Raw genomic sequence first — 72,089 nt, 5'->3', positions numbered from 1 at the left:
CCTCCCTTTTGTTAATTCAGGAAGAACTCCAGACTCAATAAATTGTTTTAACAGTCTACTTTGGGGGCTGAGGTAGCTGCCAATTCTTTTATAATAAAGCCACTTTCATTTAAGTTAACCGAGATAGTTTTTGTCCCTTGTAACCAACCGATATTTGTCTAGAAGAGAAATGGATGCTGGCAGGTAGGTTTGCAAGCAACAGACCTCAGTGGAGTGTGAATGTTGTTCCCAGCATCACTGCATGATGCTGAATGGTGAAGATTTGCTTATCCTGGAAGATTTGCAAACTGGAAGACCAGTTTGGTGAGGCCTAGACAGCTTGAGGGTGCTTCCCAGGTGGCTCAGTGATAAAGAATCCGCCTGCCAATGCAGGAGTTGTGGGTTCGATCTCTGGGTCGGGAAGATCCCCTGGTAAAGGAAATGACAACTCACTCCAGTATTCTTGTCTGGAAAATTCCAAGGAGAGAGGAACCTGGTGGGCAAAAGAATCAGACACGATTTAGCGACTAAACAACAACAAGACAGCTTGAGTGAGTTTTTGTTTGTTGCAAAAAAGTGATGCCTGAGTAGGATCCACTATAATAAAGGCCTGGAGAAATATGGAGAGAATGTGAGGGACCCCGGCATGATGCCTCATTCTGCCATGTTTTGTGGTAAAGATTAATGAAAGTGAAAAGTAAAAGTGTTAGTAGCCCAGTCATGTCTGACTCTTTGCAAACTCATGAACTGCAGCCTGTCTGGCTCTGTCTATGAAGTTCTCCAGGCAAGAATACTGGAGTGGGCAGCCATTCACTTCTCCAGGGGATCTTCCAGACCCAAGGATGGAACCCAGGTCTCCTGCATTGCAGGAAGATTATTTACCATCTGAGCCAAACATTGGCACAATTCTAGGCTGTTCAACAAAGGTTCAGACTCTTCTGGTATGAGAGTTTGGGTCAGAAACCCTGGTAAATCCTGACCTGTGTAGGTATTGATTAAAAGCGTGGGCAACATAACATGAGTTATAGAGGACAGACAAAATAAAGACCAGCTTTACTTCTTAAACTCAGTTGTCAATGTCTCATCCAATTTGCTTTGGTCTTTATTTGAATTTAAATTTAACTTAATTTTATATTATTTTGTATATATTTAACCCAATCTATTTTCTGAGATTTTGCCTCTAGACTTAACCTACTCCCCTCTTCCCTCTTTCTCATAATATACATTTAAAAAATTAATTAATTTATTTTAATTGGAGGTTAATTACTTTACAATATTGTGGTGGTTTTTGCCATACATTCACATGAATCAGCCATGGATGTACATGTGTTCCCCAGCTTGAACCCCCTCCCACCTCCCTCCCCATCCCATCCCTCAGGGTCATCCCAGTGCACCAGCCCTGAGCACCCTGTCTCATGCATCGAACCTGGACTGGTGATCTATTTCACATATGATAATATACATGTTTCAATGCTATTCTCTCAAATCATCCCACCCTCGCCTTCTCCCACAGAGTTCAAAAGTCTGTCCTTTACATCTGTGTCTCTTTTGCTGTCTCGCATATAGGGTCATTGTTTCCATCTTTCTAAATTCCATATATATGCATTAATATACTGCATTGGTGTTTTTCTTTCTGACTTACTTCACTCTGTATAATAGGCTCAAGTTTCACCCACCTCATTAGAACTGATTCAAATGCATTCTTTTTAATAGCTGAGTAATATTCCATTGTGTATAATATTAATATTTGGAAATTAAAATCTCTGTTTTTTTTCCCTTCTCATTCTAATGGTCCCAGATTGACACAAAGTTTGAGAGAGGAAGTCCCTGATTTGGAGAATGCAAGCTTCGGTCAGGGACTAAGTAGCAGAGGCTACTTTCTGAGAGAGAGCCCACACGAGGTAGTTAAGAGGTCTTTCTGCACTACGCCTTCCCCAAGATCCAGGTCCCGCAAGCTTTGTGCACCATGTCACGAAGCTGTAGGCTTTCCCTGTCACAGTTGCTTTTGGTTTCAACCAAAACACTATGGCTTCAGCCTCTTGGGACATCTTATAGAGGCTGAAGTCTTAAATCTAGCCTCAGATCACAGGCAAGCCTAAATAGTTCAGCCACAGAAAAAGCTTATTTTTGCCCCCTTATCTCCCACCCACTCACTTGTATAGATAAAACATATCAAGGCCTGTGGAGATCCTGAACAGAGGGTTATTTACAGAAGATCAATTAGACACAAGGCATAGCAGTGCATCCATTCCTGTCTTTTCTCAACCTTTGTTGCCAGAATGTCCCCATGGTCTGAAGACTCTTTAAGAGTGGGCACATCTGGAAATGAATGTGATGGTGACTTTTCTTGGACCCACTGTGCCGGCTTCAGGGAAAGCCAAGGCGCACCCATTAAACATGCCAGCTGGGCTCAGCCCTCCAAGCACTGCAGCCTGCCCGTGACCAGGCCCCGTACACTTGTTGTGTTTCCCCTACGCCTACCCTTGATTCTCTCCCGAGCTTGGTATATCAGAAGCAGAGGCTGAACTCTTAATAAAAATGTGCTTACTCTTAAGGTTCTCATTGCAAGTGTGATCCACTTATTATTGGTGGTCTACCTTGCTCAGCAAAGCAAACGATTTTTTTTTAATCAACAAATTTGTATTGGCCCTTTTGTGTTTCAAGGCTCTTCTGTTATTGGACTCTTGTCATCAAAACTAATAACTAAAATATCTGTTGAAAGTAAGTGCAGGGTATGTTTATTTTTTAATTCAAAATCACATCCTACAAAGAAAGCCCCATCGTCTTTCTCACCACCCTCACCTCCCTTTTCAGGGCGAGGCAGGCTTACAGTGAACATCCTAATTGGTTTTGCCACACAGACAGAAGGCAATCTTGTTACTTTGGCAGACACGATTTTTGTAATACTTCCCCTCAAAGGGTAAAATCAAGAACCATAATTCCCATATTCAAGGTAAACCATGTTGGAAGGTATATATTTTTGAGTGCTTGTCCAGGTCTTATAGCATGGGCCCGTTTCAGAAACCACTCTCCTGTATCCTTATCTACCAATTTTAAATGGCCCCAGAACTGACAGAAGAAATCACTTCTCCACGAACTTCTCTGTAAATAAGGTCATTTGTACTGATCATTTCTTGTTCAAGATGTGCATTTCTTTGTCTCACCTTTCAGAGAAACCCACAGGGTTGTTATTAGTAACATTTGGGACCCCACACTCACCCCATGGACTAGTATTAACTTAGAGGCATGGGGTCCAACGTGGTAACCACTTGCCAACAGTGACTGTTAAGTTCTTGAAAGTCTTGTTGAAGACTCTTGAGAGTCCCTTGGACTGCAAGGAAATCAAAGCAGTCAATCCTAAAGGAAATCAGTCCTGAATATTCATTGGAAGGATGATGTTGAAGCTGAAACTCCAATACTTTGGCCACCTGATGGGAAGAACTGACTCATTAGAAAAGATCCTGATGCTGGGAAAGATTGAAGGCGGGAGGAGAAGGGGATGACAGAGGATGAGATGGTTGGATGGCATCACCGACTCGATGGACATAAGTTTGAGCAAGCTCCAGGGGTTGGTGATGGACAGGGAAGCCTGGTGTGCTGCAGTCCATGGGGTTGCAAAGAGTCAGACACGACTGAGTGACTGAACTGAACTGAAGCTCTTGAAAAGTGAGTTGTGTGATTGTGGACTAAATTTTAAATTTTATTTAATTTTAATTAAAACTTTAAACATCTATATGTGGCTGGTTGCTATCATATTGTACCGTGTAGCGCTAAAGATGTCCTTAGACAAATTTAGGAAATTGGGTTTTGGGTCACACTGCTTGTACCATGCTTTCCCAGGTGGCTCTCAAATCTGATTTCCTGAGGATGCTTCAATTCCTAACTGAAGTGCAAAGAGCAGTTTCCATTCTTTCTTTGAAGCTTCACATTGTAATTGTACAGCCTTCATAAGTATAGCAGGGATCCACACATTACATTATCTGTCCTCATAAATTTTCCCATTCTAGTTGAAACCATATAGTATATGGTCTCCTTAATATCTTGTACACATTTTCCAACTATGGAAGTATATATATGTAAATATCTATCTTTATTCTCTTTTCTTTTTTACTTCTTCTTGCTTTCTTGTTTTTTGACATAAATCTTTAGTCCACATCAATAGGATGGCTCTGATTCCCTCCTATATCCGCCTCTCCTACATTAGCTTCCTAAGCAAACCGACTGTGACTGAAGCTACTTTGCAGGGAACATGATTCCAAGATCAACTCCTCTCCCAGTTCCTTCGTCTCTCTCCCCTGGTGCAGGCCCTGAAGCAATCCTCTAACTCTTGTGGGGTAGGAGTGCCTTACTCATTGCTCTCTGGCCCTTTCATTAAATGGCTCAGATGCAACTTCGTGATAGAAAAAAATTCTGAACGATATGCTCTGCTTATGTCAATTAATACCTCTTCCATCCAGTTCCCAACAAGAAGAAGGACTTGTGGTTAAGTTACAGCTCTGTCAAACCAGCAAGTTGAAAAGCTGGTAGTAGATTGATTCTGCAACATTAATTATACCCAGGGGACTCCATGGGGGTACTGTGATACCATCATACTTAACTGGATGGGGTTTGATCCCAAAAAGCTGGGGTATCAGTCTCAAGGACCATTCTGCCAGTCTCAAGGATCGTTCTCGTCCTTGGATTAAATGGGCAAACTTGTAGATATAAAACATCTTTGTTTTTTTTTTTTTAACCAAAGCTTCTCAAATGTCATACCAGACTGGTTTAACGAATGGATTATTATACATATGTTCTGGTTCTGTTTTTTTTTTTTTTTTCTTTCTGACTGTACTGTGCAGCATGTGAGCTCTTAGTTCTCCAACCAGGGATTGAACACAGGCCCCGAAAGTGAAAGTGCTGAGTCCTAACCACTGGACCACCAGTGAATTCCCTATGGTCTGTTTCTGAGAGCTTTCTCTTCTGCTTCTAAGATCCACTGAATCCAAATAGGATAAGGAATAGTCAATAGGTTGCCTTGTCTTGCGCAATATTGCTCAACCATGCCATTTGCCTTAAAGTGGGACGAGACAGATAAGCCAGTGCTATTCTTTGCCCAGCATAGGCTGGCTTCTTCTATTCACCTAATTGAACTGATTATCAACTCTCTCTCTCCCTCCCTATTTTTTGGGCAGGGGGAGGCTTGCAAGATCTTAGATCCCTGACCAGGGACTGAACCTGGGTCCCAGGCAGTAAGAGGACCAAGTCCTAACCACTGGACCACCAGGGAATTCCTAACTATGTCTTCTTTTGACACTATACAAATGATAGTGAAGCTGCTCAGTCATGTCTGAATCTTTGCGACCCCATGGACTGTAGCCTGCCAGGCTCCTCCATCCATGGGATTTTCCAGGGAAGAATACTGGAGTGGGTTACCATTTCCTTCTCCAGGGGATCTTCCCGACCCAGGGATCAAACTTAGGTCTCCTGCATTGCAGGCCAACTCTTTACTGTCTGAGCCACGAGGGAAACCCACACAAATGATGCAAATGATAGTTATTCTTCAAACAAAATCTCATAAGTAAACACCATCCACCTAATGCAGTGCTAAATTTTATGAGTCAATATTTCCTGGTTATGGAAGATACTGGGTGGCTTGTAATGACTTCTCTCTCCTTGGATGCAGCCCCAGAGACACAGAGGAATGCTTGTACTAAGATGAAAATAGCTGCAGGACTCCAGCTGTATACGATTTCCTGTAAGTCACCACCAGGCTGGAATTGCTGCCCATGGCATCTTGGCTGAGCCCATCTTCAATGCCCCATTCTGCCTCTCAGTCCATGGGACTGTCTCTCAGAGGTAGGGCATACCAGTCCCTAGTGATCTGCCCTGTCCTCTATCACGTGGATGGTAAAACAGGCTCCTAGATCAGGGGAACGCCATATTAGGTCAAGATAGAGGCCCGCAGGGGTTTCTGAGTGATTTGCTAAGGAATGCAAGCTCAAATCCAGGCGAGGCTTCCCCCTGTGGGACTCCACTGATTACAGAAAGAGGTTCAATGGAGTCTATTCAGTCACTTCCAGGCTTTTTGCCTTTTGAGTGTCCCAGGATGTTTTTGCAGGAGGAGATCAACTCCTACGCCCTGACAACAATTACACATTCCAAAGTTCTGGACTCCTTGGCCTCGTTTCAGATGAAGGATTCTCTGATGTCCCCCATGGCATATTGATTGATTTACTTGGTTGTTAAAACTTTTTTTTTAGGAGGAGGTGAGCTGAATTTTTTAGTTAATCAATTAATTAATTTTGGCTGTGCTGGGTCTTCACTGTGACTTGGGCTTAAGTTGCCCCAGAGCATGTGGAATCTTCACCCTCAACCAGGGATCAAACCTGGGCCCTCTGCACTGGGGGCACAGAGTGTTAACCACAGGATCACCAGGAAAGTCTCAAAACCTTGGTGTGTGTGTGTGTGTGTGTGTGTGTGTGTGTGCGCGCGCTTCTAACCTTCTGGTAGGCATTCATATGTGTGTGTGTGTGTGTGTGTGTGTGTGTGTGTGCTTCTAACCTTCTGGTAGGCATTCATATGTGTAATAATTTCCTAGGGTTGCTGTAACAAATTACTACACAATTAGTGGCTTAAAACAATGGAAATGTATCTCCTCACAGTTCTAGAGGGTAGAAATACAAAATCAGTGTTGGCTAGGCCCACACACCCTTGGAAGGCCCTGAGGGAGAAGCCATTTCACGCCCCTCTCCTACCTTTTGGTGGCTGCTGGCGACCTTTGGTGGTCCTGGGTTTGGGGCTGCCCTCCAATCTCTGTCTCAGTCTTCACGTGGCCTTCTTTTCTGTATCTCTGTGTTTTCTCCTCTTCTTATAAGGGCACTAGTCCCTGGATTTAGGGCTCACCCTAAACCTTGGATGATCACATTTCAATATCCTTAATTACATCTGCCCTATTTCCAAATAAGGCCACATTCACAGGTACTGGGGTTAGGACTTGGACATATCTTTTTTGGGAAGCTATTCAACCTTCTAAAATATGAGATATGAAAAATAGTGGTTTGAGGGATACAAACCACTTGATTCTTGTCATGAAAGCTATCCCCAAACCTCTCGGCCATAACGTACCATTCCAGGATCTTCCATCTATTTGGTTATTTTGATTTCTGGAGCGAGTACTGGTTCTCATTTCCTGTTGCTCCAAACTTATAGCTCTCTTCACTGCCAGCGGCACAGAGCTCCCTCATTGTGTGCGATGGCCTTACCCCTTCCGTAGACAGGATGTCTGTGACAAAGGGTGGAAGGTAGTGCCTGTCCACCGAGGCTCATTCCCTGTTGAGTGGGTGGTTCTGCTTGTGCTGCACGTTATTACTTTACTTTTTTTATTGAAGTACAATTGATTTACAACATTGGTGAGTTTTAGGTGTGCAGCAAAGTGATTCAGTTTTGTGTGTGTGTGTGTGTGTGTGTGTCCTCAGTTAGTCCTATCAGACTCTTTGTGACCTCAAGGACTGCAGCCTGCCAGGCTCCTCTGTCCATGGAATTTTCCAGGCAAGAATACTGGAGTGGGTTGCTATTTCCAGGGATCTTCCCAACCCAGGGATTGAACCCGTCTCCTGTATTGACAGGCAGATTCTTTACCCCTGCATCAACTGGAAAGTCTCTCTCTCTCTCTCTCTCTCTCTCTCTCTATATATATATATATATATATATATACTCAGATTATTTCCCATTATAGATTATTATAAGATACTGAATAAATGAAAAAAAATAAGATACTGAATATAATTCCCTTCCTGTGCTATACAGTAATTCTTTATTACTTATCAGATATAAACTACTATGCATGCTGTTACTTTTGATTCAAAGGTTAAGTTCCTGGAAGACGTCCCTGTTTAGCAGCTGAAAGTGAGGCTCAGGGTCAAGGGTATTCCTTGTACAATAAACACACAACCATTTCTCATCCTTTTTCATATTTTTTTTTTTTTTTTTTTGCATCCCATAATCAAAACTGTTAGGCTGCATTGCTACATGAGACAATGAACAAAATAATCTAGCAGCCTCTGGTGAATCTCTCTACTCACATCTACTAGTAAGCCAGAAATTATCTTTCAAAAGCAGTATAATTCTCAGCTGCTAGAAGCATTCCCTTAGTTTAGAATCCTAAATGTTTTTCCTTTAGGATCTGCCATTCTCCTCATTTCTCCCCAAATCATCTTGGTGGGAGAGGCAGAAATCACAGAGACCTCAAGTCTCCTCTTTCCAAGGGGTAGAGCTGACCCAACTTGCCCAGGGTCAGTCATTGAGTCTCCTCTGCACCTGATTCAAAGTATGTGGCCTTTTGGATAACCCAAGATGTGGAGTGTCTGAGAATTCCAGGGTGGACCAAACTCAGACTCTAAAACTCAAACACTCCCATTAGCTGCTGTTTTTTGCTGTGATGGGAGGTATCACACACATTTCACTACCTGTCATAGACTTAAGTACTACTGCTCCAGGAAGCTCCCATCCATCAGCTGGATGCCCTGTGGCTGGTTGGTCCCCAGATCTGATTGCACATCCCCAGCTCCTCAAGGACGATGTTAAGAACTGTAGTGTCCCTGCCACTTACGTTTCAGGGCATCTTTGCAGCAACATATAGTGGAGCATCTGGCCACTGAGAGAAGAAAGAAAACAAGGCTGCAGAATGATACCATCTAAGGTACTGTAACCTGATCTTTCAGAAGTTTTCTTGGGTTTCCTCTCAAGGAAAAAGTAACCACAGCAGATACAAGCAGGGGTTGGGGGGTACCCTTGAGTCAATCCACTCTAGATAGATACATTCCAGGCAGATCCAGCCCTCATGAAGCTAGAGGGATTTTTTTTTTTTTTACATAAAGACAATCCATCCTCAGAGTATTCAGTAATGTATGTTCTGGGAAAGGGACAGGCCAATGTATAAAAGGAACCCTTGAGAAGCAGGGCTGGCAATACTTTGTTTTAATTTTTTAAAGTATTTCTTTACTCAAGCACCAGAGCATTCTACTAATATTTGTAAGACTCGTTATATCTGGGCAAATGTTTGATTGTCTACATTCTACAAGGAGTCCTCAGGTTCTATTAACTCTTCCTACAGAGAACTTTATACTCTGAGAGAATTAACCAGGGTGGCCATTTGGAGGAGGGTGGGGGCGCATCCTGGGTAACAGGTTACTCTGATACTGATGGTGATCACGTAATGCGTATGTTAGTCTCCCAGGGTTATCAAAACAAATTACCACAAACTGTGGCTTAAAATAATGGAAACTGAGGCTAAAAGTCTGAAATCAAGGTATTGGCAGGGCCATGCTCCCTCCAAAGCTTTAGAGGAGTATCCTTCCTCACCTCTTTCAGCCCCTGGACACTTCAGGCATTCCTGGGCTTGTGGCAGCATGACCCACTCTCTGCCTCCAATGTCATATGGTGTTTTCCGTGTCTGACTCTTTCCTTCTTGTAACGACACCAGTCATGTTGGACTAAGGGTCCACCCTATTTTAGTACAATATGATCTTATTACATCTGCAAAGATCTTATTTCCCAATAAGAACATATTCACAGGTATCAAAGGTTAGGGCTTGAACTTACATATTTGGGGGGACATGACAAACCTGCACCAATTGGTTTCCGTTTTTCACACCCAGATCAAGGAGTTGGAGGGAGTGGGTCTCAGTCACATCCATGACTTCAGAGAATAGAAATCTTTAACTAAGTTCAGGGTGCACTGCCTTAGAGGGTATCATTCTGTATGTTTTATCATTCTGCTCTCTTTCCTTCTTTCTATCTTTCTTGGAAACTGCAATATGGTTTTTTCTTGGATACTGTGTGATCAAGGCCATGCCACTATAATTTCTATCAATCTGGGCTTTGTTGACTCAGGGCATTCTTCTGGGTTGCCCCCAAGTTATTTTTATGCACCCTGTGGGCTTCTGTTTTCCAAAATCCACTAGTTTCTACTAGTTTCTATGACTATTATGCTTGAAGTTTTGGAGACACCAGCAAAATCATCAATGGCTATATTGCTAAATTTTAAGGTCCTCTTTGTTCTACATAACCATAGGGGAATTCAGCAGGCCTTTGAAAAATATCTATACACATAGTTCTTGTTTCCAAATGCACTGGATTTCTTTAGTACCATTCCTTGAGGATAGCGATTCTTTCATAGGCTTCCCATAGCAGACATTTTTGATTGACTATCTGCAGCAATACTCAGATTTTTTACATAGAAAACCACTTTTCTGCCCATACCACCCATATGCTCCTAGATAAACTGACCCTACCCTGCTCTAGAAGTGGGCCTAAATTGTCAAAAGGTAATTATCAGCTCTCTTGTCAATGATGGGTTAAGGAACTCGGGTTTAAGCCCACCAAGACATAGCCATACACTTTGGTTCTGGAATCGCCATTTAACTCAGTGGAAAGCAAGTGGAAAAATTCTGAGGGGCTCTGGGAAATAAATATCCTACATTTTAAGATAGTTTCCTCTTTTCTCTTAATTTTGTGCAGAGATGGGAGGCCTGGAACTGCTGTAACCACCCTGCTCCCAGCCTGGGACCCAGCTGACACCTGGAGGGCATAGTTGAGCTATGATTGACCCACACGTAATCATCACTCTATCTACCATGGTCTTTTTCAATTATGTTTGGGTTGGATTTCCTGAGTTTAAGAACTGTTTAAATTGGGTTCTCTGTTCCCTTAATTTGAAAGTATTCTTAACTGGCACATCCTGATGGGTCTCTCTGAGCAAATATAAATCCACTGAAGGAGATGGTGATTCCCTCAGGTTCCCAAGGAGCAGAAGGGTCAGGCTCCATGGAGAATCTGTAGAATTTGGTCTCCAACTTAGCATCACCGGATTTCTGGAAATAATAATTTCACTCATCTGCTGTCCTGTGTAAACCAGACCTCAAGTCCTTGCAGGCTCATGTAACTATCCCCTGAGTGACAGTTTCTGCCATAGTCATCAAGTGACCCTCACAGACCAGATGAGGAGAGGAAGGACAGAGATTCTACGATCAGTGAACTGCCTGGACTTCTGCACCTCCTGTCAGTTTACCAGGTATCACTAGAGACGAGGCATGGGGTTTTCCACAGTGGTGAGGTAACAAATTCACCACCGGCATCATTAACTGGATCCTCTATGCTCACTCTCTCCCATCTCCAGGCAGCAATTTAAAATCTTCACTCTCAACAGACATTCTCACCTATTTCCAGAGAAAATTAAAAAAAAAAAATCAGGTGGGAGCCGACAACCAACCTCTAGGAAAAGAAAAGCATAAATACCAGAAACTAATCTAAGCCTTTGAAAGGTTTCATAGGAAGAGGTGTCCTGCCAGGCCTCCAAGTTTGGGGTGCAGGAGCTAGGCCCTCATGGGCTCAAAGAAAGCGAGGGAGGAGACCTAGAAGAAAGAAAATAGGGTAATGCTACCCATCGAACTAGAGAAGCAGGAAATGAGGCCTGTGGCCAAACCCTGGTGATGACTACTAGGAAAATACCAGGGGATGCCTCCCCACCCACTCCGCCTCTCCGTCTACGTGGCCTGCTGGGTCCCAAAGTGAGGCCTCGGGCCCAGTCTTCGGTCTGTATCAAAACGCCAAGAGCCTAGGGGTGCAAACACAGCCCTCTGAGGCGCGGGAGGCCGAGGGCAGGCGGCTGCAGAGGCCCTGTGGTTACACATTTGCCTTGCTGACATAGTTTCTCTGCCCACTCGATGCATACAGCAACATTTTCCAAGGCTTGCCCTTTGCCTGGGGAGAGAGTACTTTCCAGAAAGAGGCACACCAGGGAATTGGAGTGGAGGAAAGGAACTCGAACTCGTGAGAGTCAGTCGGGCGGGGTGGGGCGGATTTCAGGCCAACCTGCTTCCCCGCGGGGCCCCGGGCAGGGCAGCAGAGAGGGGGCGCGCTTCCGAAGGACCCCACCGCCGACATCCCGCCCTCTGCCCTCCCTCCCGCCGCCGCCGAGGAAGGCCAACTCCGCCTGCCTGAGTCACGGCTGAAGCTGGGGAGGAGCCGGGGAAGGCGGCCCCAGCGCAGAACGCAGCCGGCGGCTTCAGCGGGAGCCAGGCAGGGCGGTCAGGGATCATGGGGGAGAGCGCTCTGGAGTCGGGGCCTGTGCCCGGAGCGCCGGCCGGGGGCCCGGTGCACGCCGTCACGGTGGTGACCCTGCTGGAGAAGCTGGCCGCCATGCTGGAGACGCTGCGCGAGCGGCAGGGAGGCCTGGCTCAGAGGCAGGGCGGCCTGGCGGGATCCGTGCGCCGCATCCAGAGCAACCTGGGCGCGCTGAGTCGCAGCCACGACACCACGAGCAACACGCTGGCGCAGCTCCTGGCCAAGGCGGAGCGCGTGGGCTCGCACGCGGATGCCGCCCAGGAGCGCGCCGTGCGCCGCGCCGCCCAGGTGCAGCGGCTGGAGGCCAACCACGGGCTGCTGGTGGCGCGCGGGAAGCTCCACGTTCTGCTCTTCAAGGTTAGTGACCTCAGGCGTCCCCGGATCCGGGGCCTTTTCCCGCCTGCGGGCCACCCTCTGGGGCTCCCCCTCCCATCCGCGTGCCGCACCCACATTCCTGACCCCACCCTCTTCCCTCCTCGGGGAACCCACTTCCAGGGCCGCACCCACTTCCCACAGCCCAGCCCCAGCCTTCCCTCACACCCCTGAAGGCAGCCTGGCCAATGGACGGCCGCCCAGCTCTCGCTCAGGCCACGTCCACAGAAGTTGCTCCAAGTCCCAGCCCATCCCCAAATGAAAGTAACGGTGATGGAAGTGCACCCCGAGACAGTTCGCCGCCCCCTGCTGTTCTTGCCCCTGAGGCCACCATCCTGTCTAACGCCCCTGGACGGGTCCCGCAGACTTCTGCGCAGTTCGCCTGTCCTAGTTGTCCCCACCTCCCTCCAACGGCTCCCTACTTTCCCACGCCTGCCTCGCCTTTTCCCTCTGGGCAGCGAGGCTGAGGGTGGGGCGGGCCCCCCTGGTGTAACTCAGATGCGGGGCTCAGGCTGGTGCGGCTCTCGGGAGGGGGCTGCCAGGGCCAGTTCTGTGTCCTTCACTTGCAGGAGGAGGCTGAAATCCCAGCCAAGGCCTTCCAGAAGGCGCCGGAGCCCTTCGGCCTGGCGGACCAGGCTGAACTTGGCCCACAGCAGCCCGAAGCCGAAGCTGAGGAGAGCTCAGAAGAGGAGGAGCCGGTGGAGTCCAGGGCGCGGAGGCTGCGGCGCAGCGGCTTGGAGAAGGTACAGAGCCTGCGAAGGGCCCTTTCAGGCCGCAAAGGCCATGCCGCTCCAGCACCCACGCCTGTCAAGCCACCTCGCCTTGGGCCGGGCCGGAGTGCTGAGGGCCAGCCGGAAGCCCAGCCTGCGCTGGAGTCCAAGCTGGAGCCAGAACCTCCGCAGGACACCGAGGAGGATCCCGGGAGACCTGGGGCTGCCGAAGCGGCGGCTGTGCTCCAAGTAGAGAGTGCGGCCTGATGGCCGGTGCGGCCTGCCTCCCCTGTGCCTAATGCTAGTCCCCAAATAAATCTTTCTCTCAGAATGCAGCATTCCCGCCCAAATAAGGAGTGAATCCTGCATCCACAGCCCAGCGCTGGCCCTCCCTTCCCAGCTTCTCTAGCCCAGCACCCTGTGTCCTCTAAAAGAGCAGCCACTCACACCTGTTTACACTCACCATCAATAAAAGTCATGTCACCTAATCCGGACTCCATGTGAAGGGGTGGGGGAAAGGTGGTGCAAGAAATAAGACAGACTGTTGGCACCTGGAATGTGACTTCAGCTTCAAGCAGAGCATTGTGTGATTTCTCATTTCCACTGACTCCTGGGCTCTACCCCAGTGGCACATAGAAGTGTCCTTCTGGCCACTTGCTCCAGCACTTTCCTTGTAGGGACGTACAAGTGTGATTTTTTCCCCCCAGCATCTAGTACAGTCCCTTGCTTTTAGGCGCTCAACAAATGCCAACTTGTGGTTTTCTTCTTCGTCACTTCTTCCTCTACCACCTCCAGGACTCTGTTTTTAGCCCTCTTCTCTTTCTGGGTATTCTTCCATTAATACTCATCCCTGGGACTTCCCTGCTGGCCCAGTGGTTGAGGCTCTGTGTTCCCAATGCAAGGCATCATGGTTTGATCCCTGATCAGGGAACTAAGATCTCACATGGAAAATACAAAACCAGAAACCACTCACTAGCAGGCCTCTCCTCTCAGCCACGTACACCCTAGACCATGGTCTTGAGATGCTTTGGAAAAGGAATCCAAACTCCAGATGTGTCCAAAAGAAGCAGTTTGTCTAAGTTCAATTCCACAGCTATTTATTGAGCACTTATTCCTATGTATCGTTCAAAGCTGCCCCTCCTCCTGTGTTTTCTCTACCAGTGGATGGCAGCATCATCTACACAGAAGCCTGGGAGTCTTCATTGGCTCCTCCTCTCTTTCCATCCCCCTACCCCTCTCCTATTGATAACTCTGACCTGTTCTCTCTTGTTAATACCCGTTGTTGCTGCTCTATGTTAGGCTTTGTCTTTCATCTGACTGTTCTATGAACTGCTAATCTGATCATCTCACCCTCCTGCTTCAGACCTTTCAGTGCTTCTCCATCAGCTGCAGAATAAAATCCAAGTTCTTGAATATTACCTTCAAGCCCCTTCATGAGCTGGTACCTGCTCATTTTTGTAGCCTCACCTCTTGCCACTTCCCTTCATTCTACTATTGAATCACGGTGAGCTGTGTACTCTCACTCTCATCTCTACTTTTCCTACAAAAGTCATCAAGGTACCCTGTTTTAGGGCCAGATGCTTCTCTTCCTTGCTCCCAAACACCACTTGCCCACTTCAGTACTAACTGCACTAATTGTGATTGTTTGCCATTACTACTCCCCCTCCCCCCCCAAATCCTCTAGACTGTGGCTCCTTTGCAGTAGAGACTGTTTTATTCATTTTAGTATTTTCCATACCTAATGCTATGATTGGGACACAATAGGCTCTCCTGAGCAGAAGAAAAAGTGGGAAAGGGGTGGCTTGGGATGGGAGCGTGGTCATCTACCCATTCATTCAGTCATTGTTGTATAAAAATATTTTGAGTTCCTACTATGTTCCAGACCCTATAATACCTCTTGTGAACACTGAGATGACAATCTCGGATCTCAAAGTTTAAGGAGATATAAACATATAGTGACTGATGTAAGTGCAGTGATAGTTATATATAGGTTATTTTGAGAGGAAAGGGGGAAGGGACACATCCTTACCTGAAGGAGGAAAAGTAGAGGCTGTTCTTGGAAAAGGTAAATAGAGGGATGGGAAACAGGAATCGTGAGGGGCGTAGAGCTCAGTGGTTAATGGTTTGGGTTCTTAGTTCCCTTAGCTATGAAAAGGGATAATGATAGCTCCTGTAAGGCTGATGTGAGGGTTAAATGATGTAAATGCCTAGCACAGTGCCTGGAACACAGTTTGCTTCAGGTATATAATTTGTCCATACATTCGACAAATATTTATTGAACTCTAAGTGTCTGCCAGGCACTATTTTAAGAGCTGGAGATATAGTGGCATACTAGAAAGACAAAATCTCTGCTTTCCTGGAGTTAAGTTCTAGTAGGAGGAAGCAGATAAAAAACAAACTTATAAGTCAGATAAAAACAAGTAAACATATGAACTATAAGGGCCTCCTGGTTATGGGAGCTGAAGAAAACAGTAAGGATACAAATAATGATTGCAGAGGATGTGTACTTTAAGTGAGAATGTTAGGACGAGAGTTCAACGGTGATGTTTTAAATGAATTTCTGTGGATTCAGTTAGAAAAGTCCAAGTCCCTACCTGCTACGATTGGTGGGAAGCCTGTTTTCAGTCACTTTAGGGCTCCTCCCCTTCCTTAGATCCTCAATTATACCAGAGGGTCCACACCATCTGTGTCCCTGATTGTATATCTCTGTTGCTATTGCTCCTTGTGACCACACGATGCCGCTGTTGGGGTACCAGCGCCTCATCCTACAACCCAGAGGTCTGCCTATTCAGCTCTATACTCTGAACTAGAGATCCTTCCACGGAGGGTGACTGCAGTAGCTCCATTTCCTCTGGAAAAATTCTCTGTAGAGAATTTTACTCTGCAGGCTTCTGGAAAAGCCTTTGTGCCCAGATTATGTTAGCTTCTCGGCTGCCACCCCTTTCAATGTTTGCTGTTATTGAGGGGCTGGTCTGAACAGGTTCAGTTCTCTATCCCCAAAGAAAAATAAATTCTTGTTCCATTTCCAAATCCTCGGAAATCCAATCCCCCCCGCCCCCCTTCAACTCACACACAAAATTAAGAGCGCAAATGCACATTTCTCACACAAAATATCTTGACAGCTGATCAGAAGCACATAGAGTCTCAGAGATTCTGGACCCTGATCCCAAAGCCTTGGCTAACTTTGGTGGGAGGGATGTTACTTTTTGTTCTTTCCTGGTGCTTCTACCATAGCAAATAATAAAAATCAAGTTAAAAGTTCTCAGTAGTTCTCTTTGTGACTTTACATTTTCCATTGTTACTGCTATCATTATTATTAGTAATGCTGGAATACCAGACTATCTGACCTGCCTCTTGAGAAATCTGTATGCAGGTCAGGAAGCAACAGTTAGAACATGGAACAACAGACTAGTTCAAAATAGGAAAAGGAGTACGTCAAGGCTGTATATTGTCACCCTGCTTATTTAGCTTATATGCAGAGTACATCATGAGAAACATTGGGCTGGAGGAAGCACAAGCTGGAATCAAGATTGCTGGGAGAAATATCAATAACCTCAGATATGCAGATGACACCACCCTTATGGCAGAAAGTGAAGAAGAACTAAAGATCCTCTTGATGAAAGTGAAAGAGGAGAGTGAAAAAGTTGGCTTAAAGTTCAACATTCAGAAAACAAAGATCATGGCATCCAATCCCATCACTTCTTGTCAAATAGATGGGGAAACAGTGGAAATAGTGGCAGACTTTATTTTTGGGGGGCTCCAAAATCACTGCAGATGGTTACTACAGCCATGAAATTAAAAGACACTTACTCCTTGGAAGGAAAGTTATGACCAACCTAGACAGCATATTAAAAAGCAGAGATATTACTTTGCCAGCAAAGGTCCATCTAGTCAAGGCTATAGTTTTTCCAGTAGTCATGTATGGATGTGAGAGATGGACTATAAGGAAAGCTGAGTGCTGAAGAATTGATGCTTTTGAACTGTGGTGTTGGAGAACACTCTTGAGAGTCCCTTGGACTGCAAGGAGATCAAACCAGTCCATCCTAAAGGAGATCAATCCTGGGTGTTCATTGGAAGGACTGATGCTGAAGCTGAAACTCCAATACTTTGGCTACTATCTGATGCAAAGAGCTGACTCATTTGAAAAGACCCTGATCCTGGGAAAGATTGAAGGCAGGAAGAGAAGGGGACAAGAGAGGATGAGATGGTTGGATGGCATCACTGACTCAATGGACATGAGTTTGGGTAAACTCCGGGAGTTGGTGATGGACAGGGAGGCCTGGCATGCTGCAGTCTGTGGGGTCGCAAAGAGTTGGATACAACTGAGCGACTGAACTGAACTGAACTGAAATTAAGTTAATGGAGACAATGACACAGAACCAACTTGTCATCCAGTATATGTGACTTTTCGGTGGCTGCCTTATCCAGGAGGGAGGCACACTAATTTTGGATTACCAAAATTCAGAGGCTGGTTCTTGATTTTTAAGATCAGATGTACAAATCTACTATGCGTTCCAGCATGGTTAGGCTGAGAGGGATTTGTTTGCAATTACCAAACTCAGAAAACACTGATTAAATTGAGGGCTGGATTCATTTCTCTGAAAAGTCTAACTGGTAAGTGAACTACAATAATCTAGCTATCTAGTCAGAGTACTTTCCATCCTGCAAGAAGGTCTACATGGGAAACTGAAGTAAGATCTTAAAGTAAGGAAATAGAATAGAGAAAACAGGATGACGATAACAAGTGGGATTATCCAACCTGCATGCTCGTTTTTTTGCTGTGATAATCCTCTTACATAGGAAAGAGTATCTACATTCCTGGTAGGAAGTGTCTTCCTTGTTAAGCACTGGACATCCTTTTGGCTTCTCTTCATTGAGAGTTGAATCATATATTAATAACTTCAGCATTGAAGGGAACTCGAAAGCCATTGAATCCACCTGCATTTCCAACATTCAAACTCTTTTACCGTCTTGCAACTTGTCCTCACTGCCTCTTAGGCAACTCTAATTTTGGAAAATTTTAACTGACAGGAAAATTTACACTAAGATCACAATATGTCTTTATGGTTTCCCATATGTGGCAGTTGGCCTCATTTCTGCAACATTTGTACATCAGAATTCCTTTCTTTCTGTGATGTGCTTTTTCTGGGAGTCCAGCTCCAGCAGGGCACGCAGGACTGACTTACCTAGGATTTCTCCCACCATTCTTTCCTCAGAAAAAATGTTGCTATTTTATTTAGTCATTCCTTGTGATATGTTCCTTGGAATCTTGGCCATTCTTTTGGTAATTGTTTTAGTTCATTCATATCCATTTTAAATAGAGAGGTGGCAAGCTACATGGAAAAATATGGTCTTCATAGTCAAAGGAAGAGTAATTCTCTTTTTCTAGGTCTGTTACGAGTATTAAATAAGGTTTTCCACATACTCATTTACTCATTTCACATAGTGCCAGGCAATGGGGATGGATGGTGTGTTACACACACACGGATGCTGCCCTCGTAGAACTTAACACTAAACTGGAAATTTAATAAAGTTTTAAATAAATGCTATGATAGGAGAAATACAGGTGCTATAGGAGCATAGAAATAGAGCATCTAATCCAGTAGGGTGGCAGTAATTACAGTGAAGGCATTTCAGGGAGAAATCATCTTTATTTTAACCTGATTTCCTCTTTTACTTTTTCTATCCTGTTGTATTACATTTCTTATTATCTAATTTTTGCTAGTGACTTTTTTTTTTTTGGCTGCACCACGTGGCATGTGGGATCTTAGTTCTCTGACGAGGGCTTGAACCCAGTACTTTCTGCAGTGGAGGCAGGGAGTCAACCCCTGGATCACCAGAGAAGTCCCTCAAGTGACTTTTTAGAATGACCTGATATGTAATTTTATAAAGGTCGTTTGAGTATTTGATTGATATAACAGATTGAACACATCTAAAACTGTGCTCTTTTCTCAAAAGTCATGATTCTCCTCTCTCATCTTAGAAAGTGTCACAAGCAAAGACCTGATCTTTACCCCTAAATCCCCATATTTATTACAATTTTCAGTTTAATATAAGTTCCATGAGGGCAGCATTTCTGTCTGTGTAACACACCATCCATCCCCATCACCTAGCACAATACCAAATGAATGAATGAGTTTGCGGAAAACTAATGAGTCACCAAGTCCAGCAGATTCTTTATTAATAACCTGAGAATTTTTCTCTCATAAATAACTATGTACAAAATGATCAACATAATTAACACTGCTGTGTTTCACAGATGAAAGTTGTTAAGAGAGTAAATCCTATGAGTTCTTATCACAAAGGAAAATATTTTTTTCTATTTCTTTAATGTATCTATATGAGATGATGGATGTTTACTAAACTTATTGTGATAACTGTTTCATGGTGTATGTATGCCGAGTTATTATGCTGCACACATTAAACATACACAGTGCTGTATGTTAATTACATCTCAATAAAACTTTATATAAATAAAGCTTATATTTATTATATATATTATTTATATTTATATATAATATATTTATATGTTATATATATTTATAGAATATATTTATATATTATTTATATATAGTATATTATTACATATTATATATAAATATATTATTATATTTATTTATATAAATAAATAAAACTCAATAAAAATAAAAATTATTTTTAATGGAGAAAGGAGCCCCTGTCATTGGCTACTTAATTTTAGTTTCTTTTCTCCTGTTTTCTTATTTATTTATTTATTTTAATTGGGGGCTAATTACTTTACAATATTGTAGAGGTTTTTGCCATACATTGACATGAATCAGCCATGGGTGTACATGTGTCTCCTGTTTTCTTAGAGCAACTATATTTAAGTTCTGTACAATTTTTAAAATTATTGTTTATCCTTGAAAGAGGTGATTTCTTCTGGACTACAGTTGGAGGAGTTCCCTACTTGGTGAGTGAGTCAGGGCGATGATCCAGACTAGCAGGATTTCACAGAGTTTTCAGTCTAACTGCCTCTGTCTGTCTTTTTTAGCAATTAACAATGCAGAGGTTTCCTTCTGCTTCCTGAAATTACTTGCTGCAGGGTGGTGGTCTGTTTGATTTCTTGGTCAACTTTGCAAATGCTGCTGCATAAACATCAAACTTGTTTCAAGGAAGCTCAGGTCTGTAGCCCATAGACTCTGTTCTCCTTGTTACAAAGTAAATCATGTTTCTTCTGAACTTCCAGGTGCGCCCATTCACTGTGTGTTCTGCCAGCTCTGCGCCTGTGCGTCTCTGTGATTTGCAGTTGTCATCATTCTCGCTTTGATCCTCGCTATTATTGGTGGCACTTCCTATTTGTGGTTTGCACTTTCAGGTGTTTCCTAGTTTCATCAGAGATGGACAGAGTCTGCATTTATGTTTCTCTCTCCTACTTTGGGATTTTTTCCAAGATGATGAGAAGAAATACACAGAGGCAGCACAAATGTGGGGCATCATGTAACAAACAGACATCATTTCTCTTCCTCCACGATGGTTTAAGAAACCTGAAATTGATTTTATAGAATATAGATATAAACAGGGTGTTCGAATCATCTGAATGTAGCACGTATATCTCTGAAAATTAAAGAAAAATATAACCTCATCCGAGGAAACACTGAGGATCATGAAGCAGAGTATCTAGTTTCTCATACAACATTCTCATTCAACTGATATATAATAGTAACTCATGGATAAAACAAACGCTTAAAAGAGTTTTATTTAAAATTGTCTAGCTTTTACAATATTGGGGGATTAAAAAGTATAGACTTAAATTTCTCGTAGAGTCAAAACTTTTTTCACACACACACAGAAATTTTAAAATTTTTAAATATTTACCTTAGTTGAATTCCAGTTTCTAGGTAGACTTTTGGAGACTTCTCTATCGATGTCTTTGTTGTTGCTTAGTTGCTAAGTCGTATATGACAAAGTTGTGACCCCTGGACTGTAGCCTGCCAGGCTCCTCTGTTTATGGGATTTCCTAGGCAGGAATACTGGAGTGGGTTGCCATTTCCTTCTCCAGGGGCTCTTCCCCACCCAGGGATCGAACCCTTATCTCATGAGTCTCCTGCATTGCAGGTGGATTCTTTACAGCTGAGCCATCAGGGAAGTTCATTGATATCTATACACACATACTTATGAACACACACACATACACACTTGTATATTACATATATATATACATATACAAACATATACATATATTTCTACTTCAGTGTTATATTTTGTAAGTTTCCAAAAACCAATTAGGAGTGTCGTTAGACCTAAATTAATTTAACATGAAATCACAATCAAATCATACTAAAAATTATAGAGAAAAATAAAATTACATTTCTGAAAGCATAAATGAGAAAGTTTGTATAGAATAATATCTGTATGTCCAGCTAATTTTCACAAAATCAGTTTGCAAAAGATATTAATATTTCTGCTTTTATCCAATATTATCATTTATATTTAGTTCTCCAAATATCAAGTCATGAGACATTATGACTTTTTTATTTAAAAACAAATAGAGAACATTTAGAAAAGTTTAGTCATTAGCAACTTCAGTCATTACAACTTTAGTACAATAACCGACTCTTTGCATAGATTAAAATATGCCATTTCCACATCCCTCAAATGCATTTAACTATAGTAATTTTCTTGATTTTGACAGAGATAATACATATGATCATCTTTAAGAAGATTTGTGTGTGCGCTCAATCATGTCCAACTCTTTGTGAACCCATGGACTGTAGCCAGCCAGACTCCTCTGTTCATAAAATTCATAAATGATTTTTTCCTATTTTAATTAACAACATCAAATAAAGAAATGCCCAAATCAAGAGGTAATACATCTTGCAGTTCTATTATTAATATAGTATATACTTTTACTACTATATTATTAGATTTAAAACAAATCACTGAGAATATTGAAAACTTAGAAATCATACAAATCAATTCAATAAAACTCATATCAGAATTTTACTGAAATAGGAGTTGCAATAGATTCCCTCTCATTCCTGATTCTGAAGCAGCAGTTTCTAGGTAGAATTTTTGTTTGTTTTTTAATTTCTGGCTGTATGCCTCAAATGGGATATTAGTCCCATAACAAGGGGTCAAATCTGTGTCCCCTGCAATGGAAGTGCAAAAAGTTTTAACTAGCTGAAAAGACCTCATTCATCCTTGTCTCTCCCTCTGGAATTTATGTGTGGGAGAAACTTCTCAATAGTTATTTGGGTAAATGTTGTTTTAAGTATCTTTATTTTTCTCCCTGATTTGTTGCTTGTTTCAGTCTATCAATATCATACTTATCCCTGAAAGAGAAAATTCATGAAGAAACTATTCTGGAAAAAAAAAGTCATGGTTTTAGACATGTTTTAACTCCTGATGGCATTTTTACTTTCCCTGAACAGAGTCCATCTTACTTCAGTATACTCGAGAACCATGGATCATTTTGGAATACACAAACCTGATAGTAAAAAAATGTTTTCACAGGCAAATCACACTTTTAAGAACTGATAAAATTTACAGTTTCTCAACTTCTCACACATATACCTCACAAATTCATTCTGGTCAAATGTACTCTTCAAGAAATGTTTCAAAAAGGAGTTTCTCCTATTTATGAATGGAAATTTCATGTTCCCAATTAACTATTTCAAACATTTACTTAGAAGGCATCTTTTAGAGCAAACACATTTTGGAAATGTTTTCACACAATTTCAAGGTCAGAATACCCTCTCCTGCCCCCAACTCCTGGATGACTCTTTTCCTCAGACTCAACAGAGGTCACAGTGAAAACTATGGCAGGCATAAAAGACATTTGTGAAGAGTGAAAAATTGTTCTCTACAACCAAAACATCCTCCTTTCTGCCCAGTAAACAGGTGATACATATTGAGCGTATTAAAATAAAGGGGCTTTCGTGTGTCTAGACAATGAAGTCCAGTATGATTGTTATTATTCAGTATTATTCTGAGAGTTCTACTTAATGTAATAAAATAAGAAAAAATATCTAAATATGGAATATGCAAGTATGTGGAAAGGTGTCATTAATGTTAAGTTGGAGAGCAAATGTAGACTAATACAAATTGTGTAATTCCATTAAAAAATTTAAGTACATAAAATGTATAACATAATAACATATATGTCATAGAAAACTATTTTACTTTTTGATAGTGGAATGGAAAAAGATAAACTTATATTTTTTATATTCTATACTTTTCCAAATATTTGGATTTATAAATATGTATTAATTTTGTTGATAAGAAAGGGAAAACTCTACCAAACTCAGAAGCTATTAGGCTGTAAATAAAATAGCTTTCTCTTTTTTCATACATATATATTAATACTTTTATACATATATACTTTTTTTTTTCCATTTATTTTTATTAGTTGGAGGCTAATTACTTTACAATATTCGAGTGGTTTTTGTCATACATTGACATGAATCAGCCATGGATTTACATGTATTCCCCATTCCGATCCCTCCTCCCACCTTCCTCTCCACCCGATTCCTCTGGGTCATCCCAGTGCACCAGGCCTGAGCACTTGTCTCATGCATCCAGCCTGGGCTGGTGATCTGTTTCACTATAGATAATATACATGTTTCGATGCTGTTCTCTCGAAACATCCCGCCCTTGCCTTCTCCCACAGAGTCCAAAATTCTGTTCTGTACATCTGTGTTTCTTTTTCTGTTTTGCATGTAGGGCTATCATTATTATCTTTCTAAATTCCATATATATGCGTTAGTATACTGTATTGGTCTTTATCTTTCTGGCTTACTTCACTCTGTATGATGGGCTCCAGTTTCATCCATTTCATTAGAACTGATTCAAATGAATTCTTTTTAATGGCTGAGTAATATTCCATGATGTATATGTACCACATTTATATTTATATAAATGTCAAAATAACATTTTATATTTCTTTCTTTTTTATTTGTTGGAGGCTAATTACTTCACAACATTTCAGTGGGTTTTGTCATACATTGATATGAATCAGCCATAGAGTTACACATATTCCCCATCCCGATCCCCCCTCCCTCCTCCCCCTCCACCCGACTCCTCTGGGTCTTCCTAGTGCACCAGGCCCGAGCACTTGTCTCATGCATCTCACCTGGGCTGGTGATCTGTTTCACCATAGATAATATACATGCTGTTCTTTTGAAACATCCCACCCTCATCTTCTCCCACAGAGTTCAAAAGTCTGTTCTGTACTTCTGTGTCTCTTTTTCTGTTTTGCATATAGGGTTATCGTTACCATCTTTCTAAATTCCCTATGTATGTGCTAGTATGCTGTAATGTTCTTTATCTTTCTGGCTTACTTCACTCTATATAATGGGCTCCAGTTTCATCCATCTCATTAGAACTGATTCAAATGAATTCTTTTTAATGGCTGAGTAATATTCCATGATGTATATGTACCACATTTATATTTATATAAATGTCAAAATAACATTTTATATTTCTTAATCAAACTATATAGATATTTCACAGCAGAAGTATCAGCAAAAATCTTGAATTAAGAATCATGTAATTTTTTAGAAAATCCTAAAGATGCCACCAGAAAACTGCTAGAGATAATCAATGAATCTGGTAAAGTTGCAGGATACAAAATTAATCATAGAAATCACTTTCATTCTTATATAATAATAACAACTGATCAGAAAGAGAATTTAAGGTAATAGTCCCATTTACCATTGCAACAAGAAGTATAAAATACATTGACTTTTGAACACTGAAAAACAAACAAAAAATTGGCTTTTTTTCTTGTGACTATAGGCATATATATAGCCCAGAAAATTTTTGTTGTAAGGAGTTAAGCTCTCAGCATAGGGGATTTACACAAAGAAAAATATAGCATCTACAATTATGAAAATTCAAGCAGGTATCAAAAATGATAAGATAATTTCAATTACATAAGACAATTCTCAAAATATAATGGTTAAAATATCAGAAAATGATACTATTTTAGCGCAGTAGGATTCCAGCTGTGTTTTATTTTGTAAATTTATTTTAAAAATATTTATTTATTTATTTGGCTGCATCTTATCTTAGTTGCACCACCCAGTTATGTTTTAAAATTAAAAGTATGCATAAGAAGAAAAAGCCTAGGCTAAAATATTAATAGTGATGAGAGGACAGTTCCATATTTTCTTCTTTAACCTTTTTTCTTAGTTAGCAAATCAAGTAATTTTTGCAATGAGCACATATTACTTTGTAAAAGAGAAAAAAGTAAAATTTAAAAATGTTAAACAACAATACAATGAAGTTGCAAATAAATAAAACCTGTCAGAAATGAGAGAGAAATTTATGAGTGAAAAGTTGAGGTAGGAAGATTGAAGCAGTTCTCTGCTGACATGTGGAGAATTTAGAGAAGAACTGAAGAGACTCAGTTAAGTGAGTGCCTCATTTGATTTATAGGGAATGGTGTCTTGAGACTGTAAATTTATTTTTCCAGCATACAAATAAGATATTTTCAGATTGTGCCGAGAAGCCAAGAAAAAAAAAAGATAGACAATCTTTGGTTAGAGCTCAAGTGTCTGCAAGCAGTCCTTCCTCCCTTGACAGAGTTTTAATAATGGAGCACTCCTACATTCCAGCTGGGCAGGCTCCTCTCCATCTCATCAGCACAGAGAGGAGAATTAAACTGCAGGCGTCTGAATTACTCATAGGGAGCTAAAGCTAAATAAAGAGGTGACATTGGGGAGGTGGGTGGCGATGGCATGGATCCTAAGAACTGGCTTTCAAGGCATAAATACTTATGTTGCACAAAGTATCTACCAACCAAAGATATGGCTGAACAGACAGAATGAAAAGGCAGAAATCTCCTCTGGGGAAAAATCAGACAAGATGATCACACTGTATATAATCACTAGCCTCTGTATACGGTGTTTAAACAGCATCTCAGAAAGTAAGCTTGCCATCTTCCACCTCATTTCCTTTGCCCCCTTACTTCTGTCAACTACATTTCCATTCCCAATTCCCAATACTCAGTTCGCCTCCACCCTTTCAATCATCTCCCATATGTATATTAGTTAAATCTTGAAGAAGCTAGTTATACAACATTTCATAATTCTAGTCCCTCATTTCCATTTCATTGCTATTATTCTCATTTACAGTCCCATTGCCTCTGATTTGAGCCCCTGAAATAATCTCTTAAATGTTCCTATTTGAATCTATTTGATACACTCAGTAGGTCAAAACACTATCTTGATTTTCCTCAAAACTCATGACCTCCTCTTCCTCTTAGCTAAGGTAGCATTCTTGTATATTTGCTATAGTCCATTTGTGTAATTATTCCCTTCCCCACTGCACTGTAAGTTCCTTGAGGTCAGGGGTGTATTGAATTTATCTTTTGGTCCTTCACAATACTACTTGTTCACTTAGAAGTCATAAAAACACTTGCTGTGTACTTAGTTGCTTAGTCATTTCTGACTCTGAGACCCCATGGACTGTAGCCCGCTAGTCTCTGTCCACGGGGATTCTCCAGGCAAGAATACTGGAGTTGGTTGCCATGCTCTCCTCCAGGGAAAAATGCTTGGGGCCTTGGTATACGATTATTTGCTTAGCTTCCCTCTCTTCTTACCCTGTGCCAAGAAACTCTTTTCAAGAGCATGCTTTAGGTCAGAGAAATGGGACTTCCTCTCTGAACCATAAAGACTTATCTCCTGAGCACTTGCTTCCTGCTTATCACCAGTCAGTGATGGAAATAGATCACTACAAGCCCATTCAAAGCAGACAGAGGTTATCATCCCCTTTTCATAACTGCCCATTTCCTGGTAGATGTCTGTGCCTCCCTCTTAGTTGGAGTCTGATTCCTATGATGTGTTTGCTACTAAGCACCAGTAGATACAGCTTCTGCACTTTGACAAACACAAGTTTTTTTTTTTTTTTTTTTAATAGCAATTTCCTTTCCATTTTAGGTTATTAAAAAAAAATATTTGTTTATTTGGCTGCACCAGGTCATATGGGATCTAGTTCCCTGACCAGGGTTGGAACCCAGGTTCCCCTGCATTGGGAGCACAGAGTCCTACCATCAGACCACCAAGGAAGTCCCCCAACACAAGTTCTTAACTGCACACAACTCTGGGATAACTGCTTAACAGTAATACTGTTAACACCGTACAGCTTCATTGGCTTACTTTCCTGGAACCTCTGCTCCTCAGGCCCTCTGCTACCCTGCCTCCATTGCCAATGCTCCAATATTTCGTTATAGAGTTAAACCCTCTTGCTCTTGCTCCAACCAGGTAAGGTTCCCTAAGAGTGAATCTTACTGCTCTTACATACCCATGGAAGCTCAGATCCCTCAACTATTCTTGCTTCAGAAGGAAAGTACTGTTACAGTGTTTCTCTTCGGTCCTACCAATAACTCAGGACAACTTTTCTCTCAAGGAAAGGAATGGGATCTTGATCTCTTCTCCAGGTCAGTGGTTTGGGGGACTTAACAGAATACTTAAAATAGACTAATGGTTTATTTTGACAAACTGTTAAATACACTAAACCTAGTGATGGGGGAGGGGGTTGCTCCTCTAAGTCTGTGCTATTTAGCCACTTACATGGCCCTAGACTTCCAGGATATATAAGCAACTAAGCTGAGGGTATTTGGTTATGATCACTGTGTCTCACTCTCTTTTTTCCCCCAAGAGGACAGACACATTAAGACCCATGTGTTTGCTACGTGGGAAGTTGACAGGTTATACTAACAAGGGAAAATTGAATAGGAAAAATGGAATTCTGATCTAGATTAAAAAGCAGAGACATTACTTTGCCAACAACGGTCCGTCTAGTCAAAGCTATGGCTTTTCCAGTATTCATGTATGGATGTGAGAGCAGGACTATAAAGAAAGCTGAGCGCTGAAGAATTGATGCTTTTGAACTGTGGTGTTGGAGAAGACTCTTGAGAGTCCCTTGGATTGCAAGGGGATCTAACCAGTCCATCCTAAAGGAAATCAGTCCTGAATATTCATTGGAAGGACTGATGCTGAAACTGAAAGTCCAATACTTCAGCCACCTGATGCGAAGAGCTGACTCATTTGCAAAGACCCTGATGCTGGGAAAGATTGAAGGCGGGAGGAAAAGGGGACGAGAGAGAATGAGATGGTTGGATGGCATCACTGACCCAATGGACATGAGTTTGGGTAAACTCCGGGAGTTGGTGATGGACAGGGAGGCCTGGCATCGATGGGGTAGCAAAGAGTCGGACATGACTGAGCAACTGAACTGAACTGAACTGATTTAGATTAAACAAAAATCAACTTAAAGCTTACTGGAAGATGGCAGAATACTAAAACTGCAAGGCTAGCGGAAACACCTGAAAACAGAAGAAATACTTCCAAAACAAGACAAGAAATCTCAAGACCAACAGACAAAAGTAAAAAAAAAAGTTTGACTTCATCAACAAAAAACAAAGCCACAGAAGTCAAACTCTAGATGGAATCTCTGCAATGTGTTGGATGCTTAGTGGATGGATTTCCCAGCACCCCATAAAAGAGCAGCCATAGAGATCCAGCTAGTTATGTGCTAATTTCCTGATCCCTGGCCCCTGGTCTCAGGCCAAAGCATTCCATCCAAGCTAGGTAAATCACAGTCTTTTCTCTAGACCAGTGGTTCTCAACTGGAGGTGATTTTGCCCCCAGGGGACATTTGGCAATGGCTGAAGATATCTTTAAGCATCATGACTGGCATCTAGTACACAGAGCTCAGTGATGCTGCCAAACATCTGACAAAGTACAGGGCAGCTTCCCCAACCAAAGAATTAATAACTTGTCCAAAAATGACAATAGCGCTGAGGTTGCTAAACCTCAGTTGATTGATCCCTAGTGTTAACCTTACATAGGCTGTTCTTTACTCAGTTAGCTACAATGAAGAAGTGGATGAAAAATATTCTCTTGGTACATGATGAAGTGTGCAGTGGTGGAACTTTAAGTTTGTTACTGACTCAGAGAGAAGACATTGCCTAGATTTCATAAAAACACTATAATGAGATAAATTTTAATTCAGATAAACTGTTTGGTAGAGGAAGACTTTTTTTCCTTAGCTAGTAATTAACCTGCCTTATGGCTCTCTCTCAATATGAGACTGTGTTGAAGCATTAATTGAACGGTTTTTACTGTCAAGTCAAAATGAACCTCTTACTCAGCCTGACATTCAGTAATACAGAACCAACTTTGGCAGCTGTGAAGACTCTATAATGTCTATGTCTGTGCCTATGGTGCATGATGGAAAAAGTTGCAAAGTGAATTTAGGGTAACCCCTTTGCCCCACCAAAGACATTACATTAAAATAAAAAATACCCAAAGGAACAACACAGGTGTGTGTGGAAGCATTTGCATAGGGACTTGGGGGAAATTTTGTTCTTTTACAGAAATACTAGCACCCATTATCTGGACATCTATTTGTGCCTTTGTTATAATGTGACAGTGTTCTTGGATGTGTTAACATAAAGGCAACGAGATCAAACAATATCAGAGCCACCAGCAGAGTGAAATAAAAGTGAGCAAAACTATTTAAGATCATTTATCAGTTGTGATATTTAGTTAAAGAAAGAAAAGGACAAGAGCATGTTTATCTATGAGCATTTTTCTTAGGCATTTAGCAATTGTTTTTAGATATTATTTTCTGATTGTGCTTTAGGTGTGTTGATACAGAAAGTGGAAAGAGAAACTGTGAATCTAGTGAAGCTACATGTCATCATCACAGCAGGAAGCTAAAATGGTACTTAATGATGTAGAAAAGGGTATTCAGGTCAATGGATGCTGATCAGGCTTGTCAGCAGTTTGCCTGAAAATAACAAGCAGAATTTTAAGACAGAGCCGCATTCCCACTTGAGAGGCATGCTTCCCACAAATATAGTCACTGTGTCAAGGCTACCTGCACAGCCTGTCAAGGCAGCCAAGTCACTGTCCATTGTGCTGGATTGTCCAGCTCAGTCAGGACCCAGTGGAGGGAACATAGGGAGCTTCTGAGAAAGGAAAATAGGGAAATGTATCTGGGACCCCAACGAAGGTTGTCTGGAGGTAGAACAATTTCTGGAAAGCAATATGTGCTGGAAAATCTTATGGATCATATTGGGGCTACTGAATATTTTCTTGAATTTTGATTTTAAGATTCCCCAAAATGACCAGAAGGGTACCCAGAGACTCTAAAATAAAACTTAAAGTAAATGTATCCTGAATATTACATTTGGCTCTGGTGGGTTGGAGAGGGGTCAAAAAATTGTTCTCATGGTGGGGAGACGGTAGCTGAACTTACCCAGCACATCAAAATATGAAAGTCATTCAAAGCCTGTTGCAGATGTGTTGTCAACATTTTAAGGACTGTTAGAATGGTGGTGAATGGAGGATAAATAAAATATTTTTCTGGTCAGGTAACAAACCCAAACATATCCTGTGGACTTCAGTTGTCCAGGGTAGGGATTGGGGGATGGCTAACATGTGACCCAGGGTGGAAAGCTGTTAAGCATATAGGGCAAAACCTTAATCAGTCACTTTCTGGATTCTTTAACCTTCTTAGAAGCTGCCAGAAGCCAATGCCTTTCTGGTGAATAATAGGATACCGATCATATTTTTTAATGTGGCTCTGAGTCAGTATATGTGGGTCCTTGGTCAGCTCTCAACAAGACAGACCTGAGCAGATGAGGAGAATAAAATAAGATACTCCTTTCAGTGGTTTTTCTGCTGTCCATCCTTATGGCTCTGTATAAGCTTTACTTCTCACCAGAGAAAGAGCTGCTTCTATCACCCCCTTCATTGCTGCTGCTCTTTATACAAAGATTGTGCTATTTAGTTCACAACTGAAAGGTTATCTAACAAACCATGCCTGCCTGGAGGTCAAGGGTCTTGTCAGGCACTTCCTGGATGGTTTTGCCATGATCAAAATAACTAGCGTGGTCTTTGAGTTCAGTGGTTGTTCTCTCCCACCCTGCTATGACTGTAGGAGGCCTCAACCCTGTGAAACATCACCCTTGGGCAACATCACAGTGGCGCTTTGGTCAGATCTCACCATGTGGACAGTCTCAGATTTCCTGTATGTGGCTCATTTGGGTGGCCCAGTTACGAAAAAGAACAAAAATCGCCAAGAAGAAATATATCCTGCTTTGGGTATTTTTTTGGGTACATCATTTATGCACTGCCTCTGGAGGCTTGGGTTGCTATTGTGTTGGAGGGTGGTTATAAATATGCAGCTAACCTACACATAATTTCACGGTCTGGGGAGAGGGTATGCTACCATCACGTCTTCACAAGTCCGTATCCTCTCGTGAGGGCTTCCCCTGTGGCTGAGCTGGTAAAGAATCCATCTGCAATGCTGGAGACCTGGGTTTGATCCCTGGATTGGGAAGATCCCCTTGAGAAGGGAAAGGCTACCCTACCCACTTCCGGTATTCTGGCCTGGAGAATTCCGTGGGCTGCATAGTCCCTGGGGTCGCAAAGAGTCGGGCACAGCTTTTTCAAGTGAGCAACTTTCACTTCACATCCTCTGTGAGCCAGACCGAGCTCTACTGTGTAGGGTACTGAAAATCGATCAACAAATCTGTTTTCTAGAATCCACAGAAGGCTGATGTTCATGTGCTACTGCTCACTTACAGCTTATTGTAGAGACAAAGGAACAGTCTTTGGCAGGTACCCACTGGAACTGGGGTGACCAGCCCATCCTGATCTGTTTAGGGCTGTCTCTGTTTTAATACCTAAAGTTTCCCATCTCAGGAAACCCTTCAGTTTCAGGTAAGTTGGGACAATTGGTCACCCTGAGGAGAACGGAATATGGTTCTGATCAAAGGGTATGGGACTAATGAGATTTATGAGGTCCCGTGTTTTAAGGAAAGTTCCATATTACTCCTAAGTGAATATGTTCATCTACATCGGTGTTACAAGGTTTCCGATATCTAAGCCAGAAAGGCCAATACAGAGGAGGAATGATTGTTAAACATAGGATATTAAGTTAAACCACTGTAAAATTCATTAAATATTTAGTGTTTACTATGTTCCAAGCACATTTCTAGGTATCAGAATTGAGCAAAATAAAGGCCTTAATTTCAGAGGACAAATTCTCAGGAATATAATCAGGAAAGTTGGCATGCTTCTTCTGGATGAACAGTGGGATAAACGAACACAAAGGTCAAACCTTCCCAAAACCAAATTGGTGAGGACACGATGTAGGAAGATGTTTTCATGATGTATCCTACTATTTTCTAATCTTGACTGCACATCCTGGGAGGAAAAAGTTGGACATGCAACCTCAGTATATATTTGCAAATTACATGCATGTACTTCCCAGGTGGTGCTAGGGGTAAAGAACCCGCCTGCCAGTGTAGGAGATGTAAGAGATGTGGACTTGATCCCTGAGTTGGGAAGATCCCCTGGAGGAGGGGCACGACAACCCACTCCAGTATTCTTGCCTGAAGAATTCCATGGACAGAGGAGGCTGGTGGGCTACAGTCCATGGGATCACAAAAAGTTGGACATGTCTGAAATGACTGAGCATGCATGCACTACTAACACATGAAACACATACACAAAAATGGAAATTAAGAAAAGTTGCTCTCTAAGGCCTTTTGGGGCTGAAGCAAAAGCTCAGGGCACACATGATCAGCCACTAAAGGGTGGTTTAATTCCAAGTAGGCATTAAAAGATCATTTTTAAATGCAAGTAAAATCATGGCTCTCATACAGATATAGGAATGAAAATGAGCTGAAGATTTTATTTAACTCATTCATAGAAAACAAAAGTGATACAACCAGGTCAAAGAAGATTACCAAGAACAGACAGTTAAAAGTCAGGAATATGGAAATGTACAAATAGAGTCAAAACTGATTTTTTGACTGTTTCTCTCTAGACAGAATTTGTTTGCATGTCAATAGACAAGAATTATCTGGCATTGCTATCAGTTATCTACAGTTTACAGAATCAGAATCAGACAACCTCTTAGAATAAACACTTATTTTTCCATTTATGCACATATTTTCCCTACAGGCTCCCCACTTTTGATCAAAAAGAATCTCAAAACCTAATCACAAAATGAATGTGGCCTTACTAGATATGACCTGATTATTTACATAGGTACAGCAAGAATGTTACCACAAAGGCCTTAAGTTTACTCTGCTGGAGGTTTCCATAAGGAATCTCAGGTTGAAATTCTAAAAGCCTCTATTACTTGCTGTCCTGAGGCTAGGAAGCCATGCCCAAGAAACTATCCACCAGGTTTCATCTGCAGGACTTATGATACATTGTGGTGACTTCTCCTCTCAAAGTCTTCAAAACATCTCTAGGCTCCTGTCATGGAAGTGACCTTCCTTACCAGCTGGACCCTGTAAGCGAGGTGCCAGGAGAGCATTGTCAGCAATGAAGTCACCCATAAAGTCAACCTTAGTTCCCTGAGATCTTCTTTTGTCCCTGGGGTTGTGTCCACTTGGAGGGGCCTGCTGACAAGGTCACTGCTAGTATGAGCAGCCAGTCTTCTGCAAAGGAGATGCCTGGTAGCTGCAGACACCAAAAACCACGGACTTGAAGCAGCTGGGAGTTAGAAGGTGTGATTTTCTCACTCTTCTTCCAAACAGTTCCTCTATCTGCCCTTGGTTCTCTGAAACCTTTTCCAAATAGGATTGACAGGGGCTTAGATCAGCTGTCCATGGTGCTCCTGGTTTGAAATTATTCGATAAAATCCCCTCCAGAGAGGATCTTCAGAAAATCCAAGAACCATTCATCAGGAACAAAGCACGAATGAACAGGGGGGACCTGTAAATCACTGCTTCAGTTTTTAAGATGTGAGAAGCTTGAATTCAAGCCACCTTCTACCTCCATCCCGATTCTCGAGTGTGGGCCATCATATGACTGATGATTGCTTTAGTGTCCCATTGAAATCTTTGGCTACTTCAAGAAAATCTTCCTGCCAAATCTGTGGAAGAAACTTTAACCTCAGTGAAAAGAACACGGGACCTCTGAGCTGAGCCTTAAATTGAGAAAGTCAAGCAGCATGCTAAAAAAAGAAAAAGATTAAGAAAAAGTATTTCAAATGCAGTGGTAATTTGGACCAGTGAAATACTGCCAGGCTGGGAAGTAACTCATAGTTAAGAGAAAGGTTGGAGAATTAAGGTGCAGGGATTGCCCCCTAGTGTTCATGGTAAAGCTTGGAGTCTCGTTGTATTAAAAGAACTGAATATCACTCCTAAATTTATGCAATATTCCTCCCCAGAGGAAAGAGATGGCGTGAAGGCTTCAGCGAAACAAGTTCTAAATATATACTTTTCTAGGATATAGAATGTGTATCTGTTGATGGTCCAGATGCTGGTTGGGAATTAAGCTCAATTATTGTATGCCTTTTCATCTTTCTACATCTTTCAGATGGATAGTCCATATCACGATGTTTTATATAGTATCTTAGGAGGATTCTCATGCTGCAGACCTGATGTCAGTTATGTCCAAGGGATGTCCTTCATTGTGGCAGTGTTCATGCTCAGTTTGGAAGCAGTAGATACTTTCATTGGGAATCTCATGCATAAGTCATTCCAGTTGGCCTTTTTCTGTGTGAATTGTAGCCAGATGTTGAAATATTTTGGAACATTTGAAGTATTCTTTGAGGGCAGTCTCTTTACTCTTTTTCTTCATATTAAATAGTCTTATGGTCTCACTCTAGACATATACTTGACAGATTAGATCTTCACACAGTATCACAAATCACTGTTCTGCTTGATCTAGCCAGTCCAGTCCGGGATGTATTTTGCAGAGATGGGGAGGACTTTTTATTTGGAAGTGGGATAAGAATCCTCCAGCAATATGAAGACATTTTCCTTCAGATAGACTTTATTCACATAACGCAGTTTCTAAATAAATTTGCAGAGAACCTCACACTGGAAAAGCTGTTCAGCTGTATTGCAGCCACTCAGATGCAGAAAAGCACCAACTAATGGACTTAGGTCTTTGGGTCAATGATGAAAGATATTGAAGAAGGAGACAAAATAACAGTACTGTTTTGAACAGCTAATCTTCATAATTAACAGACCAATTGAAACGTAAAGAAGTATTTTTTATAACAGTCATTTGTTTCCCATGTAAGCAGCATGGAGATAGTTGGAGCAGTTCAAAAGAAGGGAGAGATGGAAAACTGCTGATTTTGAATTTTGTGTCTGAAGCAACAGAAATGAAAATCTATTGACAATATTATTTTAAAAAGGTATTTTGTAGGGAGAGCCATTTTACAAAAGATAAAGTGTAAATGGTTAGTTCATACTCCATAATTTGGGGTAACATTTGAATGCAATAACATTTTAAAATAGTTTTGGAGAGAAAAGACAGTGGGTTGTCATACCCAACTAAATAAGCATCATTTTCAAATATAACATTCCAGACAAAGCTTCTGTTATGTAACCATTTTCCCAATTATATTTAGTAAAAAGGAGGGTAGATTCTTACTGAACCTTTGCAAATAACTATGTTATCATTTAAAAGTAAGAATATTTAATAAAAGTTTCTGAATTTGGAAGGGGAGTCAAGTAGGGAGAATAAAACATCATCTAAAGATGTTTCATTCAGTTTACAAAATCAAATTTTACTAAATTGTTATGGATTATAAATAAGTTAATAAGAAGGGCTTCCTTATGTATCCAGAAAATTAGAACATTAAAACGATATCAACAATATTCCAAACAAATAGCTACAATCTTCTCTCATTAGTTCATCCATTCTATGTAATCATTTCTTGTCCTGCTGGATCTTGGGTTAGCAGTATCATGAACCCATCTGCTTCTTACTAAAGAGTTCTGTAGATCCTAATTTAGACCATTAGCATGGTCTTTCCTCTTCAGGGCAGTCTTAAAGTTGTTTAAGTGATGACATCAGAAGCCTATATCCAAGAGTTATTATTCACTGAAGTGTCAGTAGTTTGAAGTAACTGGTACAGTCCTTTTCTTTGGACTCTGGGGACCATGCATCTTCGTCAAAGACGTGATCTGGCCCCTGCAGCTGATTGCAGAGCCTTCAAAGGAGCTTACAAGTAATATAAAAACTGTCTGTAGATGCCAGACTTAAAATGACTATGGTCATTGATGGAGAGAGTTCATATCAAGATGTAACTGACAAGGAAATTTGGTTGTTTCTGTGTCATGCAAAACAATGCTAATCCAAATAAATAAACACATAAAGCTATGACAAAATGTCTATGTACATAATGATAAAGGCTATTTTCAAAGAAGATATTGAACTTTACAACCAATTTATAAAAATAAATGAACATCTGTAAGATGTTACAGAGGAAAAATTCTTGGGATATGCAAAACTCCCTACTTGTTGTATACATAATACACTAAAATATACCAATAATATATCAAGAATATCAAGTTAAGAGATTCAGAGTAGGTTCTAAACATTTATATTAAAAAAAACCTCTACGGATAAATCTCCATTGCCTGGAGAAGGAAATGGCAATCCACTCCAGTATTCTTGCCTGGGAAATTCTATGGACAGAGGAACCTGGCAGGTTACAGTCCACGGGGTCGCAAAGAGTCAGATACAACTTAGCAACTAAACAAACAGCAACATAGATAAGTCTGATATTTATCCCCAAATGATAACCACTGGCTTAGAAGACTCAGGTTTCGCATTAAAGGAGAAAGATTTAAACCAAGTAAACATTTTAAATAACTAAAATTATGATTAGTAACACTATTTTGCTGTTGCCTAACATCAAGCAAAGCAACCTTGGGATGAAGATAAACAAATATCAACAAGTCTCAACATCATTGAAGTCCCAAGATAGTTACAGAAATAAAATTTTACTTATACAAATTTAACCTGGGGAACGCTAAGCATTTTTTTCTGATTTGACAAATCTTTCCATGAAACTCATAAATAGCAACATAAATACAACCTAATTATTTAGAAACAACATCCCTCTTTCATAAGTTAAGCAAAAAAATCTTTTGGAGCTCGAGAGACCCACTTAGAAATATCAAAGATAGGTTTAGGGAGGCAAAAATCAAAAGTTGTCAGAAGATTTAAACTCTTAAGATAGAATCATGAGTTCCTCAGAAATTACTGTTGTTTTTCTTCAAATATTATGATTTGAAGGTGACAATAAAACATCTAAAGATAAGATGTAACACAATTGTAAACTGTAACACTTGGTTTTATTCTAAGTGAGGAAATTTTGCTTTTTAAAAATAATCAAGAACATAATATAATTAATGTATCGTTAAGACACAATCTTTTGCTATCTAGGCAAAGTACATAGATGAAAAGAACTTTCCATACTGGAGGCGAAGGCAGTGGGAAGTAACACGGAAACAAGACCATTAAAAATGAGCAAGCTTTGGTGAAATTTTAACACATTTCATAACTTTTCAGACTCAGGTATTATAAACCAAGGCAAATAAAATTTAGTGATTGCCAAGGGTTGGGAGATGGTGAGGACGGGAAGTTAAAATTTTGGCTTGGGAATTTGAAAAATTTCTGGAGATGGATGGTGGTGACAGTTGCATGACAATGTGAATATACCTTAATGTACACTTAAAACTGGTTAAAATGGTAGATTATTTACAAGCTTTGCCCTTTATTGCGTTCTTTTATATATTGGAACAAACTGACACTTTATATTAGGACCCATCTCAGGGCATCTATAATGTGAGAATGAATTTCAAAATATGAAGATGTTATTAATATGCAAAATAGTCATTGCTGTTATCTTCAAATGACTCAATAAGTGAGAATTATAAACATTTCTCAATTCAGTTTCCAATATGGCAAGTAGTGACAATTAATTACACAACCCCTAACCACCGTCCCCGCCCCCAAACATCCTCAGTACGTTTCAACAGGGCAAAGGGGTTTTGGAGACAAAACAGATCATACATATAAACAAACCCCTGAGACCCATTGTTTTAGGATAAAACTACTCTTTTTTTCCCCTCGATAAATAGGAGCACATACACAGTTGTATTTCTCTATTACTTCTCAATATAGTATCAGCCACTAACATAAATTCCAAGTTTTAACCAAAGTAAACTTCCATTTCAGAGAAAACTTAGGTTGACGGGGGGGAATGAGGTGGATAATTGTGAAGTATGTCACATACCAGATTTTTATTTTTATTTGTTGACTATATCACATGTAGTATCTTAGTTCCCCAACCAGGAATTGAACCTGTGCCCCCTCCAGTGTAAGCACGGAGTCTTAACTACTGGACCACTAGGAAAGTCCCACATACCAACATTTTAGCCTTTAAATAGAGCAGCAGGATTCATGGATACACATAATACAACTTTCCATAGCCACATATATCCCTTACAGTACAACTTATCGAAGTGGCAAAAATGAAGAACATGTTCATTTACAGAGGTCCCCAACCTTCTTGGCACCAGGGACCAGTTTCACGGAAGACAAATTTTTCATGGTTGGGGGGTGGGGGATGGATTTGGGATGATTCAAGCACATTACATTGATTGTGCACTTTATTTCTATTATTATTATATCAGGTCCACCTCAGATAATCAAGCATTAAATCACAGAGGCTACATTAACAGACTCAAAGATACAGCCTCTCTATAGCATATAAATATGACACAAAAATACATAAACTTAAATTTATGCTTAGTAATCAATGTCCAGTATTCTATCTTACTTAAGAATGACCTTGGTATGCAATAACTATCCATTACTTAATTTTAGTATCAGTCCAAGGTTTTAAGCTACCTAAAACTCTTGGAAACTCTCTTCAAACTAACATACTGCAAAACAAAATTACTGTTGAAATAAAAGCTATTTTCAGAATAATTACTGTGAAATAAAAGATTTTCAGAATAATGATTTGATTAGTGAAACACAACTTTTCATTTTTCATAATCTTAAATGTTATGAGTTATGCTAACTAATCTGACTTAATAAACTTGTATAGTTTAGAAAAAACATATCCAAGTAGAGTACTGTTAGGAATTACACTTAACATCTATAAATTAGAGAAAATATAGCTGTTTTTCTTAAACTCCAAATGCTAAACTACTCATTTTCCAAAGATTTACTTAAATTCGTAAACTGGAATTTTAAAGATATTATTGAGTGGGTTTTGTTAGTGCAACACATTTAAAGATTTAGAAGTTCATTTTCACCACTTTCTGAAAATTTAAGGAATATTTGCCTAATTTAAGCTCTTATTTATCTCTATCCGGCTTCCCTGGTGACTCAGCTGGTAAAGAATCTGCCTGCAATGCGGGAGACCTGGGTTCGATCCCTGGGCTGGGAAGATCTCCTGGAGAAGGGAAAGGCAACCCACTCCAGTATTCTGGCCTGGATAATTCTTGGACTGTACACTCCATGGGGTCGCAAAGAGGTTGGACACGACTGAGTGACTTTTATTTTCACTTATCTCTATCAGTCAATCTGAAAAGAGCTCAATTAACATGAGACTTTATAATCAAATTTATCAATACCCTCAGCAAGTGTGAAAATATTACACTTACAGAATGAGGGATAAAGGTTTTTCTGACACACAGATCTAAAATTTCAGTCACAGGTCACGAGTAAAATCTCACCAATCCTGGTATGAAGGAGTTGTTCTCCTTCTTAAAGGGCAAAGGGCTCAATAGATTTGGGCTCAAAAGAGACAAACAAAAATGACTAACAGTCCAAATTCTCCATCATCTTTCACCCAGCAGAGCATAGATCTCTGTAGCCCATTATTAGTTAGTCCATTTACAGAGATCGCCAAATGGTCAAAGACCAAATTCTCAGTCACTGCTGCCACTAATGAGTACTGGCTATAAATGAACCAAAACCAAAACACAAAATCTGTAGAGAGGAAAATTAAATCAGAAAAATAGCAAAGATGCCTTGTCACTTTGGATTCACCTCTGAGAGTCAAGAAGAGATGTGCCTGAGCGTAACCACATCTTTGGTGATGAGGTTTACCTGGCTCTGTCAGATGAATGCATTATGCATTTTAATGGAGGACCCCCAAAAGTGTTAAAAGGCCATTTTCAAAATTTAAAAAGTATGATTCTAATACACATATAAATATGTATTAAAAGGATTTTTTTAAACTTATTAATGAGAACCCAAAGAACAGGCACCTTTATGGATTAGGAATATTAAAATGCATGTGCAAATGGAACCCAAACTGAGTTTTTTGCGGGGTGGGGTTTGGGGTAAGGGAGGTGTTTTGCATTGCTATTATCTACAACTTCAAGGAGCAAGAAAGCTTCAAGAGTGTCAGAATCAGATAATGGGAAGAGTGTACATAGACAATACATAGGCCTTCTCAAGTTCATTTTTTTCCCTATGTAAGGTTATCATTAAGGTTGAGATGCAGATGTCACTCCTTACAAAGCTACAAAGATATGGTCCTACTGGACTTGTCTGTAATCCAGTTACTCCCAGGTTCCATCTTATTGCTCTGAGATTATGTTTACAATCCTTCTCCAAACCCAAGTATCCCACAGCATTCAATCAGTTGAGACACTCCATATACCACTTGCAATATCACCACCCAGGCCACATACAGTGGGAAAAAAAAATCAACCTTCCTCTCATGTTTCTAAAACCCTGATGTGAAAAACTGAAGGTTAAAATTTTTTTAAAAAAAACCACACTTTAACTTGTTTAAAACTTCCCTAACTTCAATTTCCAATATAAAAAGAAAACATCCAGAAATCTAAAAGCAGTTGCCTTAAACTGCTTTCAACAAGAAAAAACAGCAGGTCTCCCCTGCTTCTCTATAAAAATTCTTTTTGACTCAGTCATGGTGAATCACTTAATCTCATTTTTAAATTGTTAAAAAAAAATAAAAAGAGATAGTGAAAAAGGTACCCTCACAAAAATATACTGTAAAAAAATGAAAAAAAAAAAAAAAAAAACCCAAAAAGAAAGAAAGGAGTAGTCTGTCACTCATACATCTAAAATAGTGCCCAAAAAAATGGTAGGAGATGCTTTCTCCTCTGAGGGCTCTAAAATGCAACTTCCCCTGTGCATAGTGGAGTTAGAAAACAGGCCATCATGCTAAAATGGGCTCTCCTCTGCTTCCGATGCAACTGAGGCCCAAAAGCAAAGAAAGGAATAGGTAGTAAGTCCCCTTACTTCAAAGTGGGTTTCGAGACCACCTTCATGGACAGGGAAAGGAAGAGGTCGTTGAGGACAGAGGATGCGATGGTTGGATGGCATCGCCGACACAATGGACGTGAGGCTGAGCAAGTTCCAGGAGATGGTGAAGGACAGGGAAGTCTGGCATGCTACAGTCCATCGGGTTGCAGAGTCAGACGTGACTGAAGCGACTGAATAACAGCAAGTTAGAGATAGCTTTGTGACCTTTAGAGAAACACTCACCCCTCAAGTCCTCTATGTTTGAGGTCAAAGAAAAGACATTTTGGAAAAAACAGTTGATGCCCTGTAGCATTCTCCCTCCTACCTTCCTCCACTTACCCAAGGCTGCACACCATTTTATCTCAAATCTCGTGAGAAAGGGCTTTGCAAAATCAGTTTTCTTAAAACTGAGTGGACTGAAACAACTGGTGTCTGACCCATACCCAGGAGGATTAAAGGCGGATGGCTGCAGCTGGAGTCAGGTGCTAGGATGAGGAGGAGTGCATAAACCATTAAACTCAGAGCAGAAGTGCCTGCTTCTAGTGGGCCAAATGGGGGAAGTGAGAGAAGGAGCCTGAGGGTTGTTTCCAAGGAGACCCCACCTAAGTGGGCTTGCTACTAGGCAACAGAGATTTCAAATCAGATGCAGAAGTCAGTGGAACAGGCGGCCAGCACAGGAGGTCCAGTGTTTTCAGCAGACCCATTTCCAAGGGCCCCATGAAGCTGCCTAGTAAGAGGAGTCCACAGTGAATATCCATCAGAATCCTGGGTCATCACCAGCACCACTAAGTGTTACAGTTTCCCTAAAGTAAGGCCTTTCCTCCTCTCACTCCTCCCACCTCCATCCCCAAGCCCTGTTGGACCCAAGTCCTAGAGTGAGTGGGTTTGGAGGAGCAGAAGCCTTAGGTGGGAAAACAGAAGACAGTTGTGCCTCTCCTGCTCCCTTGGGCCCTGGAATCAGCCTGGGCTGGGGAAGCAGAGAAATGGAAAATATTTGTCTTAAATCAAGTTCAGAGTTACATGGGACTGGACATTTCAATGACTGAAATGAGGCTATTTTATGACTAAAATTGACCGGAAGCACTCATTTTTCTAAGAGTGTCTGGAAGAGCTACAGGGACCCACTTAAGATTTCATCCACAGAAAAGGAAGAAACAAGCCTCTGAGCAGAGGGGTCAGGAAAAAAATTAAAGTTGCTTTCAGAGCACATCCTATCAGACGCTACTCTTTCCACATAATGGTTGTACAAGTTTGCTCCAAAGAAGACAGTCTCTTTCCAAACTTCTAATAAGCCAACCACTATCCCCCTAAAATGGTTCTACAGGACTTTCCCCTGTAGAACCATCCCCAAGAGAAAAGACCTTGGAGATTCTGAGAAACTTGTCAACCACAAAGAATATAGCAGCCACGCAGGAAAATACTAGCAGGATAGGATGCTTTTTTAAAGGGTCTTCCAGCATTGGCTTCTTATATTGATAATATTCCATGGGGTTCATCAAACAGAAAGTTCTAGAGCTAAAGGCTGTTTAAAGAAAAATCAGAGCAGGAAAAAAGAATCAGTGGTGGCTCATTCAGCCAGTCAAAATCACGGAGAAACCAAACCATGAGGAAGGCGCAGTGAAATCTAAAATCTCACTCACAAGGCAGTTCTCTGCATTTCGTGTGACTTCAATCTGAAGGAGTGTGCCAAAGAAACTTTGGGTGAATTTTAGAGACCTTTCACTTTGGAGTGGCAGGTGAACACCAGCCATTTTCAACCTCTGCTGACAGCAGTAATGTCCTCAAACTGATCTTCGATACAAATCATGGGATGAGGAAAGAATTACCTTCAAGGATCATCTATATGCTAATAAACTTAGTAGAGGTGACAGAATTCCAGCAGAGCTATTTAAAATCCTAAAAGGTGATGCTATTAAAGTGTTGCACTCAATGTCAGCAAATTTGGAAAACTCACCAGTGGCCACAGGACTGGAAAAGATCAGTCTTCATTCCGATTCCCAAGAAGGGCAGTACTAAAGAATGTTCAGACTACTAGACAATTGCACTCATCTCCCATGCTAGAAAGGTTATGCTCAAAATCCTTCAAGTTAGGCTTCAGCATTATGTGAACCAAGAACTTCCAAATGGTCAAGCTAGATTTAGAAAAGGCAGAGAAACCAGAGATCAAATTGCCAACATCTGCTGGATCGTAGAGAAAACAAGGGAATTCCAGAAAAACATCTACCTCTGTTTCATTGACTACACTAAATAAAGCCTTTGACTGTGTGGATCATAACAAACTATAGAAAACTCTTAAAAAAAAGGGGGATACCAGACCATTTTACCTTTTGCCTGAGAAACCTGTGTGTGGGCCAAGAAACAACAGTTAGAAGCTTGTATGAAACAACTGACTGGTTCCAGTTTGAGAAAGGAGTATGACAAGGCAGTTTATTGTCAGCTTGTTTAACTTATACCCAGGGCATATCATGCGAAATGCCAGGCTAGATGAGTTGCAAGCTGGAATCAAGACTGCCAGAAGGAATATCAACAACCTCAGATATGTGGATGATGCACTTTAATGGCAGAAACTGAAGAGGAAGCAAAGAGCCTCTTGTTGAGGGTGAAAGAGGAGAATGAAAAAGCGGGCTTACAACTCAATATTAAAAGAAAACTAAAATCATGGCATCTGGTCCTATCACTTCATGGCAAATAGAAGGGGAAAAGGTGGGAGCAGTGACAGATTTCCTCTTCCTGGACTCTAAAATCACTGCGGATGGTGACTGCAGCCTTGAAATTAGAAGGTGATTGCTTCTTGGCAGGAAAGTTATGACAAAACTAGATAGTGTGTTAAAAAGCAAAGATATCATTTTGCCAACAAAGGTATGTATAGTCAAGGTTACAGTCTTTCCAGTAGTCACGTATGGATGTGAGAGCTGGACCACAAAGACAGCAGAGGGCCGAAGAATTGATGCTCTCTGACTGTGGTGCTGGAGAAGAATCTTGAGAGTGCCTTGGACAGCAAGGAGATAAAACCAGTCACTCTTAGAGAAAATCAATTCCTTGCAAGTGCTGATGCTGAAGCTGAAGTTCCAATACTTTGGCCACCTGATGCGAAGAGCTGCCTCAGTGGAAAAGACCCGGATGCTGGGAAAGATTGAAGGCAGAAGGAGAAGAGGATGACAGAGCATGAGACAGTTGCATGGCATCACCAAATCAAGGGATAAGAACTTGGGCAAACTCTGGGAGATGGCGAGGGACAGGGAAACCTGGCATGCTGCAGTTCATTGGGTTGCAAAGAGTCAGACACGACTTGATGACTGAACAACAACATTATCATCTACATGTACGATTTCAATGTAATCTGTGCTGTTTATTTCTACAGAGTGAATGTGTACATTTGCTAACAAAGTTGGTCCATCATAATCATTCCCCTGCCTCCGTAATGTATTGAAATATCTTAAAACAGAGGGTATTACAGAGTTATAGGTGCAGATGCCTTCAACATTCCTTCAAAATCTACCCTTTATCTCTCTGTGATAACCTTTCATACTGGGTTATTTCTTTTTAATTATTAGGGAGTCTACAATGAACAGATGTGAGTCTGCTTTCACGGAATCCCTACAGAACTACTGTGGTAGACACCATGGGTTGACTAGCTAAGTACCTCTAGCTAGTAACAGGGCATGTAAAAGGAAGAAATAGACCTATAGGGGCTAAAAATGAACTTGTATCTAAGTAAGTCAAGTGAGAGAATTCAAAAATTCTGTCCAATTAACAGGGCATGTAAAAAGGAAGAAATAGACCCATGGGGGCTAAAAATGAACTTGGATCTAAGTAAGTCGAGTGAAAGAATTCAAAAATTCTGTCCAATCAACAGGGCATGTAAAAAGGAAGAAATAGACCTATGGGGGCTAAAAATGAACTTGAATCTAAGTCAGTCAAGTGAAAGAATTAAAAAATTCTGTCCCATTCATCAGAATTTCTTAAACTTTAATGTGTATAGTCATTACCTGGGAGTCTTGCTATAAAATGCAGGATCTGATTCAGAAGGGCCTGAGATTCTTCATTTCTAACAACCTCCTGGGGGATGTTCACCTTGCTGAATCATACCTTAAGAAGGGAATAAATTGAAAAATAGTAAAGAGGGTAACAAGGAATGAAGGTAGAATGGAGGATTGTTAAGTCCAATAATCTCCCCAGGTCATGCTCTGGGACCACTTCCAGGGGAGGCCTTTTAGATTGTTTAGCAACTGAATCTCTTCAGAGGAGTCCACTGTAGAATCCCCTTATGAGAGTGGTACCATCCTACCCATCTTAACTGTATGACACACAGGGTTGGGAGTTGGGCATCCTCCTCACAGTTCGAGGAAAACATGTGTCCTGGGAAGTGAAACCCTGGCAGCAGCTGACAGCAGGGTGCTTGGACAGTGGGAATGCTCTGGGGTGGGGGGATGACAATGGCAGGAGCCACACGGGAGACTTCATGGGGGGCATGCATGAGTTGTCCCTGGCGATCCCCAGAGATACATTTCTGGTTAGGGGGTATTCAAGGGGGATGCTAGGAGGCAGAGAACGAGGCACCCTGTAAAGAACCAGAGGCGTGGCCAGTGCTCACGGGGGCATCATGCCAGGCTGTGTCAACCAGAGAAGCAGAAGTTGACATGGGGTCACCACCCCTTCAAGGGAGGAGGCACGTGCTTTTCCTTCTTTGCCGACACTAGGGGGAGAAACTGTAAGAGGGGAGGAGTGAGCGGTATCTGAGAGCCAGACTATGTCCCTTTCTCTCCTTCTGTCTCTACTCTGATAACATATATTAAAATTTTTGGAATTTTTTGTGAATTTGCAAGTTTATAACCTTCATCCATTTTTCTGTTTCCTTGTTGATTTATAAGATTTATATATATATAAATAAAATGAAATTTTATTTATAAGATCTCTTTATAGATATTAATAAAAGGAGAACTTTCCTATGGGAAAAAAACCTGTGGTTTGAATCTTGGAGGTGATTAGCTCTTAGCAGCAACAATAATGGCAGCTAACCATTATCAATCACTATTTTTCAGGTAACTCTGTTAGAGGTTTTACAGGGATTCTTTCATAATCCTCCTCGTGACTCTATACATAGTAGAAATTATCTCAGTTTTATAGGAAAAGGAAACAGGTTTAAACAGCATAGACAATGTAAACAGTGGACCACAACTAGTGAATATTGGCATCAGGATATGAATCCAGGCACAAGCTTTGGAGGAAGAGACAGGAAAGGCATTACGCTCTTGAGAATGCATAGGATCTTATAGTAGGAGACGTGCCAATGACTCAGGCTAATAGTTATTAAGGTGGTTATCCCCTTTTTTGTAAACAAATATTAATGGTGAAAGATTGCCCCGAGCTAGGTACCAAGTCAAGAGTGGTGAGGGAAATAGACGGGGTTCATGGAGTTTATTGTGTGAAGGGAGAGAGCCACAAACACAAATAAGTATGTAATCTGAAATACTGACAAGTGCTATGAAGAAAAATTCCAAGCATGTGTTAGAGATAAAGGGTGGAGGATAATTTAGACTAAGTAAGAAAAGGCTTGTCAATGAGAACTATATAAACAGAGATCTGAAAAATAAAATGAGTTAAGTGAAGAGGAGGAGAAAAATATCCTGGGGCAGAGGAAATTGCTGATGAGAAAAATAAAATGGTCCTGATGCAAGAACAAGCAGAACTTCTGAACAAATGATGCTAGATAGGCAGGCGGGATTCAGGGCAAGCAGGGAAGAATTTGAAGTCTCAGGAGGGAATCTCAGGATCTCGACACATCATTGGAGTAGATTAGTGGGAGTTCTGGCATTTGGGCACCAAAGTTTCCAGATCTTCCAGTCAGTTACGGAATCAGAAACTGACCCCTGAAGGTGTGGGGAATAGGGGTCCTGCGGCAGGAAGTGAACTTGGACTTTCTCTGTCTCAGGGGCTCCTAACCTCTTCTCACCCAGTCTGTTTCCTAACCCATCCTGTTTTTTTGAATCTTTAAACTGTCCACTCAGTTCCACCTGGTCCTTTCTACCTTTGACCCTTTGAGCACAGGCATTCCCTGGAAGGTATGGAAAGGATAGCTCAGTTTCCTTGCTCTTTCTAGAACCAACTTTGCTTAAAACTATTTCTCTTCCCAGGAATTCCTTTTTATAGTCATTTGAAAAATCTCTAGAGAGTAGTCTAACTCAGATTGTACTTCGTTCACAAAGCTTTCCTAGGTCCCCACAATCAAAGGCCCTCCTTTGCCCATTCAACCGGAGTAGGGTCTGTTTGCCATAAGGTACACCTATGTACATGTACACCTATGTCTTCTGGAAAATCAGTGAACCTGTCCAGACACAGGCCCTGTTGCATCTGCCTTCATAGAGCCAGCCTCTTGTTTGTAGTTTCTTTTCTCTCCTCTCCTATAGCAGGAAGTATTTGTTCACTCATGTTAATCAGTGGCTTGGCCAATATTGTAATCTTCACTCCCTAGGCATTATTCCCACTGTTTTATGAAGGTGAGTCACTTGGGTGCTTGTTAAAAAGTCAGATTCTGTGGTTTTACTTTAGACCTAAAAATTTTGTATTGTCCAGGCAAAGAGAACAAAAAATTATATTACTAAAAACTGCCCCCAGGTAATTGTTATCATGACAGAAATTCAGAAAATACCACAGAGTATAATTTAGGTCAGAGAATTAGCAGGTGCACCCTAAGTTAGATGTTTGCTCATTTACCTTTTTTTATCCTGTGGCCGAACAGGTGTTACTGCAATAGGACTTGTTTTTCTCCAGCCCTTTAAAAGGGAAGGAAGGAAATGTGTTTTAGATATAGAAGTATTTCTAGATGGATATTTGGAACTGAAGAAAGCCTGAATGGGAGATCTGAATTAGAGAGTAAATTTGCATAGAGTAGACCCCAAACTCAAATTTGGGAGAAAATCAGCCTAGAACAGGAACATCTAATATATACTAGGAATTGTTAGGTGTTCTATGTATAATGAATTATTAACTTTACCCTGATGATTTCCCCTATAAAGTAGGTTTTATTATCTACATTTTGCAGGTGAGGGGATTGAGTTTCAAAGAGATCAAGTGACACAGGTCATAGAGCTAATAAGCAGAAAATCTCCCAAATAGTTTATTCATTTAGCAAATATTTATTGTCTCCCATGTACCATGTACCTTTCTTAAACATAATTTGCCCTTTTCTTTAATCAATTTTAAGCTTTGGCCCTTTTCTTTGGTTTTTAAATAATTTCAGTATGATGACTTTAGGTGTTGGTTCCTTTTTATTGCAATTCATAGGATTTCTTTTTTTAAATTTATTTTTATTAGTTCATAGGATTTATTAAATCTGTGGCTTTAATTTCTTGCTCAAAGCTGTCCTAAACTTGTCATTTGTCTACTCACAAGACAGACTTTTATAACATAAGTACCATGAGAGTGACATTCTCTCAGTTTGCCATATGCTCTTGGTTAAAATCAGATAGGTCCCCTCTCCTACACTTAGGGGGATGGGGGATCCCTTAGAGCCTGTTTACCTGAGTCTCCATTAGACTCCCCACTTTGCCAGCCCCTGGCTTTGATTTCTGTGTACTGGGACCTACTACACTAACATTCTGATTTGGGGGAATATGCATATCTTCAGGGTGAAAGAGGCTCCCATACCTTCTTACCCCTCTTAAATCTTCACATTTTAGCTTGATTTTTACTGTTTTATCATCTCTTCATTGATCTTAAGAAAATTTTTCTTATATTTTGCTCAGTTTTCCTCTTTCAAGTTATTTTCAGCCAGAGGGTTGATCCAAATAACCTAGCTTGCCATTACTAGGAAAAAGAAATCCTAATTTAGTGTGCAGGAGATTCACTCAGATTACTGTTTGAGGGACAGCCTGCAAGGATTCAAACCTGAAAGTGAAAAAGACAAATTAGTCCAATATTACAACAATCCAGGTGAGAGACAGTAGTGGCTTGGTGAAAGGTGGCAACATGCAGAAACTCGATAATTGGATAACTCCAAAATAACTCCAGGTATCTAAATAATTGAAAAACAAGTCTTTTAAAAATAATCATTTAAGAGTTTTATATTATCATTTTCTCCCAATTAAAATAGGGTTGAATCGAAGCTCATTAAGACTTTGTGGTGGTGTTACACTGCAGTATTTTTTACACTTTAGTGGAAACTTAAGGTTCCATTACCACCCTACCCACCATCAGATAATCAGTTAAAACCCTATATATAGAGAGAGGGTTTGACAAGCCCTGAACTAGTGAGTAATAAACTTCTATGTACTACAGTGACAATTTAAAAGATGTCTATTTTTCTGCAGAGAGGACAATGGGAAGCTGCATCCCCACCCTTAGTGGTGGACGCCCCACAGAGTCCTCAGATGGAAGTCACTTAAGAGACTGCAGTTTTGAATTGGGTTTGTGGTCTTAATATCCTCTCAAATACTCATTTTCCGGGTTGGGGGTTGGTGTGGCTCTTAGTGAGGGCCCTTTACTTTCCTCAGCCTTGTGGGAGCTCTATTTCCTGGACTCACTAAGGTCATTACTACCCTGGAGAATTTCCCTCCTGTCTGCCTGGAAAGTTCTTCCTCTAGAACTTCTGGCAGCTGGCGCCTACTCACCATTCCAAAGTCAGTGAGTCTTCCCTTGCATTCAGCATCAATAGATTAGAGAACACCTAAGTCATATGGATCCTGCACAGTAATTAGAAGAAAATTTAAACAGCTTCTGAAACAATAAGGGAGGGCAGGTAAGCCAGTCTAGAAGGTCAGAGAGTAAGCTGTAGCACTGCCCCACTCCTGAAGAACAAAGGAACAATAGTTTCACCTGAGCATATCTGACACCTCCTAACCATGGGGTCCTTTTTAGCTCTGCTATGGTCTAAATTTCCATATTACCCCAAAATTCATATGCTGAAATCTAACCCCCGAGGTGATGGCATTACGTTTTGAGGACTTTTGGGGTGATTAGATCATCTGAGCAGAACCCTCATAAATGGGATTATAACGCCCTTATAAAAGAAGCCCAAGGAAGTGCCATTGCTCCTTCCACCTTGTGAAGTTACAGCATAAAGATGGCCATCTAGGAGTCAGGTTCTCACCAGATGCCAAACCTGCTAGCACCTTGGTCTTGGACTTCTCAGCCTCCAGAACTGTAAAAAATAAATTTCTGCTGTGTATGAGCCACCCAGTCTATGACATTCTGTTACAGCAGCCTAGAAAGACTGAGACAGGCCCCTAGTTTCTAAACTATTACTCTGGGTACAGGTAAGCCTGATAGCGGGTCCCACACTGAGGACACTCAGAGATGCTGCAGGGGAACCAGGAGGCCTGAGGCCCAGGGTGAGGAGCATTGACCTTTCTGGAGAAGATGGATTTTGAATCTGGAGACATTTTTTTGTGGCTTCAGGTCACTAGTTCTGTGTTACCTCTTATCATTAAGTCACATCCTACTCTAGTTATTTTATCCCAGACTGGCAGATAATGGCTTCAATAATATCACCTCTTATCATTAAGTCACATCCTACTCTAGTTATTTTATCCCAGACTGGCAGATATTGGCTTCAATAATATCACAAATAATCTGCTCTTTCTACTGAATCATTTAGCTGATCCGTGATTCTGAGCAAAGTCATTTCTGTTTTAACATCTTTGCCTGTAAAGATGGGGATAATGCAGCCATCTCAAGACATTACCATAAGAGAACAAGAGAAAGTACTCTGAAAGGGTTAATTAAGCATTATGTGACTATGAAGCAGGGTTATTAAATACTTGCATTTTGTCAGATCACAACAGTTAAAACACAGCCCAACAGTTACAGCAGTGTCTTCCAAGTTCTGCTGGGTGGGAGGCTTGCCAGTCATCAAAACTGTTAGAATTAAGGCTTACCCAGGCGGCTACATCTGGGCTTCACACCAACACGCGTTCTACCTGTCCCTGGTGAGGGTCCCTTCTTGCTGGACTAAGTGAGCACACTGGCTCTCCTCTGAAGTCCCTCCTGTCCCCAAGGTAAGTTCTTACCCTCTAGTTCTCTTTCTTCTTCTTGCCCATCTATTTCCCCTCCCCACTGATCGCTCTCTCAAGCAGCCCCTCCCTCTCATCCTGGTCTCTTCCTTTCATTACCTCCTCTCATTAGTCTCCCCAGCCGCTCCCCTCCTTCTGACCAAGCCACTTTTCTTTGTACATCTTTTCTGTGGCCTCCCTGTCCGGAAAGCCCATTGCAGCCAGCGGCTCCTCTGCGCACCAGCTTCTCTCCCTCCTCTCATCCCAGCCGTTTCTGGCATTAGCCGTTTCCTGTGCGTGGCTCGGGTTCTCAACGGCCTGTGCGTGGTTCAGGTTGCAAGTTCAAAGCTGGCAGGAGCTCACCGGCTCCACGTGCGCCGGCGGGAAGTGGAGGGCTAAGGGGCGGGGCTAAGGGAGGGCGGTGCCTCAGCCCCTGAGAAGCAGGCAGATCCGCTTTCCCTGATTTTCCCTGGGGCTCACCGTAGCGAGGTGACCTACAGGTTGGTATCAACCTGAACCTCAAGTTTTGCGTGTCTGTGTAGCAGCGCCTGGCGCATGAACCGCCCCTCCCTTGGGCATGCCTCACGTGTCTGCATCTCCTCCAGAACTGGCTTGGGTTGGTCTCTCCTTCAGAACCTGCCCTTGAGATGACTTACCGGGAGGCAACATGACCTGGCAAAGACCACAGAAGCCCAACCCAATACCCATTCATGGGAGGGAGTGTCCTTGTTTGTGCACTCTCTATAAAATACCTTATTTTATAATAATTGTTTTTGTAATTGTTAAATTATAACTGCTGTAATTAAAGTGATTATTCAAGGAATTCACTGAATTGAAATTGTATTTCCACAAGCACTAGCAGGTATTTGTCCTTTAAAGGCTGAAACTGACCTCCTAAAGCAGCCCACAGAAGCTGGATAACTCAACAGAAAACTCAGCAGAGATCTAGGCTACTTCGTGGGCTCCCCAGGTGGCTCAGTGGTAAATGCAGGAGATGCAGGAGACTCAGGTTCGATCCCTGGGTTTTAACGATCTCCTGGAGGAGGAGATGGCAGCCCACTGCAGTATTCTTGCCTGCAGAATCTCATGGATCGAGAAGCTTGGTGGGCTACAGTCCATGGGGTTGCAAAGAGTTGAACAGGACTGAGCAGCTGAGCATGCAGGTATGCAGGGCACTTTTGGGGAAAGATTATATTTTGAACACAGGCATAAAAGGTTGCTCTCTTTGAAAACCCCTCTAAAAGAAGGGATTTTCTGAAAGTGAGAGAAAAGGAATTGGATTTCTTCATCTATATATAATGTGTCCCCATCTCCTATGCTCTGTTCTTCCTCTGACACCATACTGAGGTTTGTCTGATCCCTTAACTGGGTTTAAGGGGATTTTTTTTTTTTTTTTGAGGTATAAATCTTCAGAGAAGGTGAGAAAAAAGAGATTATGAGAAAATTTTGGAAACTGAAAAATAGATGGATAGGTGTCTAATGACTTAGTTGACCTAAGCAAGCAGAAATATAACACTTAGGGGAAACCAAAAAACTGCCACAACTAAATGGCAGAACCCTCAAAAGGCCTCGGAATTAGTGGTTCAAGATATTTCTGGAAGTTTAGAGAGTGGAGAATAAAAGCAGATTGGTTGAAAGCTGTTGGAAAAAAAAAAAGATTTCTAGATCCCTTAGCTAACTCTCTACTCTTCTTCTCATTGGCAGAAGACAGGAGATCTGTCTGGAGAAGCTAAAATTTAAGGCCCTTCAGACACACTTGAAGGCAGGGATACTATTATGCCTGATGTCCGAATCTCCAAGTGGGAAGAGAGAAGGCTTCCAAGACAATGCAACACGCAAAGAAAGGGAAGTTTATTGCTGACTCAAGTCAGGGCTTACTGCCGCAACCAACGCAGTGGTGCAGGGTCAGAAAGCCCTGAGCAGAGGCGGTTACCCAAATTTATAAGGTATGCATAAGCAGTTAGTAGCTGGCTTAAGCGGATTGGTTACATGTTTGCAAAGCAATTTTATTGGTACAAACTTTCGCGGGCTTTTGTTCAAACTTGGGCGTTCGTGGGCTTTTCAGCTTTCCCCTGATAGGTTCCCTTTTTCTTGCTAGGTGCATGTTGATTGGCTGGCTCCAGGTGGCCTGATAATCATGCTACCCTGGAAAACCAGGCCTACTCCTAATCTAGGCTGCCTATCATGGCGCAGCCTCATAATACCATAAAACAATCTTAAGTATCCATACTCACAGTAAATGCCCCATCAAGCCTACCCCCATGCCAAAGACTTCCCACTGGCTCTCCAAATGCTGGAAACCAGGTCTTTATTCTCTCCAGGAAATTGGAGAAGTTTTCTAGGATATCTCACCAGCCAATGAAGAAAGAACTGAAGGTCTTAATATCTGGAGAGTCCAACAAACAGCTTAACCATATCACTCTATAAAGAAGCTCCCAGAAGACAAGCTCCATTCACTGCTCAGACTTCCAATCAGCTATCAGTCCTCCACCATTAAACTAAGTTGTGTCCTACTGTGAGCAGGATGGACCTGTACAATTCTAAATTCTAAAATCAATAGCTACTATTGTAGAGCAAAGGATCAGAAGTCAAATGACTTTGGTCTTCAAAAGAATATCTTCAAAATATAGGTTAAAAAATTACCAACCTGGAATTCTATATCTGGCCAAACCAGGAGTCCAGTGTGAGGTTGAATTACACATATATAGACATAAAGACTTCCCTGGTGACTCAGAAGGTAAAGAATCTGCCTGCAATGCGGGAGACCGGGGTTCAATCCCTGGGTCAGGAAGATCCCCTGGAGAAGGGAATGGTTACCCACTCCAGTATTCTTGCCTGGAGAATTCCAGGCACAGAAGAGCCTGGTAGACTACAGTCCATGGGGGTTGCAAAGAGTTGGACATGACTGAGCAACTAACACTTTCAGACATAAAAATTACTTCCCAAAAGTTTACTTTCCATGCATCCTTTCTCAAGAAGCTGTTAGGATATGTTAGGGCCAAGACTAAGATGCTTTCTTGTTTTGAGTGAAAGATTTAAAAGAGCATCAAAAAATTTAATGATCAACATTAAAAATACTTTGTGCCATATTAAAAATGCTAAAAATTTATGCAAAAAAATCCACGATGAACAAAAGCATCAAAATGTTAAAGACAAAATCCAACAGGGATTGATTAAGGTGAAGTGAGTTAGGCCAAGTTGTGCAAGTGCAGAGTGGGGTCCCATATTTATTAAACACTCTGATATTTTGTTGGTTATATACACAGCCCTGTGAAGTGAAACAGGACCACAAAGGGTTGTAATACAAGGAGGTGAACAACACTGGGGATCACCTTGGTGCCTGGATGTCACAATAACAAAAATTATGCTATTATTTTGGAGGAAGAAATGGCAACCCACTCCAGTGTTCTTGCCTGGAAAATTGCATGGGCAGAGGAGCCTGGTAGGCTATAGTCCTTAGGCTCACACAGAGGTGGACACAACTTAGTGACTAAACAACAGCAATGACATCTTATTATTTTATTGGGTGAGAAGGGGATATAGGAGTGTGTGCATCTGGGTGGTGGAAATGAGAGTTAAACCCTCATCTTCCTTGGAGAGTGGCCAATAGATAATACTGCCAAACAGAAGAACCAGAAGTAATATTGCCATGTTATTAAGACATGGTAATAAATACTAGGAAAAAATGGATAAGAGATTTGAAAGTAATTCCCTCTGTAGGTGGGGAAATGAGCAAGTTAGGGGTCTGGAGACTGCTGTTTGTCTTGATGTCATAGAATACATGATTCTTTAAACTATATGTGTATGTGTGCTCAGTCGTGTCTGACTCTTTGTGAAACCATAGACTAAGGTCCACCAAGCTCCTCTGTCCATGGGATTTTTCTGGCAAGAATGCTGGACTGGGTTGCCATTTCCTCCTCCAGGGGCTCTTCTCAATCCAGGGATCAACCCTGCATCTCCTGCATCTTCTGCATTGGCAGGTGGATTCTTTACCACTGACCAACCTAGGAATTCCCTTTAAACTCTGTGTATATATGACTAATAAAAATATTAAATAAGTAAATCCGTGTTTGAGATTTTTAAAAAAGACCCTAAAGTACTCCTCATGGGAAAGGCAGAAGTTTATTGGACTTTATTACATGATGTTATGATTCAGTGTTATCTTTATTTTGGATTACTTATGGCGGTGGCTGCCAACATGATCTCAATGCTAGGGTGTCTAATAATCTTCCTGAGCTTGTGCGTTTCCCTGGGAGATAGCTGCTCCAGCTCATGTAGCCTTCACAACTACATAGCAAGTCATGAAATATCTCCAACTGAGGGATACCAACAGATGAGGAAAAGTGACACTCAGAAATAGAAAGTAACCAGTCAGAGCTAGTCACTCCATAGTTAATGGCATTGGGGCATACTGCGTACCACCAGATCCTTCCAGTGAGATCGATTTTCAGACCAAGTAACTGTTGTTAGCTCCTTACCTGGAGCTGCGTATTGGTCTCCTCTGGCCAGATCCCCACTTTTGCTGCCTAATTCTGGTTTGACCTGCATCACCATTTCAAGTTGGTGGGTGCAGCTGGTCCCTGACAATGTGAGGGCCCTCTACCTCTCTGGGTGCCCTTAGAGCCTGGCTTCCTGCCTCGGCCACCCTATACTCTTGTCTTTTCTGGGATGAACTACAGATCCCCATATCTAGGCAGCCCAGGGGCTGGTCTTTAAATTTCCTGAATTGCTGCCCATTACTTCCTGGAGGGTTATACGTGTGTGCTTGAGCTCAGTCACTCAGTCATGTCTGACTCCTTGCAACTCCATGGACTGTAGCCCGCCAGGCTCCTCTGTCCATGGGATTTCCCAGTCAAGAGTGTTGGATTGGTTTGACATTTCTTATTCCAGGGGATCTTGTTGACCCAGGGATCAAACCCACGTTTCCTGCATTGACAGGTGGATTCTTTACCACGGAGCCATCTGGGAAGCCCATATGCCTAAATTAAGAAGAATCAAGGGATTAGCTCTTATTTGAGGCAAAAAAGAGATTCCCCCCTCCCTGCCTACAGATTGAGTTCCACCTGGAATGCTCTGTCCCTCTCCAGGTGTGGTCTTTGCACCTGCCTTTCCTTGCCCACATGCAGTGTTAGCCCTGTTCCCTGACACTTAGATGGAATCTTGTATCCTGTCAGGTAATGTCCTGTGTTCTGCCTTCCCCTCATTGCTTGAAGCCCATTTGTTTCACCCTGGGAAATTTACTGAAACCAACCTTACCATTTAAATAAATATACCTTCCTCAAGAGCCCTTGCATGTCTTTTCTCTTACTACTTAGCTGCCAGGTGAGTATTCTGGAGCCCCAAACTGTTTTACTAAGACAAAGTGCCTGATTTGATTAAGACAATTCGCCTGTTTGGTTAAGTCAAAGTACCTAAGACAATGGGCCTATTTGGTTAACTATTTCCTTTCTCAAGATGTGTATACGTGGCTGGGCTAGAATTGTTTCCAAAAGACAGAGCCCTACCAAAAGGGAGGTGTTAATCTTCATGCCTGGTGCTAGCAACGGACCAAGCATCTGACTGACTAAGTGCCCCATAAGGTTGGGGGACAGTGAATGAGACTCAGAGAACAGGAAGCAGACAGAGAACCATGGTTAGAATCTGCAATAAGGGCTGCCACTTCCAGCATGGCCTCACCTGTAGGCATTATATCCCAGCCCAAAACTTTGCCCTCAGATGAGGCCTGCTTTCTTCTCCACCATTTCCATTTGCTTTTCTTCCCTCCCATCTCTCCTCTCCCAGAGATAACTTGAAGGAACAGTCTTTCCTTAAAGTATCTCTTGCTTTCCACTAATCAGACCTGAGTAACCAGAGTGTATGGTTGTCCAAGGCTCTTGCTTGAGTTGTCTGTGAAAGTTGTCTGGCACAAGGCCCCCTGTACGTTCACTGTGAGACTGTCTCTTTTCTGGTTTGTCCCCATATCTGAAACTTAGCTGGAAACCTGCCTTCTTGGAAGGTTTGAGGGGGATGAGATTTCCAGCACAACAGCCATCCTCAATTTTTGTGGAACTGGCCTCCCTTTGGTGGCTTCCTTCCAGGCATGGAGATTCTAGAACTGGGGCTTCTGAAGGATCCAAGTCTGTAGAGCTATAGACTTACCTGTTTTTCTACTTGGAGTCCTGAGAAGAGTCCTGAGTGGTTCCAATTTCTCCCATCTCCCCAGGCTGAATGTCCCCTCTGTGAGGTCAGAGTCAGGATGTATAGTGAAAGAGCATGGATTTTGGAGTCAAGAAGACCCGGGTTCAGATTCTAACTCCACTGCTTCCTAACAAAATCTCCTAACAGACTCTAAGCCTTCCCTTGGACTCTGGGTTCTGTCCCCCTCATTTAGGGGTGGTTTTCTGTCTGCAGAGGGCTTTGTTTCCAGGTGCAAGTCCTTCATCCTGGTCTTGAAACAATCTCCGTGTAACCCTCCTTATGATATGTATCTCTACAATTACAAGCAATGACTGGGATCTTGGTTCCTCTACCAAGGATTGGACTCAGGCAGTGAAACCAGTGGAAGCACCGAGTTCTAACCACTGGACCACCAGGGAATTCCCCCATAAGCACTTTTGAGCATTCTTTTCTTAATGCTCAAAATACCAGTGTGGATTATGATTCTGATACCAACTATAATGTGCATTTTTTCCCTGCACCACCAACCAATGCCCTCATACCAACTGGGTGTCCTTTAATCAACCCAGTTCAGATATTATCTACCTGGAGATAGTGTCAGATCCCACAGATTAAGGGCTCAATCCTACAAGACTGCCCCCTCAAGCCCCACCCCTGTCCAAACCCAAATTATCACTTGTGCTTCTGACCAGCTAGTTATAAATTGGAGATTTCTCCACTCCTGACTTGGGTTCCATTAATTTGCTAGAGCAGTTTTTAGAACTCAGAGAAACATTTTACTTACTAGATATTGGTTTATTATAAAGGGATATGACTCAGGAACAGCCAGTGGATGAGACGCATAGCGCAAGATACATGAGAAGGGGCACAGAGCTTCTATGTCCTCTGCCAATGAGACACTCTCCCCAAATCTTCCTGTGTTCACCAACCTGTCAGTCCCTGTCCTTTTGAGATTTGATGGAAGTTTCTTACATAGGCACAGTTGATTAAATCGTTGGCCTTTAGTGATTGATCTCAATCTCTAGACGCTTTTACTTCCTCGGGCATAAGGGAGTGGGTCTGAATTTTGTGCATGCATGCACAGTAATTAAATCATATTCAACTCTGCGACCCCATGGACTGTAGCCTGCCAGGTTCCTCTGTCCATGGGGTTTCCCAGGCAAGAATACTGGAGTGGGTTGCCATTTCCTCCTCCAGGGGATCTTCTCAACCCAGGGATCAAAACTTCATCTCCTGTATTGACTCAGCCTCTAATTACTTTGTTGATTTCTGTTGGTTTCTCTGACAAACCAGCTTCCATCCTTAGGTGACCTAGGGATTTTCCAAAAGTCACTACATTAACATAATAAAAGACACCTTATTGGCTCTCACCACTTAAGAAATTCCAAGGAGCTCTGTGCCAGGAACAGGACAAAGATTGACTAGATATATACATTAATATATAGTTCTTATAAATCACAATATCGCAGAAGTTAATGTAATTCTTCCCATTTTACAGGTGAGACTGAGACTCATTGAGATAAGTTGCACAAAATCACACAACTTTTAAAAGGCAGGACCACTGGTACCCAGATCTTCAAGGTTTGAAGGAAGGCAAAACAGTATAATAGAAGAAAACAAAGCTTTAGAGGCAGAAACCTGAGCTCAGTTCCTGTCTCCCTTCTAGCTGCAGGGCCTCATGTAACTCCCTTAAGCTTTCTCAGCTTCACTTTCCTCTTCTGTCAAATGAAGAGAAATGATCTGGAGAAGAGTTTTGAGAATGAGATGAATTGGTATATATAAACTCCTGTCACACAGAATCAAGAAGCATTGAATTTCACCCCTACCCTCTCCATCACTCCACCTTCTAGGCCCAGGCTCAGTCATCTTCCCATGACATCATGCTGTTCTCTGCCCAGGATGGGAAATCAGGCAGGAACATAAATAACTATGCTAGAAGAGAGAAAGCCGTAAGTACTCTATGAGCGGATAAGCTTTGTGAGGATGACCAAACAGGACTTCACGCAGACAGTGATATTAAAATCTGGACCTGAGATGTTTTGTCAGATTTCCAGAGATGGAAAATAGATGCTGCTGCTGCTGCTACTAAGTCGCTTCAGTCGTGTCTGATTCTGTGCGACCCCATAGACGGCAGCCCACAAGGCTCCCCATCCCTGGGATTCTCCAGGCAAGAACACTGGAGTGAGTTGCCATTTCTTTCTGCAATGCATGAAAGTGAAAAGTGAAAGTGAAGTCACTCAGTTGTGTCTGACTCTTTGCAAACTCATGGACTGCAGCCCACCAGGCACATGGGATTCTCCATGGGATTCTCCAGGCAAGAGTACTGGAGGGGGTGGGAAATAGATGGGAGGACCCCAAATTCCACATCAGGTAACTAGATAGGGCACAGGGTGGTGGATGTTTAAGTATTCTGTAGAAGAAAGGACTGCACAGTGTGGGAAATGGCATTATTCAGGCTGTGCCTATGTGCTAGGTTCTAGGCTAGCCCTGGACCACCATACTTGAGCTCATATTCCAGGTTGAGAGGCTTGGAGTATGAGCTCTCCATGAGCTCATGAGCTATGAGTATTAGCCCTCCCTTGCTGAGCTCCCCACCACCATCTGATGGACATTAAGAGCCCGGGCCCAAGCTGGAGGGACTGACAGTGGGGGAGCCTCTTCAAGGCTGTATCTCCTTCAGAAAGGATGGTGGGAATGAGGATCAGGGAGTGCTGCGAAGGCTGTGGGCAAACCTACTCCCACCCCCTGGAAAAGCTGGCATGAGCAAGCAAGGCCCAATATCTTGCTTTCCACAACTCCGACCAGCTGGGATTCTATTTTTAATCAGTACTGTCTTAGTTGACAGCTTGGAACGCCTTCTCCCTCCTTTTCTTCCTTCCTCCTGCCTCTTGCAGCCGAGAGCCCTGCAGAAAGGATGGATAGGAGCAGCTCAGAACTGGTAAACAGACCACTCTCCTTTCTCACTGCCCTTCACTCCATCTAGTGTTTGTTCAATGTCATTAGTGGGTGGATTTTAGAGGTATTATTGTCTGTGAAGCTAATGGAGCTTACATCTCAGAGCTCCTCACTTGCAGTGATCTCTTCCAAGGCCCTGGTTAGTGTCCTAGCAACTTTGCAGCTATAATTTTGTATTTTTTTTTTTTTCCCTTAAAAAAGGGACACCCAATTTTATAAGCTCCAGGCCTGCAAAATTTGGGTCTGACACCAGAGGGTGTGGCTTCTCTTTCACCTCCAGTTCAGTGTCTACTTCAATAAGATTATTTCTGTCTTGCTTTAATTTCTTGTATGACCTTGAGCAGCTTTCTTTCTTGTGCTGGGTCTCAGTTTCTCCACCTGTTACAAGATGAAGTGTCAAGGAGGCCTCTCCTCGCATACCACACCTCTGTCTATTTCTGTACGTTCCCTCGCTGAGATCACCTATTCTTCCTGGTTTGTCACTGTATGTGTGGAGGGGTGATTTGCTGTCTCTGCCTCTCTCTGGGGCTGGATCAGTCTTATAGTCAAGAGGGAGACTGATTTCCAGGACTTTTATTCAGGTTCAGCCCCCCACCTCCTTTCCCACTGTACCTGCCCTTGTTGCAGGCCAGTAAAAGGTGCTCCTACAGGTAACAGTGCATTAAAAGGCCCAACCCTTTAATTCTGTATATCTGTTATGTTCTGACCCCATATTATTACCAATACACAGTGAATAAACTGAGTCTTAACATACAGTGCTTCCTTTTTTCATTAAAATTTTAATAAGCATCTATTAATACAGTACCCTAACAAGGGGACCACTTTAGGACAGTGTACTTAGGAATGATGATGTGTCATGGGTATCCCACCCTATCTTCATTCCCAGTTTCATGACTGTTGTGTGAGGTGGGTGCAGGTTGACCACTCGGAGAGAATTCACACAGCCTCATCTAGACTCAGATCACGCGCTTTTTGCAGGGGGTCATGCACAGGAGTGAGCAGCAGGGGGAGGGACCTGACAGAAAAGACTCCCAAACCCCGTGCCCCCTCACGTGCCCCAGAAAAGTCCAAAAAGGAAATTGAGGGGGAAACCAAGTCATTTATTATTTCTTGAAGAAGTCCGGTGAGGGGCAGACCGATAGCATTTAACTGGAAAGGAATGAAGGGACTTAGTGCAAAACAGCTTGTTGGTCCGGGAAGTGTGAGATTAGGCAGGTTGGTGTTTGCAGCACTGATTGGGGAAGGGCACTGTGAGGTCAAATGAGGGGCAGAGCGGAGCATCTCAGGAGTCATTCCTGTGCCAGGCTCCGGAGCCCTGAAAGACTCAATGCCACTGCTATATGTGTGAGAGGCAGGTCAGCCCCCGACGGTTTCCACAGTATGGAGACAGTCCACGTCTAGGGACGCTGGGTCTGTCCAAGGTCAGTGCCAAGTCCCTCACTGAGTGCCTCCTTTCCTGTGTGAGGGTCTGGTTTGTTTCCTTCGAGTCAGGTAAGCCACCCCTTCCTGGCCATTAGGGTTAGTCAGTCTCTCGCGTCAGCTGGTCTGCGTCTCTTGCGTGTTTGGACGGGGCTGAGCGGGTCGGAATCCGTCTGTCCTGCCTCAGCCCCGCTCCCGCTCCACCCCTCAGCCAGGCCCCAGTGTGCTGATGGTGGTATAGCTTAGCCTGGACAGCGAGGCGATGGAGGGGGTGGGAGGGTCCTCATCCGGCAGAGGTCTGGGGCGAGCCCGCGGAGGCCGGGGACAGCAGCGGGTGCAGGTGTCGAGGCAGGCCTGGCGAAAGCGACGGTGCATGAAGCAGTAGACCAGGGGGTTGACACAGGCAGAGGCGTAGCTTAGCAAGTGGATGAAGGAGATGGGCGCACCCGAAAGTGCGCGATGTGCGCCGGGCCCGTCGAAGGCGCGCCACGTGTTGGCGCTGTACACGGGCAACCAACACAGGAAAAAAAGCACAACGATCACCAGTAACATCCGCACCACGCGCTTCTTAGCCAACAGCTTGGCCTGGGCAGGCCTGGTGCCGGATCCTGGGCCGGGCGTGGGCGCGGTCAGCGCAGACATCTCCAACGCAGGCCGGGAGCGCGGAAGCTGCACGTAACAGCCGTCGCCGTCCTCACCCGCCAGCCGGGGCTCAGACCGGCAACGTCCGTTCGCTTGGGCAGGACCTGAGCACAGACCATGCGCGGTCAGATTTGGAGGCTGAATCCTCTAAATCGCACACCTTTCCGCCCCACCCACTTTATGTCCCGCCCCTTCCCAAAGCCCCGCCCCCTCCTGGATTTCACCCACCTTGTCCTGTGCCACCGGGCAGCCCTCCCTGACTTCCGACCCGGCTCTGGCTCTCGCTGTCACTGTCACCGTCAAAGCGAAGCCCTAAGTAGAGCTCACGCGAGATAAGCCCGTAGGCCACCGCCATAACCACCCCAGGCACGAAAAACAAGAGCAGGAGCAGTAGTACCGACCTGGAGACAGAGCGCAGACCAATCAGCGGGTCCCTGTCCAGCTATAATCACTGATGGAGGAAGACTGAAGAACTGATGTTTCTAGGGCTGGTGACCGCGTCCCAGAGGTAGAGGTAGGATTGGGGGTACAGCTGGGAAAGGCTAGAGAACTGGGGAGGAGCCCTGAATGGGGATCCCAGGGTGGTGGGTCGTGGTACTTGTTGGAGCAAGTTTCTGGGTAATGCTTGTGAGTGATGGAGATAAGAGAAGGGAATTCTCAGGAATGGCTAATAGGCACCCTCACCAGGTTTGGCGAACCCGCGCACTGGGCCACCGGTGCATGCATTGCAAGACACGGGGCCCCGCTGGCTGCACGGCCGTGTACACTGGGTAGGGCACCATGAGCAGTCCGGACAGCATCCACGTGGCTATGATCACACGAGCCGCGTGGGAGCGCGTCTGCCAAACGCGCGCCTGCAGTGGTCGGCAGATGGCGCTGTATCGCTCCAGGGCGATGGCCACGAGGCTTAGCGTGGACACGCTCACAGATACCCCTAGGAAGGAAGAGGAAAGGGTTACCTAGGAAACTTGAGCTACACACTCCCCAAGGTGACCTCCACACTCCAGACGAAGACAGACCCCTACATTCGGCAAGGACTTTAGGAGAGGAGAGGGACAAGGCAGGCAGGGCGATTGTTTACCTACCCATGAAGTAGGAAACCGCCTTGCAGACGACTGTGCCGAAGATAAATGTGCCCATGAGATTGGGCAGGAGGGTGAAGGGCATGCAAGCCACAGCCAGCAGGAGGTCGCTGACTGCCAGTGAGAGCAGGAAGGCATTGGTGACGGTCCTCAGACGGCGGCTCAGCCCCAGGACCACGATGATGAGCACGTTGCCTCCAACACTCATTAGAAAGATCACAGCGTAGAGGGTGACCCTAATGGCCAGCTCCAGTTCTGGGTAGGAAAGAGGTGAGGTGGCAATAGGGGGTCTGGCCCCCACTCAGCTGGGCTGTCCAGTCTCACTTATTCCCCACTCTTCAAGCCCTACTACCCAGTCAGATCCCCTGCTTCCCAAATCCTCCCCCCTCCTCCACTGGCCCAGGACCCACTCAGGAAATGGTGAACTTGAATCTGTTATCCTTTTAACCTCTAGAAGCCTGGTTAAAGTGGCCTAACTCTACCCTTCCTTAAGAAACCCTGTCTGTTCTCAAGCTTTGCTCCAAATCCTTCCTTCTCTTTGCAGCCAAACTTCTCGAAGAGTTTATTTGCATCTTTTCATCCACTCCTCAATCTATTACAATCCAGTGACCTCTTCCCCATTACTGTTCATAAGTGTTCATTGCAATTCTTCTCATGATTACTAAGCTTTAACTACCAAATCCAAAGGTCCTTCTCAGCCTATTTTACTTGATGACCTCCTGGTAGCATTCAACCCTGTTGACTGCTATCTTTTGAGACACAGGTCTGATCATCTTTATTGTCTTAAAAAACAACAATAATAACTAAAAAAACAAGCAAAAAGACCCTTTACCTACTCTCAACTGTCTTCAGCTTGTCATCAAGATTCTCCCAGAACTGGCCGTTTCCTCTCTCATCCCTGCAATGCACTCATTTAAGCCACAGATGACTCAGTTTCTGGAAGGCATCAGGTGCACTCATGACTCTCCTTTGCTCTTGCTCACGTTGGTTTCTCAGCCTAAAATGCTCTTTCACCATACCCCCACCACTATTAATACCCTCCTCCCCCCAATTAATGACTCTCAATAACAAACTTGTTTTCTGTTATCTGGTGAACCCCTACTTACCATTGTTTTTCAAGATTCGGACTGACTGCTCCCTCCTCTATAAGGCCTCTCTGGGCACCTTATTTGGAGCTAATCTCCCCTTCCTCTGACCCATGCATGTTCCCTACACATCTGTTAGAATGGCCTTTACTTTCTGCCTTGTGTGTTAATTATCTATAAACATTCACTCTCACTCCACAAGCATTTGCAGAGGATTATCTTTTTACTAGGCACTGGGGACAAAGAGATGAACATGACAAATGCCCCGAGAGCTCTCATCTGAGCGCTCACATTCTAGAAGTCTGGGGGAAACTCAGACATATAAATAGATATCTGTCACACAGTGTGATAAGAAGTGAGGTTGAAGAATAACAGAATGCTCTGGGAGCTCACAGGAAGGACACACAGCGCTGCTGGGCTAGACAAGGGCTGACCCCGGTCACTTGTGTCCTTGCCTGTTGGGGGGAAGGATTCATCACTGGGCTGCCAAATCACAACCAAGACAAAACTGAATTGAATTAAACTGGACCCAGTCACCCGTGCCCATGGCCTCAGTGTGAGGGAGACTGGAGGCTGGAAGGAGAGAGGGCAGGGACAGGGCCTACCAGGTTGAGGGGAGGGAAGGGCCCAGAGCTGCATCATTCTTCATAGCCCCATACATTGGCTGACTTTTGCCTTAACTCCCAAATTAAACTGTTTTTCTCCCCCCATATCAATAGTTATATACTTATCCAGAAGTTGTTGTAGACTTCAAGGAAGTGCTATATACAAGAAACCTCCTAACTGAAATGCCTGCAATGCAGGAGACACAGGAGATGTGGGTTCGATGCCTGGGTTGGGAAGATCCCCTGGAGAAGGAAATGGCAACCCACTCCAGTACTCTTGAATGAAAAATCCCATGGTCAAAGGAACTTGGCAGGCTACAGTCCATGGGGTCGCAAAAAGTCAGACACGACTGAGCGACTAAGCAGCACAGTACCCTCACTGAATCCAGCCATGACATTACTTTCTCAGAGCACACAGCAAGTAAGGAGCTGGATCAGAACAGAATCCTGTCTCTACATTTCCAAAATGCTTTGTCTCCTGCTACCCCCTCACTTCTCTCTCATTCATCATGCTGCCACTACCATACTCTACCCTGGCATTTCTTACCATATTATTATGTTCATGTTCTGTCTCTGCCACTAGCCTATGAGCTCTTGAGGGAAGGGGCAATGCCCATCCTGTTCTTCAGCATGTCCCTAGCATTTGGCATAATGCTCCCTGCACAGGAGGTGTTAACACCTGCTTCCTGATGAATCTTAACGGGATCTCTGTCACTGTCCACATAAATGAATCTGCTGTTTCTTCACGTCCATCCTTCATCTCTGTGCTTCTAAAGCTCCAGCATGCGCTCTCCTTGCTGCTTCGCTGCCTCCGTTTCTTTGGAGACCCGTGTTGGAGAATCTTTTGGGTGGTACAGGGGAAGGGGTCAATAACAGGTTGTGATTTGGGAGGTGTTACTTTTACTATTATACACAAACCATCTATGTCTCATTTAGAAGCTGGGCTCCCTCTCAGCAGGGAAGGCTTATGAAAGGTTTGCTTATGTGTGACAATTTGAGGTGTGTGTGTGTATGTGTGTATAGGGGGAAATAAAGAACTTTGGGAGGGGGCATCTCTGTCAGAGAGGTCCTTGGACCCAAGAAAATAGAACAGGTGGTCTGTCTTGCATTTTTTGTGTCTCCTTTCAGTCCACTGCCCCTCTATGCCCCTCTCCTCTCCTCTCCTCCCATCCCTTATCTCTCTTGTTCTATTATCTCTCTCACACCCTCCTTTGTCCCCCAGATGTTTCTTTTCAACTAGATTTTTTTTTTTTTTGGCTGCACTGTGGGGCCCTGGAAGTAACAGCACTGAGTCCTAACCATTGGACCACCAGGAGTTCCCTTTCTGCTACTTCTTGATTCAATAACCACACCTAAAGCTTGGATGGCACTCTGAATTGTGAAAAGCACATTTCTCATTCATACTGCGGTACAGCCATCAGTGCCTTGACAGTCTACCTGTGAGTATCATTCTGCTGGGGATGAGTGTGTGCTAAATCGCTCAGTCATGTCGGACTCCTTGTGACCCTATGGACTGTAGCCCGCCAGGCTCCTCTGTCCATAGGATTCTTCAGGCAAGAATACTGGAGTGGGTTGCCATGCCCTCATCCAGAGGATCTTCCTGACCCAGGGATTGAGTCTCTTACATCTTCTACATTGGCAGGTGGGTTCTTTTACCACTGTTCCATGCGAGCAGACCAGAAATCAGACCAGGGGACTCAGAAGACTGGAACAGTTCAGTTCTGCTTCTGGTCTAGAGCATCTGCATTTGTTCTGTGGGCAGACAAGTGTGGGTACAAAAATCCAGATGATGTCACATAAAACAAGAACAGGCTTTTCTAAGAAATGATTCTACAGAATAGTGAAGCTGCTGATGCCTCAGATCCTGCCGTTCACTGGTGTGTTGGATCTGGTTACCCATCACACAGACATCAAAGTGGTACCCATGCCTCTGTGGTGAGCATGGATAGCATCTAACTGATTGTGAACGGGAGCAGAGTGAGCCTTGGGAGTACTTGAGTCTTAGAGATGATATCTGGGTGGGTGAGGTTAACATATATTTCTGTGGGCATTATCTAGAGAAGGGTAACAGCTATGTGTCTATAGGTAATATCTGATTGAGTGTGAGTTACTTTTTAGCTTAGGTAATATCTGAGTAAGTGTTGTAACATTTGAATGAGCCAGGGTCTACAGATAACATCTTGTTTTGTAGATAACATCTATAGGGAGCATGGTTTACATTCAGAGGTCTGTATGTGAATGAGGGAAATATCCAGCTGACGGTGGTCCTAGATGACTGGCCAGAAGTAATATGAAAGTGTATGTGGGCAATATTTAAGTGAGTGTAAATATGAGATGTTAACAGATTAGGATGTTAACCTGATTGAGTAAAATAACTGAGTGTCTGAGTGACCACAGGTAGTATTTGAGTCTTTGCAGGTATTATCTGAATATGTAAGAGTTATATCTATGACTTTATAGGTAATACCTGGAGATGGGTTCCTTAAGTAAGCATGACTAATATTTGATTATATGTGGATAATAAAAAAAATGAAAGCATGTGTGTTTGATGGATGAGGAATATCGAAATGACAGTGGGCAATATTAAAGTAAGTGTGGGTGGCATCTGTGTTTCTGTGGGTAGCTTCTTTATTTCCCATTTTTTAATTTTTAAAATTGGAGCATAATTGCTTTACAACATTGTGTTGGTTTCTGCTGCACAACAACATGAATTAGCTGTACTACGTCCTCTTCCCCCTGAGCCTCCCTCCCACCCCTCCTCATCCCACCCCTCTAGGTCACCAGAGCACTGAGCTGAGCTTCCTGTGCTATACGGCAGCCTCCCACGAGCTATCTGGTTTACAAATGGTAATGCATATACATCAATGCTATTCTCCCAGTTTGTCCCACCCTCTCCTTCCCCTTCTGTGTCCACAAGTCCATCCTGTGTGTAGTTTCTGAGTGAACATGGGAAACATTTAAGTGTATGCAGATTATCTCAGAATAACATGGGTAACAGCCACTTTTCTACTGGGATCGCTGGGTGAGCCTGAGTGAGATGCGTCTTGGGGGTGATAGCTGAGTGAGTGTGGCTGACAGTCACTGCTGGGTGTCATATCCAGGTGTGTGTGGGCAGCAGCATCTAGATGACTTGGGCTCTGAATCACTGCACATTCTGCTTGCTCAAGGTCCCTTACTCTATCAACTAGCCTCTCTGTCTTCTGCACTTCAACCTTCCTCTCTCTTGGCCCATTCCCCATCAACATTTAAAAAATGGTTTTGTCTCTGCAACACATACACATTCAAAAGACAAACTATATGTGCACAAGCATGTACACACACACACACACACATACACACACACACTTCCCCAACCTCATGTTATTTCTAGAACTATCTTGGTTTTTCTTTGTCTCTCTCTCTCTCTCTTCAAAACATATGGAAGTTTTTATCTGCATGCCTTAGTTCACGTCTCATAACTCCTGCTCCATGGCCCAAATTTCAACTGACCATAGTCAGTAATAACACCCTAATCCTAACTCCACAGCTCCTCCTAAGATGTCCTTTCCATTGAATCCGAAGGATGCTATTCTGACCTCATCTGACTTAAATGGGCAGCATGTGATACCCTGTTTGAAATTTTCTTTTTTTCTTTCTTGCTTGCTTTCTTGTCTCTAATGGTTTTGTCAAGATCTCCTTCATGGACTCCTCTTCTTCTGCCTGGCTTTTAAAAATTCCTCAAGATCCTATCCCAGGACCTCTTTTTTTAAAAAAAAAATCTGACACAATCTTTGTATGATTTAATCTAGTCTCATGGCTTTCATTACCTCCTCTAGGCAAACAAAAACCTTTCAAGTCTGCATTTCCAGCTTGTACCTCCCAGATCCTTGGATTCAACAGCTTACTGGGCAACTCCACCTGGATATTTCACTGGCATTTAAACTCAGTGGATTCCAAATTGAATGGATAATCTCCTCCTTCAAAGCTGTTTCTGCTTCCTTGTTATCCTCAATATACAGTACAACAACCATCCAGTTGTCTAAGCCAGAGACCTGGATGTTGTCCCTTGACCTCTTCTTCCCTCTCCATTTCTAATAAATCATCAAGTTCTGTGGATTTCACTTCCTGAAGTGAAGTCGCTCAGTTGTGTGCGACTCTTTGCAACCCCATGGACTGTAGTCTACAGGCTCCTCCGTCTATGGGATTTTCCAGGCAAGAATACTGGAGTGGGTTGCCATTTCCTTCTCCAGGAGATCTTCCCAACCCAGGGAGTGAACCCGGGTCTCTTGCATTGTAGGCAGATGCTTTACCATCTGAACCACCGGGGAAGTGAAGTGTCTCTCCAAGCCATCCAGTTCTCTCCACCTCCACTGCAAATAGCTTAGCCTAAGCCAGTATCATCTTTCACCAGGGCCAATGTAACATAATAGCCTTCGAAGGGATGCCCCTCTCCCCATCTCTTGTCCTCCGATCCATCCTCTTTACTACAGAACTAATCCTGGCAGCATGACTGCACCTTTCGGTAGTTTCAATTGACCTCAGGATAAAATCCACACTCCTTAGACAGTTCCATATATTTCTCTGGGATCTCTCTAGGCTGGTCTTCATCCTGAGTGTTGATCATTCTTCTCTTATGGTACATGTTCCAGGCACTCAGAAACTGTGATACACTGAATGAAAGTGCTGTGGATTTAAACTCTGGGTGTTTATACATACTGTTCCTCTGCTTGAGATGCTTTTTGCCTTTTCTGCCCCTTCATTTGGCTGACTTTCCCTCAGCTTTTTTCTTTTTAAATTTTTATTGGAGGAGAATTGCTTTATAATATTGCACTGGTTTCTGCCATACATCAACATGAATCAGCCACATGTATACAATATGTCCCCTCCTTCTTGAACTTCCCTCCCATCTCCCACCCCCTCCCACTCCTCTAGGTTGTCACATAGTACTTCCTTCAGCATTTTACTTTTTATTTCAATTTACCCTCTACCTCCTCAGGAGGCCAAATTTGATTCCCAAAGCTAAGCTAGGCTAGAGGTGCTCCTCTTCTGTGTTCCCACATCCCTCTCAAGGCACGTCCCTCTTTGTCCGGCAATTCCCTGCTTACTTGTCTGCCTCCCCCACTGAACTGTGAGCTCCTTGAAATAAGAACTGTGACAGTTTTGGTTTACTCTTGTCCCTAGTGGCTAGCACAATCTCTGATTCAATAAATATTTGTTGAGTGAAAGTATCCAAGTGTAAGAATGAGAGTGTATAACAACGAACTGAGAAAGCATCCCATATTTTATGGAGGTGAATAAATCCTTCAATTACAATTTATTCCCATTTTCCCTTCTAAAGCTTGGAATACTTTCCTTCTGCTTAATGCTATTCCCTCTCCTGGAATCCCACTTATTACTTTTCTGCCTCCTGAACTCCAACTTCAAGGTTCCCTTTTTGAAGTTTCAGATCCCATCTCCTTTGGGTGCCCACAATTTGGTCCCTCTTATGGGAATTCTAAATGCTGACTGTGGTTTTCCCATTGGTTTTTGTCTCTTTCCTGCATTGAAGATGAGAGTCCAGACTGGGTCTAGTTTAGTCCTCTGTACCTGGCACCTAGCTTAGGGACTACAGTAGCAGGTGTCTAGTAACCACTTAAGCAAAGAAAAGGTATGGGAAGGGGAAAATATGACTTGAGCTGGGTCATCAAGAAAATGTAGATGTTGAGTGACGGGAGGAGTGAAAGTCATTGCAGGGACTGGGTGAGTGAAAGCAGCCTGGGGGTGGGAGAGAAAGGTGGTACAAGGGAAGGGATGATGAATGGGGCATCCACGCTCTAGAAGGGTGAAACCTAAGGAAAGGCAGGATGGAGAGGGGGCTTGGAAGGGACCTAGAGACATACTTGGAAACACCAAAAGAGAGAGGGTATAGAGCCTTGAGAAGAACTTCAGCTTGGGAGGCAAGGAGATTTGAGGAAGAGGGTAATGGAGAGCAGCCCCCAACCCAACGTCCAACCTAATTCAGGTTAGGGGATCTCTTGGGGAAGGCAAGGGGTTGGGGTGGCCAACACAGGAGACTGTAATTGTCTGTAACTTCCCATTCAGGTCTTCCAGACTGCCTCTGCCTGCAGCCAGTCCCCTTGATCCCCCCAATCTTGCCTTTCTTCCTTCCTTCCCTTCCTTCCCCACTGAGGCTCCCTGAACTGACTGCAGAAGGAAAGGAGAGACTTGGAAGGACTGGCCAGAGGAGCTGCTTGCCTTCCCACTGTCTCTCTCTAGCAGTGGGCTGTGTGTTGGTGAAGATGCTGCGTTTTGGGGGGTGACCAAGAGCTCTGGAGGTGGCGAGGGGACCAGGGTGCGAAGGGACTCTGACCAGGTAGTGTGAAGCTGCGGTGGAGTTTTATCAGCTGTGAAGGACAGACGTGGCAGGGGAGCTGTCTGGGGACGGAGGGAGTACTATGAAGGGATAGTGTGGGCGTTGAGGAGGCTATGGGGGCCTCTGTGAGTGCTGTGGGGTGCAGTGAGAAGGAGCTCGCGGAGGGGGCTTAGGGAGGCACCCACCTCGTGTCCCGGCTCCGCGGATGCGTGGGGGCTCACAGCTGAGGTTGCCGGTGCCGCTGCCGTTGAGGAGGGGGCCCCCTGGGCGGCACAGCGAAGCCCCCGGCCCGGGTCCGGATCCCAGCACGCTCCGGTTTGGCTTTAGCAGCTCCATGGCCACGGCTCAGCCGCCGCCTCCCAGCGCTCGCCCGGGCGAGCTCCCACTGCGGCTTCACCTGCTCCCGCCGCGATTCCGGCGGCGGCTCGCGCCCCGCCTGGTTCCCGCCCCCAACCTTGGCCCCAGTCCCTCCGCTCCGCCTCTGCGCGCCCCGCCTCTGCTCGCCTCCCTCCGGAGCTCGGGACCGCCTCTGTCCAGCCAGGGGACTCTCCGCCTCCCTCTCCTGCTCCTGACTTACTCGCGCCCCTCCGCCCCCCGCCCGGGCGCTGTCCTGCCTCCGGCCGGCGGG

At 43.0% G+C, this 72,089-nt stretch overlaps 2 protein-coding genes and 1 pseudogene across 2 annotated transcripts; 2 read left to right on the top strand and 1 right to left on the bottom strand.

The window, feature by feature from the left end:
• The first annotated feature begins 11,891 nt into the window (after positions 1 to 11,891).
• Positions 11,892 to 13,651, top strand: CAVIN3 (caveolae associated protein 3). The gene is made up of 2 exons (XM_065944841.1): positions 11,892 to 12,438; positions 13,023 to 13,651. Exons 1-2 carry the CDS (start codon positions 12,055 to 12,057, stop codon positions 13,428 to 13,430), a joined length of 792 nt encoding a protein of 263 aa, XP_065800913.1. The 5' UTR covers positions 11,892 to 12,054; the 3' UTR covers positions 13,431 to 13,651.
• Positions 13,652 to 31,900: 18,249 nt separating this feature from the next.
• Positions 31,901 to 35,109, top strand: LOC136175894 (TBC1 domain family member 12-like; annotated as a pseudogene).
• A 25,998-nt stretch (positions 35,110 to 61,107) lies between these two features.
• Positions 61,108 to 71,853, bottom strand: CCKBR (cholecystokinin B receptor). The gene is made up of 5 exons (XM_065944746.1): positions 71,647 to 71,853; positions 63,444 to 63,695; positions 63,043 to 63,292; positions 62,587 to 62,759; positions 61,108 to 62,462 (listed from the first exon to the last, which is right to left on the bottom strand). Exons 1-5 carry the CDS (start codon positions 71,795 to 71,797, stop codon positions 61,924 to 61,926), a joined length of 1,365 nt encoding a protein of 454 aa, XP_065800818.1. The 5' UTR covers positions 71,798 to 71,853; the 3' UTR covers positions 61,108 to 61,923.
• Positions 71,854 to 72,089: the final 236 nt, after the last annotated feature.

Source organism: Muntiacus reevesi, chromosome 9 (genome assembly GCF_963930625.1).
Source record: "Muntiacus reevesi chromosome 9, mMunRee1.1, whole genome shotgun sequence".
NCBI lineage: Eukaryota > Metazoa > Chordata > Mammalia > Artiodactyla > Cervidae > Muntiacus > Muntiacus reevesi.
The sequence above is the reverse complement of the archived record's forward strand: the minus strand, read 5'-3'. Positions and strand labels throughout refer to the sequence as shown.

Coding starts and splice junctions, on each gene's coding strand:
- CAVIN3 (XM_065944841.1), top strand. CDS start 12,055: ATGGGGGAGAGCGCTCTGGAGTCGGGGCCTGTGCCCGGAGCGCCGGCC. Junction 12,439..13,022: donor TCCACGTTCTGCTCTTCAAG/GTTAGTGACCTC, acceptor CTTCACTTGCAG/GAGGAGGCTGAAATCCCAGC.
- CCKBR (XM_065944746.1), bottom strand. CDS start 71,797: ATGGAGCTGCTAAAGCCAAACCGGAGCGTGCTGGGATCCGGACCCGGG. Junction 63,696..71,646: donor CCGCGGAGCCGGGACACGAG/GTGGGTGCCTCC, acceptor TTTCCTACCCAG/AACTGGAGCTGGCCATTAGG. Junction 62,760..63,042: donor GCGCGGGTTCGCCAAACCTG/GTGAGGGTGCCT, acceptor CTCTGTCTCCAG/GTCGGTACTACTGCTCCTGC.